The sequence below is a fragment of the Chiloscyllium punctatum genome, chromosome 2 (assembly GCF_047496795.1).
Source record: "Chiloscyllium punctatum isolate Juve2018m chromosome 2, sChiPun1.3, whole genome shotgun sequence".
Lineage (NCBI taxonomy): Eukaryota > Metazoa > Chordata > Chondrichthyes > Orectolobiformes > Hemiscylliidae > Chiloscyllium > Chiloscyllium punctatum.
The window spans coordinates 53728216-53800304 of NC_092740.1; the positions used below are offsets into that span (position 1 = coordinate 53728216).

The 72089-nt window shown below is 40.6% G+C and overlaps 1 protein-coding gene across 2 annotated transcripts; it reads right to left on the reverse strand.

The window, feature by feature from the left end:
• Positions 1–2958: 2958 nt before the first annotated feature.
• On the reverse strand, positions 2959–50572 carry ccnh (cyclin H). 2 transcript variants are annotated; one of them, XM_072582823.1, is made up of 10 exons: positions 50473–50572; positions 43295–43437; positions 36231–36347; positions 35813–35886; positions 33732–33942; positions 17372–17535; positions 13702–13772; positions 8393–8504; positions 5245–5305; positions 2959–3415 (listed from the first exon to the last, which is right to left on the reverse strand). In XM_072582823.1, exons 2-10 carry the CDS (start codon positions 43409–43411, stop codon positions 3377–3379), a joined length of 966 nt encoding a protein of 321 aa, XP_072438924.1. In that variant the 5' UTR covers positions 43412–43437; positions 50473–50572; the 3' UTR covers positions 2959–3376. The 2 variants fall into 2 exon arrangements, with proteins under 2 accessions (XP_072438924.1, XP_072438933.1); XM_072582832.1 differs by lacking the exon at positions 50473–50572 and adding an exon at positions 50281–50440.
• Positions 50573–72089: the final 21517 nt, after the last annotated feature.

A 72089-nucleotide genomic window follows, 5' to 3' on the forward strand; every position in this document is an offset into this window, starting at 1 on the left:
TGTTTCATAGTCCAGGATAGCCTCATTTAAAATATCTAAATTTGTGATCAAATCTTTCCATAAACTCACCCTGGCCTACCATCTAAAGCTCTACAACTTCAAAAGTTATTCACTGTCAATTATAGACACTCCTCCACCCCCATTTCCTTCATACTATCAGCTATATTTTCAAATGTGTAGGTCCTAATCTGTGCAATTTTCTCCACATAGTTCTTCACATTGCTATCCTCCTTAGCATTCTCCTCAGAATCAAACTTCACATGGCTCTAAGAGATTTGGCTGGAAAAATGTTGGGACATTATTATGTTAAGGTATCACACACAACTACAACCAATATTAAAAATGGTTTCTTCCTTCTGTTAAGATATTAGAACAGTGATTTCCAAACATCTTCCCAATATGACCCATTTTAATGCCTAAACTGTGTGTGAACTTAGAGGGACAAAAGGGATAGGTTCAGCTTGAGTTGGGAGCAGGTGGGTGGGTAGGTATTATTTAGTCTGCACGTACACCTTAAGAAAAAGATTCACTTTTCACAGGCATGTTTTGCAGCAGCAAGTAAGCCTTGAAAATCTGTCTGTGAAGACAAGCCACCAACAGATTGAAGAAAAATTACCTAAAGGGGCCTTGCAGCTATTAACATTCAGAGTCAGAGACGTACAGCATGGAAACAGACCCTTCGGTCCAACCCGTCCATGCCAACCAGATATCCCAACCCAATCTAGTCCCACCTGCAGCACCTGGCCCATATCCCTCCAAATCCTTCCTATTCATATATCCATCCAGATGCCATTTAAATTTTGCAATTGTACTTGCCTCCACCATTTCCTCTGGCAGCTCATTCCATACACGTACCACACTCTGCGTGAAAAGGTTGCCCCATTGGTCTCTTATATCTTTCCCCTCTCACACTAAGCCTATGCCCTCTAGTTCTGGACTCCCCCGCCCCAGGGAAAAGACTTTGTCTATTTATCCTATCCATGCCCCTCATGATTTTATAAATCTCTAGACGGTCACCCCTCAGCCTCCGATCCTCCAGGGAAAACAGCCCTAGCCTATTCAACCTCTACCCATAGCTCAAATCCTCCAACCCTGGAAACATCCTTGTAAATCTTTTCTGAACCCTTTCAAGTTTCACAACATCTTTCCAATAGGAAGGAGACCAGAATTGCATGCAATATTCCAACAGTTGTCTAACCAATGTCCTATACAGCTGCAGCTGACCTCCCAATGCCTGTACTCAGTACTCTGACCAATAAAGGAGAGCATACCAAACACCTCCTTCACTATCCTATCTACCTGCTATTCTACTTTCAAGGAGCTACGAACCTGCACTCCAAGGTCCCTTTGTTCAGCAACACTCTCAAGGACCTTACCATTAAGTGTATAAGTCCTGCTAAGATTTGCTTTCCCAAAATGCAGCACCTCACATTTATCTAAGTTAAACTCCATCTGCCACTTCTCAGCCCACTGGGCCATCTGATCAAGATTCTGTTGTAATCGGAGGTAACCGTCTTCGCTGTCCACTACACCTCCAATTTTGGTGTCACCTGCAAACTTACTAACTATACCTCTTATGCTCACATCCAAATCATTTATGTAAATGATGAAAAGTAGAGGACAGCAACGATCCTTATGGCACTCCACTGGTCACAGGCCTCCAGACTGAAAACCAACCCTCCACCACCACCCTCTGTCTTCTACCTTTGAGCCAGTTCTGTATCCAGCTGGCTCCTTGTATTCCACGAGATCTGACCTTGCTAATCAGTCTCCCATGGGGAACCTTGTCGAATGCCTTACTGAAGTCCATATAGATCACATCCACCGCTCTGCCCTCATCAATCCTTTTTGTTACTTCTTCAAAAAAACTCAATCAAGTTTGTGTGACATTATTTCCCATGCACAAAGCCATGTTGACTATCCCTAATCAGTCCTTGCCTTTTCAAGTACATGTATACCCTGTCCCTCAGGATTCCCTCCAACAACTTGCCCACCACCAACGTCAGGCTCACTGCTCTATAGTTCCCTGGCTTGTCCTTACCACCTTAAACTGTGGCACCACATTAGCCAACCTCCAGTCTTCCAGCCTGAGCTCTTCAACAACTGCTGTTACCTCAATTTCACAACTCTAAAATCTCATCCCATTTGGGAAGCTCAGTTACAATTGATGATGTAACTTACAGTGGAATAGCCCAAATAACCTGTCTGAAAGCAAAACTTGGAATTGAACCACAATAAAAGGAGACTGTTGAGTATGTGAAAGTCCAGTCTTAATTCTCTTTACAGTCACAGAAATGAATCTGTTGCAAAGAAAGATACATAAATCTAAACAAAATCAAAATAGTTAATAAAGCTACAGATTTAATTGTTTAACATGAGGTACGTAGTCTCCTCTTTCTATCTAACTGAAATTGTTTGCAATAGTTATCAGATATTCAGTATTGTGATAGAAGACATGGGATTAAACAATCAATTTCACATAAGCTTAATTGTAAAAAAAAAAGTTGTGTATTATTTCAAGGATACAATTTGCATCCAAACCAACAATTCTGTGGAATGTAAATCTGAGAAAAGAACAAAAGCAAAATCCTTTACGGGTGGCACGGTGACACAGTGGTTAGCACTGCTGCCTCACAGCGCCAGAGTCCCGGGTTCAATTCCCGCCTCAGGTGACTCTGTGTGGAGTTTGCACATTCTCTCAGTGTCTGCGTGGGTTTCCTCCGGCTGCTCCGGTTTCCTCCCACAATCCAAAAAACAAATGTGCTATGCTAAATTGTCCATAGTGTTAGGTGAAGGAGTAAATATGGGGGAATGGCTCGGTGGGTTGCTCTTCAGCGGGTTGGTGTGGACTTGTTGGGCTGAAGACCTGTTTCCACACTAAGTAATCTAATCTTATTCTCACTCAATTTCTTGAAACAGAAAACAAAGGGCTTATTGAAAAAATGTTCCAAGCTTACGTCATGAAGATAATAATTTTATTTCAAATATGGAGAATGAAAATAGGACACAAAACATACTTCCGAACAGATTACATGCTGATATTGACAAATGAAACACCTCAGCGATGCAATCATTTAAAATTTCCTTTAAAGTTTGTCACAGTACTTACAGTACCTAATTTATTTTTAAGTAAAAAATAAACAGACCATCAAATGTCAATTGCAGAAAAAAATCTGTTGTATCTTATGTACTGTCTGCTCATATGGTCTGCAGCTTCAGTTTACCTCATTGGGCTTCTGACTCTTCTTTCCAAAAGAACAACCCGGTTGTCTCCAGACTCACATCTGAATGTTATGTCTCAGAATAATTGTCAAATCAGAGTACCACAGCAATTATTTCTCCATGAATATTTCCAAAATGCAAGTCAAGAAGCAATTTACATTGCATCAGCTAGATCATCATCACTCCATTCTTCCTACAAATAAAACAGGAAAGAATGTTTACATGTCTGATGATAATAAAAGCAACAAATCATTAACATTTTACTAAAAATATTGATGGAGGAGAGGCAGTAGGAGTTAGGAAACAAGACAAGTACAAATTGTAATACAGTGGGTCTGGATTTCAAAAATCCAATGTAGACGAACACTCGGACTTATGCATGCAGGAGTATATGAATAGTAATTTTAAAAGGTCCGACATACAAATATTTCTTCATACGTACAAGCGACAATTTTATATTGTCCCAAATTGAGTTGTGGCTGGTTTATAAATTGACTTATGAGTGGATTTAGCAATGGAACCACTTGCAACTGGAGGCTGCCTGTAGCGTATTATCCAAAGCCAAGGATAGTTGTTGAAACATGTTGCAGCAGTTAGAGCAGGGTTTGCAAGTGAAGACATTTTTTTCAATTCATTGAGGGGCATTGGAGATAGTGGTATTGGGAAATGTAACAATACGCAATCAACTTAGTTTGAGAGTAGTTAGAATCAGTCCATTCCAACAAAGAAAACATTTTTAAAAATTAAACAAGTTTAACAAAACAAATGGATAAAGATTTCAATAATTATGGTATGAGCATTATTTGAGATCATAAATGTTTATAAAAAACAATTTCACACAAGTTGATGTGTTTTTTTTCCTAATCAGTTGCAGAGATGGATTCAGAAGCATATAAATTAGCCCAAATTATGATTTATTGAGTTAATAGAGCAGGTAATAGAGTAGAATCTTCACCTTTAGCAAATGTCAGTAGCTGACCAGATTCAGAACAGTATTTGTTTTACATTGTTTATTGCCAATATCAGTACATGCTTAGCTAAGTATAACCCTAGCAAAATGTACACAAAGGCTCAGCACGCAAATAGTCTAACATCCGAATAGTACTGACCTAACTTCTCCAATTACTGTTATTCTATACAGCCATACTTCGAGAGATAACTGCTGCTAATGATTGACTTGAGTAGTTCTGTATTAGTCCATCTCAGAAGCTTATCGGTTCTGTTCAATACAGAGGAACTTTGATTATCCAGCATTCGATTGTCCAAATTTCGGATTATCCAGCAAGATCGCAAGGTTATGATACTTAGCTAAACTGTGTTATCCGGCATTCGATTATCCAAACATTCAGTTATCTGACAAAATACTCCCCCACCTGTGTTACTCAGATAGTGGAAGTTCCTCTGTATAGAGGTAGAGGTATAATAAACGTACTCTATAGCACAGTCCTCCTATAACTAGAAACTAAATTGTTTCCACTGCTGTAGTCACTTTTCTTCCTTGTCAAACCTATGTCTAAAGCTGAAGCACATTGCTCATGATCTATCATCTTCTCATGATGAGTGTTTTCCATTCACTTTTTAATCCAGTCAACAAAGCAATGCAATATGATTAGCAGTTTTGATGATCCCAAGGACCAGCCTAATCTGACTACTCACAACTGATGCTGTTTGATCTAAAGCATACTACAATGGACAAAACATACAAACTAAGAAAACAAGCTGTCGATATTTCACATCATTTTGCACATTCTTTAGTGATACAATTTTTATGTTAATGTAAAAATACTGAGCAAATATTATAAAACAACCAAAACAGATTGCTGGAAGAGCACAGCAGGTCAGCAGCACCTTGGATAGAAATCAAAGTTAACTTTTCAGAGTTAACTCAGTTTTGAGGAAGAGTCACTCAACTCAAGATGTTAACTCTGATTTCTCTCCACAGATGCCAGACCTGCTGAGCTTTTTGCTTCTAATTTACAGCATCTGCACTTGACTTTTACTTTACAAATAAACTTTACTAACCTCTTCCATTTTTGGTTTTTTGGAAATTGTTCCATCTTCTTCATAACCTTTCCTCTTCTTTCTGTTTTCAACAGAGAAGCAGAGTTGGATAACAAATACTTACTGACTATGCACTGTAATGTGTAAATGGAAAACAAGTATAAAAATCTCCTCCAGCTGCAGTCAAAATGTAAAGTAAATATAACCGTCTGAACAACAGTGCAATTATTATTTTATATGCCTCAATTGTAATTTGAGAGTCAGATAACAAACAACACAGATTTGATGGACAAGTAAAAGCCCCGGTGGTTCATAGTGTCCCACACCTCATGCCAGTTGACGCATCATGACCAAGTATTTCTAACAGCAGTGTAATCTCACAGAAATAAGGAAACACAAAAACTCATGACTGGCAGAAAATAAACTGGTTTTGATTGCTTGGAATTGTTTAATCTAGACAACAATATATTAGTTATCTAGTCATCCACTAATTTTCTTCATGATGTAATCTTTGTTCTCGTTAAGCACTCTAAGAAATGCAGAGTCATCATTTTACATTATTCAGCATTAAATTGCTCCAATATGTACCCATTCCATTGCCTCTGTACTCTTGAAGTCTATCATTACCCACTTTATAGTTCACAATACTTTCAAATTTTGTACATCTGCAAATTTTGACAATCCCTCCTGCACCCACCTCTAGGCTGCTAATATACATTGAGAAAGGTAGGGATTCAAATTCTAGCGTTAAAAAAGGTGGTGCTAGAAAAACACAGCAGGCCAGGCAGCATCCGAGGAGCAGTTGAATAGATGTTTCGGGCATAAGCCCTTCTTCAGGCATCCTGATTCCTGAAGAAGGGCTTATGCCCGAAACGTCGATTCTCCTGCTCCTCAGATGCTACCTGGCCTGCTGTGTTTTCCAGCACCACATTTTTCAACTCTGGTCTCCAGCATCTGCAGTCCTCACTTTCTCCTATTCAAATACCAGTAAATGTGAAACTTTAAAATATAATAATTTAACACCAACTTCTATTTACTGTCACTCTACCAACATTGCACCATGCTGCTACTGTCCATTATATTGTATGGACTTCAACTTCACCAATAAGTCTGTTATTAGGCACTTCATCAAATGCATTCTGAAAATTTATGCTCAGAGCCAGTGCAGGCATGAGCTGAATGGTATCATTTTGTATCAAATTCTGTGAATTGTGAATCTGCGATCAACGCATACAACTTAAATCAACATCTTGTTACTTATTCAAAAAAAAAGCAATGAAATTGATCCCTTAATAAATCAGTTCTGTATTTTCTAACCCTTCATGAATCTAAAGTTGCTCTAGTAACTTTTAATTTTGTGATGCATTATACTTTGTAAAAACTTCCTCATTACCAAGATAAAACAGCCTGGTCTGTTTCCTGGGCTATTCTTAACATCCCTTGTTTGAACAAACATGTAATTTTTGCATATTTCCAGTCCTCTGACACCATTCTACATCTAAGGAGGACTAGAGGATTATGGCCAGTGCCTCCACAATTGAATGCATCTCATCTGGTCTGGGTAAATGATTAACTTTTAAGTACAGCAGATTTCCTTTATCATTTTTTTAATCCTTTCAGTACATAAATTCCAACCTCTTTCACTATGACTTTAGAAGCATCTTCTTCCTTCATAAAGGGAGATGCAAATTACACAATATGCTTCAGTTATATTGGGCATTAGTAAGACCACATGAGAATATTGTGCATCATATTGGTGGAGTTACTGAGGAAGAATGTAAATGTGTTGGTAGAACACAGGGGCAGCACTGTAGATCTGAGGAAGAATGTAAATGTGTTGGTAGAACACAGGGGCAGCACTGTAGATCTGAGGAAGAATGTAAATGTGTTGGTAGAACACAGGGGCAGCACTGTAGATCAGTGGTTAGCACTGCTGCCTCAGTGCCAGGGGACCTGGGTTCAAATCCAGCTTCGGGTGACTGTGTCTGCTGTTTGCGCATTCTCGCTGTGCCTACGTGGGTTTTCTCCAGGTGCTCCGGTTTTCTTCCACAACTCAAAGATGTGCAGGTTAGGTAAACTGGCTATGCTAAATTGCCCATAGTGTTCAGGGATGTATAGGTTAGGTGCATTAGTCAGGGGTAAATGTAGAGTAATAGATTAGGGGAATGGGTTACTCTTCGAAGGGTCGGGTGGACTTATTGGGTTGAAGGGCCTGTTACCACACTGTAGGCATTCTATGATTGAGTACCTCAGCAATGTCATCTGCTTCCATATGTAACTCATCTTTTTGGTGATAACAGTTGGCAATATTCTTATTACTTGTATGTCCTTAGAAGACATTTACATAGGTTTCTGTGTTAGCTGCCATCTCCTCTCATATTTTATACGTGATCATATGAATTAGGAGTAGGAGGAGGCCATTTAGTCCCTAGAGTCTGCTTTACCATTCAATAATATTGTGAACTGCCCTGATGACTCAATTTCCATCTATTTCTAATATCTTTCACCTTACTTATCAATAATCTATCCACCTCTACATGAAGAATATCAAAGATTCTGCAGCCACCTCCCTTTGAGGAAAACTTCCAAAGATGGTCAAACTTAAAACAACAAAAATCCTATGTCTCAAAACTGACAACCCTTATTTTTCATCAGCAACACCTAGTTTTAGATTCTCCTACAAGATGAAACAGCCTTTCCACATTCATCCTGCCAAGACCTGTCAAATGCTTACATTTTCCAATTAAGACATTTCTTCTTCTTCTAGATTTCTAACAATACAAGCCTAGCCTGACCAATCTTTCCTCATAAGACAACCACCCCATTCTAAGTCTTAGTCTATTAAACCCTCTCTGATATTCTTCTAACATATTTACATTCTTCCTCTATAACTGAAGCGTAATCTACCCACTTTTGTATTGATTTACCCTCAAAATAAATAATAACATTCTACTAACAGTTTTTTTTTCAAACTATTTTAATTTCCTTTCATACTTCCCCTCTGACGTTCTATGTTCAGCCTGGTTCTCACTTAACTTTCTCTCTCCTCCACTGCTCAATTAGAATTTTGTCTACCATCTTTTACTTAACCAACACAGCTAAAATCTAGCTGACTTTCATGAAATCACTGAAACCGGACTGATTTTACTTTTTTCTTGTTAATACTTACAAACTTGTAATGATGCCAAGATCCAAGCTATGTAAGTGTTCGAGTTTCTGCTTCAGCAGGTTTACTTCTTCAGGTCTGGGAGGATCATATTTCTTCACTAGAGTCTTTATACCTGCTCAGTATTAATCATCATACAATATAATGGCTTCAGAAGTCTTCCTCAAGTTTTAAAAAAAAATCATTAAAATGTAAATTATAGGACTTCATTTTAAAAAATGGAATTAAACTACCAGATGAAAAATGACATTTCTAAGAAAACATGTGCATGTGTTTTATATGGATTTGATATAGTATACCATATGAAAAAACTTATAACAAAGACAATGGAACGTGGAATATAGAGTGCAAGTTGATGTATACTAGCAAAAGGTAAAAGGCAAAAAAAAAAAGGTTCCTCAAAAGATGTTTCTCACAGGTACACATTCTGGGTTGCCCTTATTTACTATATGCATAAATTATTTGGACATGAATATTGCAGGGTGGGAGAGAGCAGAAAGCCAAGGTGTTCCAAAATGGTTTATGTAAAATTGCTGAATGTAGAAAGAATTGCAAGTTGAGCAGATATAATGCAATTTAGAAAACATGAATTCATAATCTTCATATTTGGTCTGAAATATATATAGAACAGATGACATTGGTTTACAGATAATACAACCTTCCAATGCATCGCATAGGAAAGGCAAATAGATTACTGGCACAGATTACAAATGCATGGACTTAATAAAAGCACTCATATTAGGTTGGCTGCAATTAGCATTACGATTGTTGGGAATCCACTGCCTGAAACAATGGACAAAGAATAAAACTGGAATTACAATAACACAATGCAAAAGGAAGCTTTTGGTCCTTCATGCCTCTCCCAGCTTTTCTTAGTTTCACTCCTTTACTTTCTTCCCATAGCACTATTTGTTAATTTACTTGAAAAGGAATGCAGTGTTTTTCCAAAAACTAGTGAATTCCAGATTGCATTAATATGTGGCATTTAAACGGTCATCTCCTCTCCAGTGCTTACTATGCAAAATTTGTATCCTTCAGTTAATTGTCATCCTTCTACTATGATAAAAAGGCTTCTCCTTATTTTTTTCTATTAAAATCCCTCACTATTTTGTCATGACCACAGATCATAACCCTGGATCACCTATGGACATACTGGACTTTTAATTACAAAATGTATTTTTTAAGAAGAGGAGCTACAATCAAAAGAGGACAACAAATATAAATCCAGCGGCCATCTGGATGAGGCATGTGGTTTCCCCTTTCAAGAGTACACATGGATAGTGATTCAATCCTGGTCTGCATGTGATAGGATGAAGTACTCATGTGTACTAGCATGCACTCAAACACAAGTGTACTGTGAAAGTCATCCACTGGTCACCCTGTGGCAGGTAAAGAGCTCTCTCACTCAGTCCTGAAAGCCAACTAGAAGGTTGTTAAAATGGAATTGGGACAAAACTTCAGCTAACAAGTGAAAACTTTTGAAAACAACTGTTCAACTATAAACATTCCACTATCTACTGTTCTTGAACAACCTAACAACTGACCTTCTAATTTAGCTTCTTTTGGACTCATTTTTCATGTGTCTACATGCATGCACGTTATTTCTTTTTTTCTCCATTTTATGCTCTCTTTCATTGATTCAAGCAAGCTTGATAAAATTGGTTCCTTTTAAACCAGAAATTAACTTGGCCTGGGAGAAATGCATCTACATGGGAGAGAATTCCTTACAACCAATCTTGTTGAGACCAACCCAAAGGGCCATGCAAATAAAAGAGTACCAGTTCATCTCTCACCATTAATAACCTGAGGATTTTAATAAATTGGGGAACTTCAACTGGTTTCTGGTCATTACAGTTTTGAACACAAGTATTAAAATTCTCCTTGATCATTTGTGCTCCAAGCACTATTCAACTTCTCTAGTCTCTCTACTCAAATAAATACCTACTTCCCTAATTCATCCTGATAAGCATTGTCTATATCTTATCAAAAGATTGTGATATCCTTTCTAAAGTGCAATGGTTTGAACTGGCCATATTAACACTATCTGAGGCCTACCTGAAAAATTGTAAAGGTTTAGAATGGCTTCCTTGGTTTTATATCCAATGTCCCCGCTTACAAAGCCACATTACTTCTACATTAAAAACTTCATCAGTCCTGTATTTGATCATTTCAACAGTGAATGCCCTCTTGAAGTCAGTTAAATCTCTTCTCACTGTGCAATATTTTTGAATTTCATATCATCCACAAAGCTTAAAATTGTGCCCTTTATATCTAAAGCCAGGACATAAATACATATTTAAAAACAGCATTAATCTCTCTCAATCTCTGAGGAATGTCACTATAAACCTCACTTCTATTTATAAACAAATAAGTATTATTGTCCTTATTCTATCCCTGCCCAAACTGTCAATGCCCCAGTAATCTCACGGGCTTCAAATTTTCTAATGTCTATCGATTCATTAAAATGAGGATAACTAGGGAGAACTAGATAAATAGGATCACTCAAGGCGAAAGGAAGGAACTTACACTTGGAGGCAGAGATTGTAGGCAAGATCCTAAATGAGTACTGAACGTTAACATTCACACAGGAGAAGGATATGGAGAATAACAAGTGTTTGTAGAGCATGATAGGGTATTTTGAGATCAAGAAATTAATGGTGCTAGGTCTCTTGCAAAGCATTAAATGGGTAAGTTCTCAGGGCCTGACAGATTATTGAGAGAGGCTACAGAAGAGATTGCTGGGCCTTGACCAAGATCCTTGATCCTCACTAGCCACTGGAGGAGTCCCAGAAACTGGCGAGTAGTTAATCTGTTCCTCTGTTCAAGGGAAATAGGAACACTCCAGGAAATGATAGACTAGTGAGTCTTGTATCAGTGGTGGGGAGCTACTGGAGACAATTCTTAGGGATTGAATTTATACACATTTGGAAAAGCAAAGCCTAATTAGGGACTGTCAGCATGGTTTTGTGCAGGACAGGTCATGTCTTAGTAACTTGATTGAATTTTGAGAGGAGGTGAATAAGGTGATCAATGAGGGTAAAGCAGAAGATGTTTACATGGATTTAGTAAGGTTTTCGACAAAGTCCATCATGGCAGGCTCATCCAGAAGATTTATGGGATCTATGGTGAATTGGCTGCGTAGATTTAGAATTGACTTCCCCATACAGGGCAGACGATAGTGATGGAAGGGTGCATTACAGGCTAGAGTTCGATGACTGTGGTGTTTCGTAGGGATCCGTACTGGGACCTTTGCTGTTTGTTATATAAATAAATGATTTAGATGAAAATGTAAATGTGAGAGTTAGTAAGTTCGCAGATGATATAAAAATCGGTGGAGTTATGGATAGCATAGAAGGTTGTCAAAACTTACAGTGGAATATAGATGAGTTGCAGATATGAGCGAAAAAACGGCAGGTGGAGTTTAATCTGGGTAAGTGTGAGGTGCTGCACTTTGGGAGATCAAATGTTAAGGAAAAGTATGCAGATGATGACAAGGCCCTGAGCAGCACTGAGGTACAGAGGGATCTTGGGGTTCAAGTCCATAGCTTCCTGCACATGGCCACGAAAGTAATAAAAGGAGGCATATGGGAAGCTTGCCATTATTGGTCAGGGAACTGAGTACAAGAATCAGGACATCGGGTTGTAGTGTGATAAGACTTTGATGAGGCCTCACTTAGAGTACTGTACTCAATTCTGGTCGCCACATTACAGGAAGTATGTGGAGGCTTTGGGGAGGGTGCAGAAGAGGTTTACCAGGATGCTGCCTGGATTAGAGGGTGTAAGCTATAAAGGAGAGGCTAGAAAAACTCAGATTGAGCTGGCGGTCAGTATCCTTTGCCCCAGAGTTGCAATGTGTAAAGCCAGGGAGCATGCCTTTAAGGAGAGAAGGGTAAGTTCAAAGGAGATGTGAAGGGAAAGTCTTTCTTTTTAGAGAAAGCAAGTGGTTGGATTCTGGAACATGCTGTGAGAAGTGGCTGTGAGATATGATAGGAGTGATTAAGGGACTTTTCAATAAGCATATGAATATGCAAGGAATACAGGGATATGGACCAAGGGCAGGCAGAAGGGATTAGTTCAATTTGGAGTTATGTTCGACATAACATACTCCAAATCAAACAGCATGGTGGCCCAGTGGGACGGCACAGTGGCTCAGTGGTTAGCACTGCTGCCTCACAGTGCCAGGGGCCTGGGTTCGATTCCAGCCTCAGGCGACTGTATGTGGAGTTCACATATTCTCCACATGTCTGCTTGGGGTTCCTCCCACAATCCAAAGTTGTCCAGGTTAGGTGAACTGGCTATGCACAGGGATGTGGAGGTTAGGTACATTAGTTGGGGTAAATGTAGAAGAATAGGGTATGGGAATAGGTTTGGGTTAGATAGTCTTCAGAGGGTCAGTGTGGACTTGTTGGGCTGAAGGGCCTGTTTCCACACTGTAGAGATTCTATGATTCTAGCATCGTGTGCCAAAGGGCCTATTCCTGTGCTATGGGATTCTTTGATAGAACATCTTTCAAAAATCCACATGTGCAATTTTTTTAATGCTTTCACCAACTAACAACCATCTTCATTGTGAAATATTTTTCTTTCCACACAATTGTTGGAGTATAAGGCAAGAGCAGAGAATAGGACTTATTGGATAGCTCTTTCAAAAGAGCTGCCACCTATACCATAAATTTCATGGCAACCTTCTGATTCCATTGCTTGTACTCTGAGATAGGAAAGATATAAAAGAATTTAATAGGTGCTGGGTAGATTGACAAACAAACCAGAGATAAAAAGTTATAGTTCTAAAGTTTGACTTGAAAAATGATGACTGATTTCACTGGACATGATAAAAGTTAAGAGTTTAAAATATTATGAAATTGGGATAGGGTAAATAGTGATAGTCAGTAAGACAATAATACTAGAAAACAAAGATATAGTAGTTGAAAAAAAGAACAAAAGGTTGAAACAAAATATTTACTCAAAGGGTGTTAAAGATTTGGAATTCTCTACTGTAAATTGTTGTAGTAGCATTGTGCAGACATTTTATGAAAACTGAAAATAATTTCTTAAAATCTAAGTAAAGCAAAGCAAAATAGAAATTAGGCTTAGCAGACTTTATGGCTCATTGTGCTTTAGAACTCTAATTCTATAACTGTTGGGAGGATCATATTCCAAATACTATAACTGAACTTTTAAAATTTCTCCACAAGACTAGTTTCCACTAGGCAAAAACTGTCAAATTACACAACTAATTAATCTCAATTCACTAATAACTATTTCAGGTAATATAAAATCAATTTACCATAGAAACTATGCAAGATTACTTACGCCGGATTACTTCAACCAGTTTTGACAGGCATTCATTGTTGTCTTTTAACATAAGGCATTCTGTCAAGTAGCTAAAGAATGAAATACAAAATTAAAACAAAATTTGATACAATAGTTAAATGATCTCTAGGATATGAAATTTAATTTACTCATGTCAATACAATACTGTCAAACACAGCAAGCCCAAATACCTCCAACAGTGACAAATAACACAACAACATTATAAGGAAAGATTTCAGCAGATTGATCAGAATCTATTGCTTCCAAAACAAGGTTACATCTTGCAGCTTTTATACCCCTTAGAAGTCATAATAACTCCTTATAAAAATCCATCCACGCAACTTGCATTACAATTGTCTGAGTAGTCTCAGAATAAAGAGTTGTCAGTCTAAGACTGAGATAAGGGGGGGAATTTCTACTCTGAGGGTTGTCAATCTTTGAACCTCATTGCCACAGAGAGCTGTGGAGGCAGAGTCATTGTGTATATTTAGGGCTGAGATAGATAGAATCTTGATCAATAGGAGAAATTGAGGGATACTGGGAAAACACAAGAAAATGAGTGTGGGGAATGTTGGATCAGCCACAATCCTACTGAATTGTACAGCAGGCTTCAGAAGCCAAATTGCCTACTCCTGTTTGTATTTTTTATGGTTTTAAATATTCTACAAATTCCTTTATTTAGCACACTGTTGTGACAGAGAATTATAAAAACAGTCCTGTATTTGTTAGGTACAGTCATCTGCATTGTGTTACAACTGAGGTTGGAGTAGTGTATAGTTTCTTCTAGACTCACTACTTCATGGCCATCAATATAAATGCTTTACCCAATTACTGAAATGGCTATTTTTGACTTTAGTTGCATTAGGTGTATGACAAAAAGATCCACCAACTAGGTTTCTTTGACAAACAAGTGCTGTTTTTTTGTGAAAACAAGACTTAATCAGCTTCACATCTTTGTTGAATAAGAGTTTGAAATATGAAAATAAAAATACTTGTCCCTCTAAATAACCCCATTGTGTCCACACACACACACACAGACCCCAATTAAAAAGAAAGACAAAGAAGAACTTTCTCAGCAGAGATTAATATTGACTTTAAAAAATCATTTGGGCCAATTATGGTCAGTGTCTGAAGGAAAAGATAAGATGGGCTTTTAGTCAGAGTTCGAGCACACATATGGTATTACAAAATAGAGACAGAGACAATCATCACTAGTTCATAGTTCATTCAAGAATTGTCAAGGTGTCAGTTTTTATTTTCCATGAGAACGGTTGCATTTTTTTTCAGTCTCACACTAGATGCTTCATCAGAAAAGCAAAGGATAAGCTAAGTAGCTTCACTCTCTGTCCCCTTTTCACAGCAGGCTGTAGCACATTTGAATTCTCAGCAATATAACAATCACCACAGCTCATGATAGCTATAAACACAGACATGTGATTTCCAATGAATCCAGTGGTTCCATAGACTTGGCTATTTAATTAGCCTAAACCATGAGATTTTAATAAATGGTTCTGAAAAAAAAAGGAAAGTGTACCAGCACCCTTTCCATGACCTGTTCAAAAAGCAGATACTGTTCAGCACTCCAAATGACCAAAATTCTTTAAACATTAATGATGAAGGAGCCTCATAACAATTAATAGTTCATAAATATAAGGGCATTACGATCAAGCCAGGAACCACAATCCAGTAAGTTGAGGAAGTATTAGAAACACACAAACAAGGAACAGAAGAGTAGGCCGCTCAGTTATTCAACCTTGCTCCACCATCCAATAAAATCACACCTGAGCTGATTTTTATTTCAGACATATTTTGAACTTTTACCAAAATTACAACTTATTACAAATTTTCAAACCATTTGGAATTATCTGGAACTCCAGAATTTCATTCAATAAATATTCTACAATGAATTGAGTACATCTTCCATTACCAATTCTCCCCTTGCATTTCCACCTTACTTAACACCTAACAACTTCCCAAATCATGGAAAAAACAGCACTTAGAGTCACAGAGATGTACAGCATGGAAACAGACCCTTGGGTCCAACCCGTCCATGCTGACCAGATATCCCAACCCAATCTAGTCCCACCTGTCAGCACCTGGCCCATATCCCTCCAAAACCCTTCCTATTCATATACCCATCCCAAATGCCTCTTAAATGTTGCAATTGTACCAGCCCCCACCACATCCTCTGGCAGCTCATTCCATATACGTACCACCCGCTGTGTGAAAAAGTTGCCTCTCAGGTCTCTTTTATATTTTTCCCCTCTCACTCTAAACCTATCCCCTCTAGTTCTGGACTCCCCGACCCCAGGGAAACGACTTTGTCTATTTATCCTATCTATGCCCCTCATAATTTTGTAAACCTCTATAAGGTCACCCCTCAGCTTCCGATCCTCCAGGGAAAACAGCCCCAGCCTGTTCAGCCTCTCCCTGTAGCTCAGATCCTCCAACCCTGGCAACATCCTTGTAAATCTTTTCTGAACCCTTTCAAGTTTCACAACATCTTTCCGATAGGAAGGAGACCAGAATTGCATGCAATATTCCAAAAGTGGCCTAACCAATGTCCTGTACAGCCGCAACATGACCTCCCAACTCCTGTACTCAATACTCTCACCAAGAAAGGAAAGCATTCTTCACTACCCTATCTACCTGCCACTCCACTTTCAAGGAGCTATGAACCTGCACTCCAAGGTCTCTTTGTTCAGCAACACTCCCTAGGACCTTACCGTGAAGTGTATAAGTCCTGCTAAGATTTGCTTTCCTAAAATGCAGCACCTCGCATTTATCTGAATTAAACTCCATCTGCCACTTCTCAGCCATTGGCCCATCTGGTCCAGATCCTGTTGTAATCTGAGGTAACCCTCTTTGCTGTCCAATACACCTCCAATTTTGGTGTCATCTGCAAACTTACTAACTGTACCTCTTATGCTCGCATCCAAATCATTTATGTAAATGACAAAAAGTAGAGGGTCCAGCACCGATCCTTGTGGCACTCCACTGGTCACAGACCTCCAGCTCCAGTCTGAAAAACAACCCTCCACCACTACCCTCTGTCTTCCACCTTTGAGCCAGTTCTGTATCCAAATGGCTAGTTCTCCCTGTATTCCGTGAGATCTAACCTTGCTAATCAGTCTCCCATGGAGAACCTTGTCGAACACCTTACTGAAGTCCATATAGATCACATCTACTGCTCTGCTATCAATCTTCTTTGTTACTTCTTCAAAAAACTCAATCAAGTTTGTAAGACATGATTTCCCATGCACAAAGCCATGATGACTATCCCAAATCAGTCCTTGCCTTTCCAAATACATGTACAGCCTGTCCCTCAGGATTCCCTCCAACAACGTGCCCACCACCGAGGTCAGGCTCACCGGTCTATTGTTCCCTGGCTTGTCTTTACCGCCCTTCTTAAACAGTGGCACCACGTTTGCCAACCTCCAGTCTTCCGGCACCTCACCTGTGAGTATCGATGAAATAAATATCTCAGCACTTCTTGCACTTAAGGTTTTTACATCCAGTGTATCTATAATTCAACTTGCTATTTTCCTCTGTTCCTAACACTCATTTCGAGCTATTCTCAAGCAACTTTCATAAAATTTACAATTCTCATTGAATTTGTAGTTGTCTGAATCCAATTATCTCAAGTTGAAATCTTCAAGGGTACCAGTACCTATCCAGATTAATGCCTGCCCTGGAGGCACTGAAATGAATAGCTGCTATTGCTATCTGTGACGGTGTAAAAAGAAGACCAACATCAATTGTAGTTGCTCGGCTCAGAAATTCATCAGCTGTTTTCCGCAGAGCTTCCGGATTTTCTACCGCTGAGTATCGAGCCTGAACAGAAAGAAAATAGCAATAAATTGAGAAAAGTGTATTTCCACAACTTTCACTTCTTACAACTTAGTAATTCACTTTTAAAAAAGAAATTTGTTTTCAAATTTGAAACTCAACAGAAATCATCCATTCTAATTTGAGGAAAAAAGTAATGTGTTTTTTTGCGGCTTGTCAAATGCAAATACAATTTGAAACCAATATACAGATAGATCCTCAAAACTTTTAGATAGGTTGATAATGCAAAACTTTAGACCTTATACAAAGAAATAGCCAAACACTTTGTTACAGCATTAAGATTAATAAACAGCAGTAGGAACTTTCATACCTTGTAGTAAATTACTAACTGCAGTGTTAAATTTGAAATAAAACAATGGCCAAGCTATCCACAGGCAAGTCCCCTTACCAGCTTTGCAGCTCTATTAATGTCAATATTAACAACAAAAATTACATTTGCATTAGAAGTTCCTTTCTGTGGAATATAATGCTCAACAATCTGTAGAAACTTATAGTCTCATTAAGAAAAAACAAAACCCATCTTAAGATTCTTTTGGATAGTACTCCAACAAAAGTGGGAGCCATGGGAGGCAAAATGCACATCTCCTTTCTAGGCATTTTTAATCAATCTGTCTGTTGGATGTGTTGTGACAAAATTCCAGGTCATGTGGGACTTGAACCCAAACCTTCTAGCCCACAGACAGGGCACTGTCACAGCAACACAAGATCCTTATTATCACCTCTCAATGTTATTTAATAAGAAACATAATATAATTAAGAGTAGGAGGTAGAATTAGAATCCCTACAGAATGGATACAGGCCCTTCAGCCCAACAAATCCAAACCAACCCTCCAAAGAGTAACTCGCCCAGACCCATGTTCCTACCCTATATTTACCCCTGACTATTGCACCTACCCTACACATCCCTGAACACTATGGGCAGTTTAGCACGGTCCATTCACCTAATCTGCACATCTTTGGATTGTGGGAAGAAACCAGAGCACCTGGAGGAAACCCACGCAGATACTTGGAGAATGTGCTAACTCCACACAGACAGTCGCCCAAGGCTGGAATTAAACCTGGGTCCCTGGCACTGTGACGCAGCAGTACTAACCACTGAGTCACCATGCCGCTCAGATAATTCAAACCTTCAAGCCTACTCTATCATTTTGATACAATCAAGGCTGATCCATCTCAGCCTCAACTTCACTTTGATGCCTGCTCTTCATAACGTTTCAATCTATTACTACTTCAAAATCTGTTTATCTTCCCTTTAAATTTACTGACCTACTCACCATCCATTGCACACTGGAGTATGGAATTCCACAGATTCATGACCCTTTGAGAGAAGTAATTTCTCCTCAAAAACTGAAAGAACTGCAGATGCTGTAAATCAGAAACAAAAACAGAAATGACTGGAAAAGCTCAGATCTTAGCAGCATCTGGAGGAGAGAAATCAGAGTTAACCTTTCAGGTCGAGTGACCTTTCCTCCGAACTCAGGGTTTGGAGGACATGTCACTCTTCCCAAAACGTTTACACTGATTTCACTCCACAGATGCTGCCAGACCTGCAGAGCTTTTCTGGCAATTTCTGTTTATGTTCTTAATTTCTCCTCATCTCTGGTTTAAATCTGTTTAAATTTAGTCAAAACTTCTTTTCAAACTGAACTGGAAGTTAAACGTGCACATTTTTTATAATTAAGGGGCGGCACGGTGGCACAGTGGTTAGCACTGCTACCTCACAGCGCCAGAGACCCGGGTTCAAATCCCGCCTCAGGTGACTGACTGTGTGGAGTTTGCACGTTCTCCCAGTGTCTGCGTGGGTTTCCTCCGGGTGCTCCGGTTTCCTCCCACAGTCCAAAGATGTGCAGGTCAGGTGAATTGACCATGCTAAATTGCCCGTAGTGTTAGGTAAGGGGTAGATGTCGATGTAGGGGTATGGGTGGGTTACACTTCGGCGGGGCGGTGTGGACTTGTTGGGCCGAAGGGCCTGTTTCCACATTGTAAATAATCTAATCTAATCTAATCTAAGACAAGATTACTTAATTCTGAATTAGGAATGACTGGTCTAAGCGGTTTATTCCAATCAACCATTGAAATCACACCCGATGAAACTGGAATGGGTTTCTCCACATAAAGCAAAAATAATATTTCAATGCTGTCTTACTGACTGAAACACTGTTTGGAGATCTGATCATGTTAATAAAGCTAACTGAGGGACATAACCATTTAAACGGAGACAATAAATATCAATCCATAACATTAAAATCTTGAGTAAATCCTAAAAAGGTACAGGGACTAAGACATACAATACGTTTTTTGTGCTAAAAAACAAGTTTTACAACTATCATACTTTCAGTAAGAATTCCAATGTGAAATACTCTGGTAAACTGACAAAAGCATTAACCAGATGAAGCAATATCAAGTAATCAGTCAGTCAGTCAGTCAGTCTCATGGTAATAGCTTGGAGCAATTTATTTTTATTGCAATCAGGTGGACAGGGATAATGTCTTCACTTCTGTTGGCCTGTCTGCAAAAATATACATCTCAAAAACTAAGAAGGAATTCAATGAAAATTGCTTCACTGTACAGGATATTTCCTGAGGAAGAATGGACTAGGTTTTGGCAAAGATGTAGATCAGGAACCTGCAATTTGTTGAAGTGTCCATTAACATGAGATATTAAAGGGCAAAAAAGACCTTTTAAAAAGTTAAGTGGTTTTACCGAGAACATGGTTGATTATTTTAGAAGCTTTTAGATTGTCTCAGCTATGATACTGGAGTTTATCACAGCCGAACAGAGCTTTTAGAACAGGTTATTGGATGAGGGTGAATTCAGTGAGATTTTAGAATTAGAATTAGAATCCCTACAGTGTGGAAACAGGCCCTTCGGCCCAACAAGTCCACACCGACCCTCCAAAGAGTAACCCACCCAGACCCATTCCCCTACCCTTTGGGCAATTTAGCATAACCAATTCGCCTGACCTGCACATCTTTGGATTGTGGGAGGAAAGCCATACAGACATGGGGAGAATGTGCAAACTCCACAAAGACAGTCACCCGAGGCTGGAATTGAACCAGAGTCCCTCGTGAGGCATTAGTGCTAACCACTGAGCCAACGTGCCGCTGTACTGAACCACTTTTTTTCAAGCTTTGTAGCTACAGATCCCCAATCAGGAAGAGAAAAACCTCAACAGCTCTGCAACTACAATACACATTTCGTTAACACAGCATAATGGAGAAGTGCACTCTACTGAGTGTCCTCATGTGTTAATAATTTGATGGCCAGCTGTGCATAAATAAACAAATAGAAAGTTAATTAAAAGTATTACATTGCAGCTCTTTAAAGATAAATGTAAAATATCACTTCCTATCATGACACTGAACTGAAAGCTGAATGATTTTCCTAGTTGCTCACATTAACTCCAGCTACCAAGTTGCTTTGCTCCTTTGCAGTTCACCTACCAGACCAACAGGTCCACAGTAGACACCATTGCCTGGCCCTACATTCATTCCTGGAACATCTGGATAACAAGGAATCCCAAATCTGACTCCTACCTTTTGGCTACAGCTCCATCTTCAACATCACAATTCCAAACAAAATCATCTCTAAATTCTGAGACCTAGGTCTCAGCTCCCCACTAACTGGATTCTCAATTTCCAGACCCCCATAAACTGCCATTGGCAAGAACAGGCGACAACAACTCCTCCATCATAATCCTCAACACTGATGTCCCACTAGGCTGCGTACTCAACTCCCTACTATACTCCTAATACAGTCAACATTTTGGCCAAATTCCACCCCAACTCTATTTACAATTTTGCTGATGACACCAGCATTTAGGTTGGATTTCAAACAACATCAAGGCAGAATACAGGAAAGAAATTGAGTGCTTAGCGGCATAGTGTAAAGACAATAATCACTCCATCAACGTCAGCAAAACAAAGGAGCTGGTCATTGATATCAGCAAGGGAAGTGGAAGGTATGCCCATCTTCAAATGGTGCTGAGGTGGACATGGTCAAGAATGTCAAGTTCCTGGGAGTGATGATCACCAACAATATGCCCTCGTCCACCCATGTTGGTTCCATCTATACTTCTCATTGCCTCGGGAAAGCAACGTACGTAATCAAAGACCCTTCCCACACTGGCTATACTGTCTTCCACCCTCTTGTGTCAGATAGGAGATATAGAAGTTTGAATACATGCAAAACTAGATTCAAGAACAGCTTCTTGCCCACTGTTATCAGACTTTTGCGTGGACCTCTCAAATGTTCATTCTGATCGCTCACTGCACCTTGTGTCTGAAATACTGTATTCTATACTCTGTTCTTCTATCATGATGCACTATGTACAGTCTGCCTGTATAGCATGCAAATCAACACTTTTCACTGTATCTAAATGACAATAAATCAACTTACATAGCAGAGTTTTCATTTTTATATTTTATCAAATACATCAAGTATAATTTAATTTCAAAGCTACTGAACAGGGACACATTAGATTTGGTGAGTGGCAAAAGACTATTTCAAGGATTTGAACATAGAACTATAGAAAAGTAGAATTTAGAGAAAACTTACAGCACAGAAAAGAGCATCGAGACCAATGTCTATGCTAGCTGAATAAATTAGAACCCAGTCTAATCCCACTTTTCAGAAATTGCTCCTCAAATGCACAGGTGAAAAGGGCTTCTGCCTCAACCACCAGACTGGGAGTTCAAGACACCCACCACTCTCTGTGTAAAAATACCTTTCTGATGTCCTCTAATTCTTCTACCAATTACCACACATCTGTGCACCATAGTAATTCACCTCTCTTGGAAGGAAAACTGCTGTTTCCTGTCAGCTCTATCCAAGTTTGTTGTTATTTTGTACAGTTCAATTAAGTCGCCCCTTAGCTTCTCTTTTCAAGGAAACAATACAAACTTGTCCAATTTTTCTCTCATGTAATTTCCTTAAGTGCATGATTTTATATGTTAATATATCATATATTAGCAAGGATGTCAACTTGGTAGATGGCAGTCTTGCCAGGAAGGGAGTTATCTCAAGTGGCCTGAGCTCTAACTTACAATGTCTCCCTCTTCCCAAACTTTTGACACTCAATCTCTTACCTTCACTAATCCACCCTGTTTACCAACCTCAATCTGCCTGATTCCTCTCTTTTCACTCCCCATTCTGGAAATTCCTTTTAAAAGATCAAGATTCAATCCAAAACTGGAAGTTTGAATGTAGCTTCCCTTTCCCAAACCCTCCACTGTCAGGAAGGAATCAAGAAGAGTTGCAAGAGGCAGGAAGAGAAGATTCAACAGTCATTTTAAAAAGGAAGATATTAATGTCAGCTCAGCCACCTGCACCATCAGGAACTGCACTTTGACAATCCTGGAGCAAATCAAAGGGTCAGACATGTACAGAGGCTTTGGAGCCACAGAGGTCAGGGATGGAGTATTTTGTAGTGATGAGGAGGTCAGAGTGTGAAGTTCAAGAAGTAGAATTGGTGGCAAACTATAAGTATTGTTAGCACAATTTACATATTTCTTGTAGTTTTTTTTTTACAAAGTGATTTCACTTACCAATGGGACTCGATCATTGAAATTTAGAGGAATGAGAGGTGATCTAATTGAAACATAAGATTGTTGTGGTTCTGTTCGCCGAGCTGGGAATTTGTGTTGCAGACGTTTCGTCCCCTGTCTAGGTGACATCCTCAGTGCTTGGGAGCCTCCTGTGAAGCGCTTCGGTGATGTTTCCTCCGGCATTTGTAGTGGTTTGAATCTGCCGCTTCTGGTTGTCAGTTCCAGCTGTCCGCTGCAGTGGTCGGTATATTGGGTCCAGGTCGATGTGCTTATTGATTGAATCTGTGGATGAGTGCCATGCCTCTAGGAATTCCCTGGCTGTTTTCTGTTTGGCTTGTCCTATAATAGTAGTGTTGTCCCAGTCAAATTCATGTTGCTGTTATCTGCCTGTGTGGCTACTGGTCGTGTCGTTTCGTAGCTAGTTGGTGTTCATGGATGCGGATCGTAAGCTGTCTTCCTGTTTGTCCTATGTAGTGTTTTGTGCAGTCCTTGCATGGGATTTTGTACACTACATTGGTTTTGCTCATGCTGGGTATCGGGTCCTTCGTTCTGGTGAGTTGTTGTCTGAGAGTGGCTGTTGGTTTGTGTGCTGTTATGAGTCCTAGTGGTCGCAGTAGTCTGGCTGCCAGTTCGGAAATGCTCTTGATGTATGGTAGTGTGGCTAGTCCTTTGGGTTGTGGCATGTCCTCATTCCGTTGTCTTTCCCTTAGGCATCTGTTGATGAAATTGCGCGGGTATCAGTTTTTGGTGAATACATTGTATAGGTGTTCTTCTTCCTCTTTTTGCAGTACTGGTGTACTGCAGTGTGTTGTGGCCCTTTTGAACAGTGTCTTGATGCAACTTCTTTTGTGTGTTGGGGTGGTTGCTTTCGTAGTTTAGGACTTGGTCTGTGTGTGTGGCTTTCCTGTATACCTTTGTGGCGAATTCTCCGTTCCTGAGTGTGCATTCTAGTGCTGCTAGGAAGTCTGCTGTCTTGGCATCCGTGTGGTTGTAGTTGAGTCCCTTGGCCAGTATACTCAAACTACTGGACCCGTGCCTCACAACACACTTCATATTCAACAACCAAATATGTGAACAAATCAACGGCACACTCATGGGCTCACCCATCTCTGGACTCATAGCAGAAGCGGTAATGCAAAGATTAGAACAAACAGTCTTACGCAAATTCAACCCAAACTCTGGGTCAGATATGTGGATGACACCTTTGTAATCATTAAAAACAGAGAAATAGAGAACACACACCGGATCACCAACGCCACACTCACAGGAATCCGATTCACTAGAGAGGAAGAAAAGGACAACCAACTCCCATTCCTAGACGTGATGGTACAGAGAACACCGAATGGAGAATTCACCACAAAGGTTTACAGGAAAGCCACACACACAGACCAAGTCCTAAACTACATAAGCAACCACCCCAACACACACAAAAGAAGTTGCATCAAGACACTATTCAAAAAGGGCCACAACACACTTCAGTACACCAGAACTGCAAAAAGAGGAAGAGGAACACCTCTACAATGTATTCACCAACAACAGATACCCCCGCAATTTCATCAACAGATGCCTAAGGGAAAGACAACGGAATGAGGACATGCCACAACCCAAAGGACTAGCCACAATACCATACATCAAGAGCATTTCCGAACTGACAGCCAGACTACTTCGATCACTCGGACTCATAACAGCGTACAAACCAACAGCCATTCTCAGACAACAACTCACCAGAACGAAGGACCCGATACCCAGCATGAGCAAAACCAATGTAGTGTACAAAATCCCATGCAAGGACTGCACAAAACACTACATAGGACAAACAGGAAGACAGCCAACGATCCGCATCCATGAATACCAACTAGCCACAAAACAACACGACCAGCTATCCTTAGTAGCCACACACGCAGATGACAAGCAACATGAATTCAACTGGGACAACACTACTATTATAGGATAAGCCAAACAGAGAACAGCCAGGGAATTCCTAGAGGCATGGCACTCATCCACAGATTCAAATCAATAAGCACATCGACCTGGACCCAAAATACCGACCACTGCAGCGGACAGCTGGAACTGACAACCGGAAGCGGCAGATTCAAACCACTACAAATGCCGGAGGAAACATCACAGAAGCGCTTCACAGGAGGCTCCCAAGCACTGAGGATGTCACCTAGACAGGGGACGAAACGTCTGCAACACAAATTCCCAGCTCGGCGAACACAACCACAACAACGAGCACCCCAGCTACAAATCTTCTCACAGACTTTGAACAGAAGATTCTTTAAGGGTTTGACATGCTAAATGCCGAGAAGATGTTTCCCCTCATGGGGAGTGTCTAGGACCAGAGGACCTAGTCTCAGAATAAAGGAACGTCAATTTAAGATTGAGTTGATGAAGAATTTCTTCTCTCAGAGGGTTGTGTGTCTTTGGAAGTCCTTGCCACAGAGAGCTGCATGGGTCAGAGTCCTTGTATATACTTACAGCTGAGATAGGTAGATTCTTGATCAGTAGGAGAATCAAGGGTTATGGAGAAAGGGCAGGAAAACGGACGTGAGGAATGTTGAATCAGCCATGATTCGAATGAATAACAGAGCAAACTCGAGGGGACAAATGCCTTACTCCTCTGCAGGTTTCTTATAGGTAACTTCCTACTTGACCACAAGGTTATATAGATCCCAGAAGAAACCCTGTTTCAACACAAGCTCCTCCAGGAATCAATGCACAACTAATAGTGACAATTTTCAAGACTGCAAACAAATTACTATTCACAACAGAGGTCAATGGAGTTTAACACACTCAGGAAATGAAGGCGCATGTGAATTTTAAGAGAAGATGCAATGGAGAAAGTAGATCAGCCATGAGTGTTGACTGGATGAGCAGGCTCAGCAAGCCAAAAAAGATCTATTCCAGCTCTGAATTCCTCTGTCTTCAGTGAGGTGCCTTGAATGTCACATTTCATAAATAGTTGCACTTTAAAATGTTTAACTTGAAGTCAGAATAGAATGGGAAATGGAATTTTAACAGAAATCAGCCAGGGGTCAATTCTTCATAGGCATAGAATCACACAGCACGGAAACAGACCCTTCATTGTCCGTGCTGAACATAATCCCAAAACTAAATTAGTCTCACCTGCCTGCTCCTGTCTCATATCCCTCTAAACCTCTCCTATTCATGTATCTACCCAAATGTCTTTTAATTGTAATTGTATCTGCATCCACCACTTCCTCATTAATAACATTCCACACGTGAACACTGTAAAAAAATTTGCCTCGTCTTTTTTAAATCTCTCTCCTCTCACCTTACAAATATGCCTGCTGGTTTTGAACTTCCCTGTCTTAGGGGAAACACAACCGCTATCAATACCTCTTTGTATTTTATAAACTGCTATCAGGTCACTGCTCAACCTTCTAGGCTCCAGTGAAAAAAGTCCCGGCCTTTCTTTATAACTCAGACCTTCCAGATCCAGCAACATCCCAGTAAACCTCTTCTAAAACCTCTCCAACTTGATAATATCCAAGAATTGGGTGACCAGAACCAGAAAGTATTCCACATCAGCCTTCATCAATGTCCTGTACAACCCCAACATAACATTCTAACTTCTATACTCAAAGGACTGAGCAATGAAAGTGGAGGATTTCTCTCCATGAATCCAACAAATTTTCACACATCTTCCAAAACTCACCCAACTACTTATACACCAGACCCCCATTTTCCCCGGCTTGTTGTATCTTCCCATTGACCACAGGCAAAGTACTGAAACACTGTGGGGACCTCCCTGGTGTCAGCACCCTCTTTAAAAATACAGTAATTCACCCGTAGCCCGTAATTGCCCTGTACAGTGTGTCAATTGCCCCAGAAATGTTGGACAACGGAATTAGTACCTTGCTTTGCTGATCTGGACCTGGAGATGGATAGCAGATGCAGCACAAGCAAGTGATGGGCTGGAGTTGCCAAGTTATCACCCTGACTTTCAAGTCAGGGATTGTCACAGTCTTATTGCTAACCTATGGTGAGGGAAGATTGGTAAAGTGCAAATCCATGAGGGGAGTTGTAACAATGAGAATGCTAATTCATGCAAATTGGCCTCTTGCATTAAGCAGCAAAAATCATATTTAATCATTCACAGAATAAAAAAAAGGAACTTTCTTCTTCCAATGTCAGGAATCTTATTATTGCTGATCGCACATGGTTCTCCCAATTTTCGCACCATTGTTCCACACGTTGCTCAATGACTGGTAACATTACATACCAGGTACCCAAAAGGTAGCTGATTAGCATTTCTACAAGGATACATGGCTACATGATTGATATTGAAAATGTATTGCTGGAAAAGCGCAGCAGGTCAGGCAGCATCCAAGGAGCAGGAGAATCGATGTTTCGGGCATGAGCCCTTCTTCAGTTTCCTGAAGAAGGGCTCATGCCCGAAACGTTGATTCTCCTGCTCCTTGGATGCTGCCTGACCTGCTGCGCTTTTCCAGCAACACATTTTCAGCTCTGATCTCCAGCATCTGCAGTCCTCACTTTCTCCTACGTGATTGATATTGTCAAGGAGATAAATTTCGAAAGGGTAGGAGCCATAATAAACCACTATTGTATCAGCTTACAGATTTCAAAGTAATCTTGAATGTCTTCCATACAAATCTGTGAGAATATGAGAGGGAGTGAGCACAGAGTTAGAAGCAGCAAGTTTCTATTGTTCATCATACAGGAGAGAGCTCAGCTGGGACTGAAGATGATTTAAACAGGACTGGAAGAGTCACCTAGCTTTGACTTAAGGGAGGAATTGCTGGCACAATCCTCACTGTAAAAGGCAATTTAGAGATAATAAGCTATCTGACTAAAAGAAAAATAAAGCAAGCAACCATCAGGAGCCAAGAATAGTTTTGATCTGGTTGCTGGAGAATAAGTATTCACTTAAAAACACAATCAAATATAATTGTAGGTCTGGTGTTTTAAGTCGATTAGAGTCTATGTTTGTCCAAGGAATAGGATTTAAATAATGTTGCGTTTACTTTACTACAATAAAATGTTTAAAACTTTAAACCTGGTTTGTTAATATCAAAATCAGTCGACTGGGTAGATATAAAGAGAAACGGGTCAAACTGGTGTAAAAGGAGCTGTAACATGATCAAGATTCAGGAGTAGATTTCCCTACAAGAAAAGTGATTTTGAAAACCTTAAGCTCTGTTCCAAACATACTCCAGAGGTTAATGGATATATTTCTAGGTGAAAAGTTTCACAGGGACATGTTCTTGAAATAACATTAAGGAGCAGGTGATAGAATGAAAACTACAGACATAAGCAAGTGTGTTTATGGGTTGAATACTACAGTGGATTATAATATTTCTCAACTGGTCCATTTTTCTGAAAGTAGGTGAACATTCAACTTGAGGACAGGCGTTAGTGTAGTGGTAGCTTCACCAGGCAAGCAAATGAAGCCCAAGCTAATATTCTACAGACATGCGTTTGCATCTCAATGGCAAGTGATGAAACTTGAATTAAATAAAAGCCTGGAATTAAAGCTGGTCCAATGGCAACCATTGTCATAAAAACACATCTGGTTCACTAACATCAACGTGTTAGTGAAGTGAGGAACAGGGAGAGAGCAGAGCTGAGCACGTGGCTCCTGGGATGGTGCAAGAGGAGGGTATTGGATTCTTGGATAATTGGAACTCTTTCTGGGGTAGGTCGGACCTCTACAAACAGGTTGGTCTTCACCTGAACCAGAGGGGTATCAATATCCTGGGGGGGATTTTTGCTAATGCTCTTCAGGAGGGTTGAAACTAATGCAGCAAAGGGGGTGGGAACCTGAATTGTGGTTCCATTGTAAAGGAGGTTGAGAATAGTGAGGTCAGGGATAGGTTTACAAGGTCGCAAGAGGGCACTGACAATCAGGATGTTGATTTGAAATGTGTACTTCAATACCAGGAGCATCTGGAATAAGGTGGGTGAACTTGCAGCCTGGGTCAGTACCTGGGATTGCGATGTTGTGGCCATTTCAGAGACATGGATAGAGCAAGGACAGGAATGGTTGTTGCAGATTCTGGGATTTAAATGTTTCAGTAAGAACAGAGAAGGTGGTTAAAAAAAGGAGGTGGAAGTGGCATTGTTTACCAAGGGTAGTATTACAGCAGACAGACAATGTTTGAGGATTCATCCACTGAGGTAGTTTAGACTGAAGTTAGAAACAGGAAAGGAGAGGTCACCCTTTTGGGAGTTTACTATCAGCCTCTGAATTGTTTCAGGTATGTAGAGGAAAGGATAGCAAAGATGAATCTTGATAGGCGAGAATAACAGGGTAGTTGTTATGGGGGACTTTAACTTCCCCAATATTGACTGAGAATACTAAAGTTCAAGTTGTTTAGATGAATCAGTTTTTGTTAATACGTGCAGGAGGATTTTCTGACACAGTATGTAGACAGCCCAACAACAGACAATGCCATATTGGATTTGGTACTAGGGATTAAACCCGGCCAAGTGTTAGATTTGGAGGTAGGTGAGCACTTTGGCAATAGGTAGCCACAATTCAGTTATGTTAACAATAGCAATGGGCAGGTTAGGTATACACCACAGGGAAAGAGGTATAACTGGGGGAAAGGCAATTACGATGCAATTAGGCAAGATTTAGGATGCACAGGATGGGGAAGGAAATTGCAGGGGATGGGCACACTTACGATGTGGAGCTTATTCAACGAACAGCTACTGCAGGTCCTTGATAAGTATATACCGATCAGGCAGGGAGGTAGTTATCGAGAGAGGGAGCCATGGTTTACTAAAGAAATTGAAGCTCTTGGCAAGAGGAAGAGGATGAGGCGTGAAGGCTCAGTTAGGGGGCTTGAGAGTCATAAGTTAGCCAGAAAAGATCCAAAGAACTAAGAAGAGTCAGGAAGGGACATGAGAAGTTGTTGGCGGATAGGATCAAGGAAAACCATAAGGTCTTCTATAGGTATATCAGGAATTTAAAAATGACTAGAGTAAGTTTAGGGCCAATCAAAGATAGTAATGGGAAGTTGTGTGTGGAATTTGAGGACACAGGGAAAGCGCTTAATGAATACTTTTCATCAGTCTTCAGATTGGAAAAGGGCAATGTTAGTGAGAATACAGAGATACAGGCTACTAGATTAGATGGGACTGCAGTTGACAAAAGAGGAGTTTTTAGGTAAAAACAATGACTGCAGATGCTGGAAACCAGATTCTGGATTAGTGGTGCTGGAAGAGCACAGCAGTTCAGGCAGCATCCGAGGAGCAGTAAAATCAACGTTTCGGGCAAAAGCCTTTCCTGATAAAGGGCTTTTGCCCGAAACGTCGATTTTACTGCTCCTTGGATGCTGCCTGAACTGCTGTGCTCATCCAGCACCACTAATCCAGAAAGAGGAGTTTTTAGCAATTTTAAGAGATCTGAAAATAGACAAAACCCCTGGGCAGGATGGGATTTATCGCAGATTCTCTGGGAAGCCAGGGAGGAGATTGCAGAGCCTTTGGCTTTGATCTTTATGTCATCATTGTCGGCAAGAATTGTGCCAGAAGACTGGAGGATAGCAAATCTAGTTCCCTTGTTTAAGAAGGGGAGTCGGGACAACCCTGGTAATTGTAGGCCAGTAAGCCTTATTCAGTTGTGAGTAAGCTGTTGGGAAAGGTTATAAGAGATAGGATTTATTATCACCTGGAAAGGAATAATTTGATTACGGATAGTCAACACGGTTTTGTGAAGGGTAGATTGTGCCTCACTAACCTTCTTGAGTTCTTTCAGAAGGTGACAAAACAGGTGGATGAAGGTGAACTGATTGATGTGGTGCATATAGACTTCAGTAAGGTGTTTGATAAGTTTCCCCAAGGTAGGCTATTGCACAAAATACGGAGTTTTGGGATTGAAGGTGATTTAGCGGTTTGGATCATAAATTGGCTAATTAAGAAAAGACAGAGGATGGTGGTTGATGGGAATGTTCATCCTGGAGCTCAGTTACCAGTGATGAGCCGCAATGATCTGTTTTGGGGGCCACTGCTGTTTGTCACTTTAATAAGTGATCTGGAGGTGAGCGTAGAAGGATGGGTTAGTAAATTCGTGGATGACACTAAGGTAGTCATGATTTGGAGACACCAGTGTTGGACTGGGGTGTACAAAGTTAAAAGTCACACAACACCAGGTTATAGTCCAACACGTTTATTTGGAAGCACAAGCTTTCGGAGCGCTGCTTCTTCATCAGGTGATTGTGGAGAATAAGATTGTAAGACTCAGAATAAATTCTGTGTGGATAGTGCCAAAGGATGTTGTGGGTTACAGAGGGTCATAGCTAAGATGCAGAGCTGGGCTGAGGAGTGGTAAATGGTGTTTAATGCAGAAAAGTGTTTAATGCGGAAGAAGTAACAGGAATGCAGAGTACTGGGCTAATGGTAAAATTCTTGGCAGTGTAGATGAACAGAGAGATCTGTGTCCGGGTGCATAAATCCTCGGAAGTTTCCACCCAGGTTAATAGCGTTAAGGAGGCATATGGTGTGTTAGTGTTTATTGGTAGCGGGATTGAGTTTCAGAGCCACTAAGTCATGCTTCAGTTGTACAAGAAACTGGTACGGCTGCACCTGGAGTATTGCGTACAGTTCTGGTTACTGCATTATAGGAAGGATTTGAAAGTTTTGGAAAGGGTTCAAAGGAGATTTAATAGAATGTTGCCTGGTATGGAAGGAAGGGCTTTTGCCCGAAACGTCGATTTTCCTGCTCCTTGGATGCTGCCTGACCTGCTGTGCTTTTCCAGCAACACTCTGATCAAAACTCTGGTATGGAAGGAAGGTCTTACAGAGGAAATGCTGAGGGAACTGAAGCTGTTTTCATTGGAAAGAAGGTTGAGAGGTTACTCAAATTGAGATGTATAAGATAATCAGAGAATTAGACAGGATGGACATTGAGAGCCTTTTTCCTCGGATGGTGAAGGCTAACATGAGGGGACATAGCTTTAAATTGAGGGGTGATAGATTTAGGATAGATATCAGGGTTAGTTTCTTTACTTAGACAGTAGTAGGGACTTGGAACAGCCTGCCTGCACCAGTAGTAGATTCTCTGATGTTAGCAGCATTTAAATGTGCATTGAACATACATACGGATAATAATGGGGTGGATGGGTCGGGGGGGGGCGGGGTGGGGCAGACAGGTTTGGAGAGGACCGGACCGTGGTTGGGGGCTCACGCACAGTGTTCTGCTGCCTGGTCTCCTAAAAGGGGAGCAGACTTAGCAAGTGCTCACTGTGTTAATCCCATTGAACAAATTAGGGGGGGTAGGGGAGGGTAGGGTTTCAGCAATGCTGCAGGTCCCTTACACCCAAGTGTGTATCATTGCTCAGAAACAAACCCTGAGACAGAGAAGGGGAGTATGGCAGGCAGAGCGAGGAAAAGGGAAACTTCAGAAAACTCCGAGCCCCAGAGGAGAGGCATTGAATCAATTAACCAAATAATCAATTCTCCAAACAAAATAGTGCCTGCCCTTCTTGTCCGGATAATTGAGCTTCCTCTGTATATCCGGCTCAGGAAGAACAATGAATGCTATCTGTTGGTCAGAAAAGCTGAGAAAATAAAAAGGATTGTTAAAAGTATCTTAGCTGCTGAAACACTGGCATGATCCGAAACCATGGATCCAATATTCTAATGGAAATATTTAATAAGGGGCAATTTGAGAAAATATTGACAGAGAATGTTAAGCGGATAAATGTTCTCTTTGGGGCAGTGTACATTCAACGAACGTTGTCACTGACAAATAGTTAATGATTGGCCTTGCTAGCATAAATGAAATGTTACAAAGAAAGTTCCAAAATAAAGTGTGTTGATGCAAGCCACAATTGAGAGGTGTTCACAAATTTAAAAAAAAACATTGGAAATCCTTGCATAATAATGAGGAGTTATATTTTTTTAAAAAGCAAAAGAAAATCAATTTTTATTCCTGCCATTTTATGATTAGGCATATTATAACATGCTTTGTTCAAAGCAAAGGAAATATGGAAGGTTAACTATCTTATGGATTGATAAGAAAATTATTTTTCTTAATAATCACTTTCAATGTATAGAATATGAAAACCATTTTAGTGTTGTTCAAAAGAAAGGAAGGGAATCAGGTAGCTCGGTAAGTTATGTAGGTGATTGGGTTAATTGACAAATGAATTGAGTGGGAAATATACATAGCGAACAGGTGAGACTGGCTTTAAGACTGAGTAGATGCAAATAGGTCATTTAATGGTGGGTTTTCAAAAACAAAATGGAGTCGTTAATAAATTCTATTCACAAAGCAATGTGCCTTTGCTTCTACCTCAACAACTGGTTTGGATTTAGTAGTCATTGTTGTGTTATCCTTTCATTCAGTCATTAGGAATTAGCTTTTCTCAAACAAAAATAATCAATATTGACAAGGATCGTAATGATATTATTCACTCGCTAGCTTTTAATCATTGCAGTAATATGACCCTTCATATGAATGTTGACAGTGAGAATTAATTCTGGTTAAATTTTGCAAACTGAAATGAAATGGATGCTTACACACGCATACCAGTTACTGCACTACTTTAGACATTTCTACATATAACAACAAGTTGTGTGTTTCAAACTTGCAACATACTCGAGACCTCAGAATTATAAATTCAATCACTGTTGGCACGATACCTTTAGATCAATAAGAAAGCCCTCAAAAGGTCGAAATGGATTGTGGACAATGAGATGAAAATTCAGCTGCTGAATAAGCAACAATTCATACTCAAGGATCTGTTCCAAAGCCTTCTCTTGACCTGCAGGGCTCTCCCATAGATTAGCAACAAACTGGGAACTGGAGACGTTAAATTCATCCACTTTACATGCTAAGTATACACTTGTCAACCTGAACCAGAAAGAGAATAAAAAGATTTAATGAAACAAAATTCCAAAATACAAAATACAGCTCAAAAGTCCATTCAATTTAGCAATTCTTTCTGAAAGCCTGCACAAGATATTTAACTTAATCTAATTTCTTTCACAATTTTTTACACTAATATTCCGCTTCAAGCAATTATATAATCTGGTTTTAAAATACTGTATAAATTTACTTCAACATTTGTTTAAGGTCAAGAATGCCACATTTTAACCAGCTTCTGCACACAGACCTTGTGATTATCTTCAAATTGTGCCTTTTCATTTTGTCTTGCAAACCAGTGAAAAAAAGTTGTCTATTTACCTCACTATAATCCTTCATTAATCTCAAGGCTTACATCCTTTAATCTTCTCTACTCAGTAAAAAAGAACTAATGTCACACAGTTATGGCAATGATAAAAAATGGACTATCATTTTTTTGATTTCCATTTAATTCTCAAGACCTTTCATGACCTAAAGTAGATTCTTATTTAAAAAATGCAAAAAAAATGCAAAATGCAAAAAGTGAATTAAGATGGCCACAATGGTCACTTGACCAGGTGGCACAAACATGATATGACTAATAAATAAGGTTCTATCTTAACCATCATTATAGCTAAAGGCTGTGAGATCCCAATCTACTTCTGGTTGTACCACATCTTTCTGGAAATTTCACACACTGCATGAAAGTCTCCAGCAGGTTATCCAGATTGAACAAAAATTAAATCCAGACATGGTAATACATAACAGAAATACAGAAAAGAAAAATGGATTTGTAAGAGTAGAACTGGAAAGTTCTTTTCTCCACCTCCCCCCCACCCCCTCCACCCTACAGTTTCTCTTGCACTTTCTTGAAAAAATAGTGTTCAATAATAAAGCAAATTGGAAAAATGTCCATTCACTGAGAACTCAAGATGCAAGACATGAATTACACAACCCCAATCTCAGGTTACAATCTAACTCTTGAAAGGACTCTAAGCACTTCTCACGTAATCATTTTTTTGTACCAGACACTTTCCCCTTTTTTCCACATTTCATATGCTATGTTTGATGCCACATTTTAATCATGTTTTTCAGGGTTAGTAAATAATAAAATTCCTGTTATTACATAGAATCTCAATAATGCAGAAAGAGAGCATACAGCCCATAGAGTCTGAACCAACACTCCGAAGATAATCCCACCCAGACCCAACCTGTAACCCTACATTTACCCTGGCTAACCCAACAAGCCTGCACGTCTTTGGACTCTGGCAGCACCCGGATGATACCCACGTAGACATAGGGAGAATGTCTGTCTGTGGTGAGTTTGCATAGTCACCCATGGCTGAAACTGAACCCAACTCTCTGGCACAGTGAGGCAACTGTGCTAACCACTGAGCACCATACTACCCTCAAGAAAATCTTCTAAATAGCTCCTTCATTTCATTTCATTAACTACTTTAATGAATGTGTGATTATAGCTACTTGCTAAAAGCAAAACATTTCTTTATTATTTCGGCCAACAGAGGGTCTTTTTTTTAAAAAGGAACCGATTCACCCACCTCAATGGTCATATCAACATAAAATTAAAACAGTGAGTTCTGAACAGCAGCAATTACAGAGTAGGAATTAAGAAAATATTATTTTTGAAATACAAATTACAATTTATTTCTGTAATATTGAATCAAAAATGTATATTTACACTAGTGCTCACAATGATCATTACATTCAATCTCAAGAATTTATGGAATTTAAGTTTTGATAACATTATCTTATTACAGATAAAATAGGAATAAAACAAAACTTTGAAAATTCTCAGTAACCTGGTGAAATTAACAACTTTGGAAACAGTAAACCAGTCAGGAAACAGACAAAAACTCACATAATAGTCCTTGGATGATATTCCATTACAGAATTATTCAAAAAGAATCTCTTGAAATACATACTTGCAGTTCCCTAAACAAAAGACACAAACAATGCTCTAAAGATCAATTACACATATGCACAATAGTTAAGGATTTGTAAGTGAAGATAATAGGTAGACTTTGAAAAAACACATTTTACCTTTTATACAACCAATACATAGTGTTATTTAAAGCATCTGTGGTAAATTGCACCCAATCACTTTCTTTAAAACATTGTTCTCATATTTAATTTTCACATGAAAAACAGACTTTAAACAAGTATTGTTTCACAATGAGGCAAATGAAACAGGCTGAAGAGACAGTTGACGTGTCATCAATTAATAAATCACAAAAGGACTCTCACTTTCTGTGTAAACATGAGATATGTGTTCTTACCACCACAGATTTAGGCATGATGGGTTTAAATGCAGAGCAGAATTCCAACAATCTTTTTTCATAGTATTTACGTAGTACCTCCTCTTCCTGAGGTTCCAGCAATGCCCCTGGAGAAAGCTGTTCAGGAAAACCAAAGCAAAGCAAAGCAAAGCAATCATTATCAAGGCAAACAACTGGTAAATAGCAACTCAATTATATTTCTCTCTTTAACAAAAATAGGAAAAGGCTTTAAATAGGTTTAGCTTCATCTTTCCGAGGGAAAGGGGGTGAAGAAAATGGAGAGAGAGAGATGGTGAACTCTAACAAAAATCGAAAGCTGCCTTTCATAATTCTTTTAAAATTGATTGCACTAATTTTTCAAAGAGGAATTTTCTTTTGATTCTGACCAAGAGAAATAAGTCAGCCAAAAATAACATATCCTATTCAACACCATTTGAGGAAATGGAACAACAATAAGAACTGTCTTCATTCAAAGGGAAGATCCTCTAAATAATGGGCAATCTGCAGCCATATCAATCTCAACCATAGTCCAAAGCAAACATAAATAGAAAAACAATTCAATGGTGATAGCTTCAACTCCAAGTAATTCTGACTGCCTGCTTAGGAAGGACCATTGCAATTGGTCCTTCCTAACAATTGCAAGTTCTTTAGTTGCACAATTTTCTAAAATTCAATATATGCATACATTTTAAATTTGAGAAGAATCAATCAATCTTCATTTATCAAGCCTATAATGTAAGTTGTTATCTGAGGATATTAGATGTTAACTTTTCATTATAGTTGATACATCATATTTTTTAAATAATTCATTCCTAAAAATATTTTGAATTTCATGGGCTGCATTTGTGTACCTTTGTCTTGATTTAAAACATGCTTGAAGAAAGCAAGTCAAAATCAGAACCATTAAAATTTCCAAACCCCTCATTATTATATAGAATTTAGGAATCTGAAGGTGTAATTTCTAAATAGGATCCAAGGCTGACAAAAGTCAACAGATGGAGCACATGGTTCTAACAAACTATGGTCCGAGTTTTGCAGTCATCAGCTTCAAAGATGGCACATGTCACAGACCTCAAACAAAATTGCCCACAAGGATTTAATGCTTTTTGTGGCATGGATTTCACCTTTTTCCCCCCAAAATTAACTTCTTATGCCATTTCTCCTCATCTCAGTCCCAAATGGCCAATCCCATTTCCTTGAGATTAGATTATTGTGGTTCTGTTCACCGAGCTGGGAATTTGTGTTGCAGACGTTTAGTCCCCTGTCGAGGTGACATCCTCAGTGCTTGGGAGCCTCCTGTGAAGCGCTTCTGTAATCTTTCCTCCGGCATTTATAGTGATTTGTATCTGCCGCTTCCGGTTGTTAGTCCCAGCTGTCTGCTGTAGTGGCCGGTATATTGGGTCCAGATTGATGTGCTTATTGATTGAATCTGTGGATGAGTGCCATGCTTCTAGGAATTCCCTGGCTGTTCTCTGTTTGGCTTGTCCTATAATAGTAGTGTTGTCCCAGTCGAACTCATGTTGCTTGTCATCTGAGTGTGTGGCTACTAAGGATAGCTGGTCATGCCGTTTCATGGCTAGTTGGTGTTCATGGATGTGGATCGTTAGCGGTCTTCCTGTTTATCCTATGTAGTGTTTTGTGCAGTCCTTGCATGGGATTTTGTACACTACATTGGTTTTGCTCATGCTGGGTATCGGGTCCTTCGTTCTGGTGAGTTGTTGTCTGAGAGTGGCTGTTGGTTTGTGTGCTGTTATGAGTCCTAGTGGTCATAGTAGTCTGGCTGTCAGTTCAGAAATGCTCTTGATGTATGGTATTGTGGCTAGTCCTTTGGGTTGTGGCATGTCCTCATTCCGTTGTCTTTCCCTTAGGCATCTGTTGATGTAATTGCGGGGGTATCTGTTTTTGGTAAATACATCGTATAGGTGTTCTTCCTCTTCTTTTTGCAGTTCTGGTGTACTGCAGTGTGTTGTGGCCCTTTTGAACAGTGTCTTGATGCAACTTCTTTTGTGTGTGATGGGGTGGTTGCTTTTATGGATCTCACCTATACAGGGGACAAAACGTCTGCAACACAAATTCCCAGCTCGGCAAACAGAACCACAACAACGAGCACCCGAGATACAAATCTTCTCCCAAATTTAGATTAGATTACTTACAGTGTGGAAACAGGCCCTTTGGCCCAACAAGTCCACACTGACCCTCCGAACAGCAACCCACCCAGACCCATTCCACTACATTTACTCCTTCACCTAACACTACGGGCAACTTAGCATGGCCAATTCACCTAACCTGCACATCTTTGGACTGTGGGAGAAACCAGAGCACCCGGAGAAAACCCACGCAGACACGGGGAGAATGTGCAAACTGCACACAGACAGTTTCCTGAGGTGAGAATTGAACCCGGGTCCCTCGCGCTGTGAGGCAGCAGTGCTACCCACTGTGCCACCGTGCCACCCAGACTATGGCACCTTAAACGATGACATCTGATTCTGGACTCACTGGTCATTGGGAACATCTTTCCTGCATTTACCCTGCCTAGCCCTGTTAAAAATGCAGACGTTACTATTAGATCTGCCTCATATACCTAAATTCCAGTGAATATCGTCCTAACCAATCCAGTTTCTCTTTATACGTAAATCCTGCCATTCCAGGAATCAACCTGGTAAAACTTTGCTGTACTCCTCCATAGCCAGAATATTCCTCCTGAGAGAAGACGACCAAAATTGCATATAATACTCCTGGTGTGGTTTCATTGAGGCCCTGTACAACTGCAGCAAAATATCCCTGGACAGTTTAGTTAGGGAGAGAGGAGCTGAAGCAGGGAAATGGTGTCAGTAAATTGATGGGATTATAAACCCTCAAGTGTGCATAATAGCACTTCTGGGTAGAGAGAGAGAGAAAAAAATAAATAGAAGCCGATAAATCCCCTAGACCGCAATAATCTGCATCCCAGAGTAGTTAAGGAAGTAGCCTTAGAAACCAACCTTGCATTGGTGGTCAAGATTCTTTAGGCACTGGAATAGTCCTATCGATTGGAGTATATCTAATGTAACCCCACTATTTTAAAATAAAAAAAAGGTAGAGAGAAGACAGAACTATAGACCGACTTCAACAGGAGAGAAAATGCTGGTTTATCATAAAAGATTTAATAGTAGAGCACTTGGAAAACAGTGACAGGATCAGACAGAGTCAATATGGACTCACAAAAGAGAAATTGCGCTTGACAAACCCACTGGAATTTCTTTTGAAAATGTAACTAGTGGTTTGATAAGGTGGAGGACCTGGGTTACTTGGACTGTCGGAAGTCTTTCAATAGAATTCCCACATAAGAGATTAACATGTGAAATTAAAACACGTAGGATTAGGGATAGTGCATGTTCACAGAACCATATAAGTCCTCCATTGTGGAAGCAGGCCATTTGACCCATCGAGTCCACACAAACCCCCTGACAAACAACTCACCTAACCTCACAGCCCCCCCACCCTATCCCTGTAACCTGCATTCCTCATGGCTAACCCACCTAGCCTCCACATCTCTCAACACTACGGATAATTTTTGGACTCTGGGGGAAACCAGAGCACCCAGAGGAAACCCATGCAGACACAGGGAGAAGGCACAAACTCCACACAGACAACTGTTTGGTAGACAGGTCAAAAACAATAGGATTAAATGTGCATTTTTCCAAGTGCCAGGCAGTGACTGATGGGATATCGCAGGTCAGCTATCACAACATAGATTAATGATTTAGATTAGGAAACTATACGTATTATCTCCAAATCTGCAGACAACAGATTATGATTCATTTGTATATAATGCCAGTTAGGCCACAGTATGTGCAGGTTTGGTCACCAGTCTTCAAAGGATGTGACTGCAACAGAGAAGGTGCAGAAGAGATTAGCCTGAAGTGATTCAGCTATGAAGACAGACTAGAGACGATGAGGCTGTTTCCTTTAGAATAGAGGAAGCCGAGAGAGGACCTGTTGAGATGCACAAAATTTGACAGACATGAATAGGATTGATAGGGAGAAACTCTTTCCCCTTAGTGAAGGGGTCAATAATCGAGGGCACAGTTTGAAAATAAAAAGCAGGAGAATTAGATGAGATTTGAGAAAAAAAAATTCACCAGCAGATAGTAGGCATCAGGACTCACTCCCTAAAAAGGGATAACAGGTGCAGAAACTGTCAAGAATTTATTTAGTTGAGCACTTGAAATGCCATAGTATACAAGGCTACTGGCCAGGTGATGGAAAAATGGGATTAGAACCGATGTTTGATAACCAGCAGATGTAACGACTGAAGGACCCCTTTCCATGATGCAAAAACTCTGACTCCTGGTTTCTGAACAATTTCATCTAAAAATGGATAATGAGTTCAAGAAGTTTAGTATCATCTCATAAACGCCACCAGTTTGTCATCTGAATTTTCTTTAGTGAAAATAGCAGTGCTGTGGAAAACATTGTGCCAATCCTGTGTACGCACAGATTTCCATCCTGTTTGCATTATGGAATAATTTTGTTATACTATCAAAGGAAATGTTTTTTATATTTGGGTTCTATTATGAGCCTAAAAAACCCAATGAAATCTTCTACTAGTTGCACTTTAACTGGTTGGTCAAGACTGTTTTTTTGCTTGGACTTGCTATTCTAACTGTTTTATCAGCTCTTTACCCACTTAACTTATTTATTATCCCTTTTTAGGCTCCTTATGCCTCCTCACAACTTACTTTCCTGTCTACCTTAGTGTCATCAGCAAGTATACTAATCATACCTTTGGTCCCTTCATCCAAGTTAGCTACTCAAAATTGTAAAACGTTGATGCTCCATTCATCTCTGTGCCACAGCATTTGTTACACCTTGGCGAAAGTGTGTACTGCAGATGCTGGAGATTAGAATCAAGAGTGTGGTGCTAGAAAAGCACAGCAGGTCAGGCAGCATCCAAATTGACATGTCAGGCAAATGCCCTGCATTTGTTACATCTTGGCAACTGAATAATAACTCAATTGTGCCTACAGGTCATTTTCTGCTATAATGCGCATTCTGTCAACGTGAATTCGCTGTAACACAACTGACGAAGAGGGGACATTGTTTCGAAAGAGCAAACTTTTAAACATGTGTTGGCTATAGTGTATTCATATCACCAATATTTTAAGTGTTATTTCTACAGTGCAATTTTTGTATAGCATGGGGTCGCACAAGAACTCAACCATCACGTTCTGGAAAAACTGCGTATGCTCTATTCACTAGACAATCTTCTAGCCCTGAAAATGTATTGCTGGAAAAGCGCAGCAGGTCAGGCAGCATCCAAGGAACAGGAGAATCGACGTTTCGGGCATTAGCCCTTCTTCAGGAATGAAGAAGGGCTGATGCCCGAAACGTCGATTCTCCTGTTCCTTGGATGCTGCCTGATCTGCTGCGCTTTTCCAGCAACACATTTTCAGCTCTGATCTCCAGCATCTGCAGTCCTCACTTTCTCCTCGAATCTTCTAGCCCTCCCTATATCATACCATAAACTTTTATGTTCTGCAATAACCTCTCACGTATCAAATGCCTCTGAAAACTTAAGTCAATTTTGCCCTTTATCTCAGCACAAGTATTTTCCTCAAATATCTTCAGTAAATCGATTAGACTTAATTTCCTTTCCACAAAATCATGTTGAATTTGCCCAATTACCTTGAATTTTAAAAAAGTGTCCAGCTATAACATTTTTAATAATAACCTCTAGTATTTCTGGTGATTGTAGAACATAGGTCTGTCTTCTTTGAGATTAAAGGATATTTTGACTTTTCCCTGCCTAAATCTCTAATAACATCACGAGGTTGATTGAAGCTTAAAGCAGTTTCTAACATTAATTCTGTCAGAACAATTACATTTACAACAATTTTGCACAAAATGAAATAAAATATACATGGGATTTTATACGGTATTACCTACATAACTTCAGTCTTACACATTTCAGCAACACACCCAAGTGAAACAGCATTAAATGAATTACATGCTCCCATTGTGATTAATGTAAATACTGCAATTAGCTTCTGTAGAAATTCTCTCATCAAAAAAAAACCCTTTAAACATTATATCCTGCAAGGTGCAGTAATTACTTTGCTGAATTACCATATTCATAAATTAACATTTTTTAAAAATTAAGTTAAAGTTAAAGGAGATATGCTAACTCCTTCTATTCACCATAAGCTGAACATTTCTCAAGCTTCCCCTCTGAAGCACTGCTGATACTGTGCAAAAAGGCATTAAAACAAAACTCTTGATATCATAGGCCTGTATTCACCTTTTAATTGACTGACATTAAATCAACTTAAAACACAAGAACTAGTTGTTCAGGTCAGACAGCATAGTCAATGGTAATTACAACTTAGTACACCTCACTCCAAAATGTGCAATGTTTTCAAGGATTTTTCCTGCTAACCAAAAGCATTATAAAATGGAAACTCATCATGATGTCCAAGATTTGTATCTGTTAGGACTTCAACATTGCACGTGAAGGAGTGGAGAAGTACCAACAGCGAATTTTTGATGCCAGAGTTCAATTGCATATTGGCAAACACCACAGTTTTTGTCAATTTCACAACTGTAATAACGATCAACACTGACAGTTTTACCATTTTTGCAATAGAGTTTCATGGCTACCAAGTTTTTTTTATTTATCATTGTTGGAACGTGGCATTGCTCACTGGGTCAGCATTTATTGTCCATTCCTTTGAGAAGGTGGTGGTGAAAATAGCCTTCTTGAACTGCTGCAGTCCATGTGGCTGTAGGTAGATCCACAATGCTGGGAGGGAGGGAATTCCAGGAATATGACCCTGTGATAGTGAAGGAATGGCAACATATTTCCAAGTCAGGATAGCAAGTGGTTTGCAGGAGGACTTGCAGGCAGTGGTGTCTACATGTATCTGCTGCCCTTATCCTTCCAGGTGAAAGTGGTCATTCTTTGAAAGATGGGGTCTCCGGTTTTTTGGCAAATTCCTGCATTGCCTCCAACCATTTCCTGATATCATGGTAACTCAATTCTACTAACAATTATTTCTGGAAATATCTCAAAAAATATATTTTACCTTTGCACATGGCAGAATCTTCATCTGAAATTTCTTATTGGCTTCAGTTCTCATATTTTCTAATATTTCTTCACTCTGAAAAATCCAACATCTCTTCTGTGTACTGTTGTTAAACATCTTTGAACATCATTTGGTATTCACTCCTGTTGTCAAATACAAAACAGAACAATATCATAAGTTGTTCAAAAACAATGGTTTTCACACAGTTTAGAACATGTCACTTCCATCTCTGACAGACAATTTAACAATGCAAAAACAATGAGAACATATTAGAATGAGTACAGATGAGACTGACAAGGATATTGCTATCCTGCCACATCTAATCGTGGTTATTGGTGGTGGACAAAACGAAGGAGGTACCAACTCTACAAATATCTCCATCTTGAATAAGGGAGCAGCTAAAGACAAGGCTCAAGCATATGAAACAATCAGCCAGAGATACCAGGTAGATTACCCATCTTAGCTCCTCTGGAAGACCTACCAACACAGATGTCAGTCTTCAGTAAACTCAATTGACTCTTCAAGATCAAGAAATGGCTGGAGGTACTAGATACTGCAAAGGTCATGGGCCCTGACAACATGCCAGTAAGAGTACTGAAGATTATGTTTCAAAACCTGGCAATCTCCTAGCCAAGCAGTTCCAATATATATAGAACACCTGGCATTTCCTTGGCAATTTGGAAAACTGTCCATCAACTAGGATAAATTCAACCCAGTTAGTCAATTACCACCCCATCAGTCTAATCTCAAACATGAGCAAAAATGATAGCAGAAGTCATCAACAGTGCTATCAAGCAGTACCTGCTGAACAATAACCTGTTCAATGACACCCAATTTAGGTTCTCCCAAGGCCACTAAGTTCATGCCTCATTACAGGCTTGACTCAAACATTAGAAAAGAGTTGAATGCAAGAGAGGAATTGAGACTGATATGAAGACCACATTTGACAGAGTGCGGCATTAAATAGCCTGAGCAAAGAAAAAATAAATCAATGAATCATGAGGAAATACTTGATTGGTTGAAGTAATACCACGCACAAATGAAGACAGTTGGACATTGCTGGAGGTCAGTCATCTCCGCTTGAGGATATCCACTGTAGGATTTCCTCAAGCTAATGTCCTATGTCCTACTATCTCCAGCTGCTTTACCAGTGACATTCCCTCCATCACAAAGTCAGAAGTGGGGATGTTCACTGATGATCATGCCACATTCAGCAACTTTTGCAACTCCTCAGACACTGAAGCAGTCCATGTCGAGACCCAGCAAGACCTGGACCAAATCTAGGCTTCAGCTGAAAAATGGGAAGTAACATTTGTGCCACACAAATGCCAAGCAATGACCATCTACACCAAGAGAGTCTAATAAAAGCCTCTTAACATCCAATGGCATTACCTCACTGAATCTCCACTATCATGGAAGTTATCATTGACCATAAACTAGACTTGTCTAGCCGTATACAAACAGCAGGTCAGAGGCTACAAATCGAGCAACAAGTGACTCAACTCTTGACTTCCATCCACAAATTTCTCCATCTAAAAGCACGAAACGGCGTGTGATGGAATACTCCCCACTTGCCTGAATGACAGTAGCTCCAACAATACTCAAGAAGTTTGAAACAATCCATGAAAAGTAGATAAGGTGGCTGGAAGAACAAGCAAGCAAGGCAGCACCAGGAAGTGAAGAAGTCAACATTTTGGGTATAACTCTTCTTCAGGAACAGAGGTGGAGATAGAGGAAGCTGATGATAAAAGGTGGTGGGGGGGGGGAGGGGGGGGGGGAGGAGGAGCTGTGAAAGAGGGTTTTGGGTAGGGAGAAGGGTGGAATGGTAAGGTCCTGATAGGTGAACACAGGTGGTGGATAATACCTGGTGGTTGATGGGAGGAATGAATCCGGTTGCCAGAAGAAAGGGTAAGGCAATATCTACTTTACTTTTTCACTACCCGAAAAGGGTTAGAGTTAGGTTTGCATTTTAACACTATTCTAGTTTGACTGCCAATTCTATACTTCGATCTTTTTATAGCTGGGAAACATACTTCGTAGAAACCTTTTTTCAAATTTACAGTGATTTCAAAAATAATAAATGTTTATGGCACTGGACTAGCATTCCAGAAAATGAGAGCTCAGAATATACTGTGACAGTAGATATTACATTAATCTTAAAGTAATTTGTGGTCCATGCCACTCATAGAAATGTTATAAAGTTTTAGTAATACCTTTCATCCAATTTGGCCTTTTATGTGGTTCTTGACACACACTTGAGATCATAGAAAAGAGTGTGGGGCTAGAAAAGCACAACAGGTCAGGCAGCATCCAAGGAGCAGGAGAATTGACATTTCGGGCAAAAGCCCTTCATCAGGAATGGGCTTTTGCCTGTAACATCGACTCTCCTGCTCCTCAGATGCTGCCTGACCTGCTGTGCTTTCCAGCATCACACTATCTACTCTAATCTCCAGCATTTGCAGTCCTCACTTTCACCTAAGTTCATAGTCAGCCATTCACCCCATTAGGTTTGCATCACCCAGATCATGGCTGAACTGATAATCCTCCACTCCACTTTCCTGCTTTGTTCCCATAACGCTGCATTCCCTTACTGATTAAGGATCTGCTTCAGCCTTGAATATACTCAATGACCCAGCTTTGATAGCCCTCTCAATAAAAAAAAACATAGATTTACTTCCTTCCTATGGATTCTTAGTGCCACCAGAACAGCAAGTTGGAGTTATTCACATCTATCAGGAAGAAGGAAACAACATTACTTTTTAAGACGATGGAAAACTATTAAATTAGAAGTTTGGTGGGATTTGACTGTCCTTACACTTGAAACAATGTTAACAAGCAAAAGCAGTGAGCAATTAGACAGACATTTTGCATTCTCTCATATTTCATGAGGACGGATTAGGTAAATTGGACCTGCACTTTCTGGAGTTTAAAAAGAGATTTATTATGATTGAAATGCAAAATCCTGAGAGGATGTTTCCACCCTACTGGTGAATCTAGAATTAATTAGCATAATTGTAGGCGTTGACCAAGACAAATTTCTTCATTCAAAAGAAATTATGTAAACTTTTGGAATTCTCTACCTCAGAGGCTTTTGATTTCAAATCACTGAATATATTCATGGTCGCAATTGATTGAGTTTTCAGCTGAGTCACATAAGGCTACGATAAAAAGTGAAGTTGTAGACCAGACACCATCTTGTTAAATAGTGAAGTAAACATGTGAGGGTACATGACAACATACTTTTCTATTTCTTATAATTTTTAAAAAAGACTGCTAGCTTTGGTCAAGTATTTTTGCTGCATGCTCAACTAAGCAGATTAAAATCAGTAATCATCAAATCTTGACAACACCAGGGTAGATAAGATGCTGGATTAGTGGTGCTGGAAGAGCACAGCAGTTCAGGCAGCATCCAAGTAGCTTCGAAATTGACATTTCGGGCAAAAGCACTTCATAAGATGCCCAATTGGTTCTACATATCCATGTGTCATATTTTCAGTCAAATAGGTGAAAAAGCAGGTTGCAGGAGGGATACAAACACTTTAAAAAGAGATATTGATAGGTTAAATCAGTTGATAGGTTAAAAAGTTGGCAACTGAGGGAAGTAATGTGGGAAAATGTGGAAGTTCATTTCAGAAGGGAGAACAAAAGAATACAGTAATTTAAATGGGGGAAGAAATATAACACAAAAGGGACTCAAGGGTCTTACTGCATCTGTACAAGGCACTGATGATATCATATCAGTATTGGTTCCCTTATTTAAGGAAAGTTATCATTTCATTGGACACAGTTCAGACAATGTTCATCAGGATGATCCCTGGTATGGACGGATTGTGCCATGAGTCTGGTATGGACGGATTTTGACATGAGCCAAGGGAGTCTACTCACTGGAACTTAGAAGAATGCAAGGTAATCTCATGGAAACATACAGGATTGTTAAAGGGGCGTTACAGTAAATGCTGAGAGGATGTTTCTCTCATGGGAAAAGTCTAGGACCAGAAGTCATAGCCTCAGAGTTAAGAAGTTCCAATTTAAAACTAAGAAGAAGAGGATTTTTTTTCTCTAAGGAGCTTGATTCTGTTTAGAATTCCTTGCTACAGAGAGCAGTAAGGCCAGAATACTTGTGTATATTGAAGGTTGAAATATATAGATTCTTGATTAGTAGAAGAATCAAAGTTTATGGAGAAAGAACAGGAAAGTGGACTTGAAGAGTGTAGAATCATAACCCTATTGAATGGCAGAGCAGGCTTGAAGAATGGAGCAGCTTACTCTTGTTTTTATTTCTTATGGTTTTATGGTGTCAAGATCATTCCAATCTCAGCTGTTTCAATACAGTATTGAGACAGTACTGCACAACTGAGGTACAATCTTGGATGAGATAACTAATCTCATTTGCTCTCAGATGAACATAAAGAATGGATCCCATGGCACTAATCCCAAATAGAAGGGTAAAGATTTATTCCCTAAAATTACTTTTTTTAAAAAACTTGACCAACAATTTTCCACATTATAAGAATAGCCACTTCCGAGCACTATGTTGACTCCCATTTTATAGAACATTTTGAAAGTTCAAGGTTTTGTGCGTGGGAAATCATTTCTCACAAACTTGATTGAGTTTTTTGAAGAAGTAACAAAGAGGATTGATGAGGGCAGAGCAGTAGATGTGATCTATATGGACTTCATTAAGGCGTTCGACAAGGTTCCCCATGGGAGACTGGTCAGCAATGTTAGATCTCACAGAATACAGGGAGAACTAGTCATGTGGATACAAAACTGGCTCAAAGGGTGGTGGTGGAGGGTTGTTTTTCAGACTGGAGGCCTGTGACCAGTGGAGAGCCACAAGGAACGGTGCTGGGTCTCTACTTTTTGTCATTTACGTAAATGATTTGGATGCGAGCATAAGAGGTGCAGTTAGTAAGTTTGCAGACAACACCAAAATTGGAGGTGAAGTGGACAGCGAAGAAGGTTGCCTCAGATTACAATAGAATCTTGATCAGAAGGGCCAATGGGCCGAGAAGTGGCAGATGGAGTTTAATTCAGATAAATGCGAAGTGCTGCATTTTGGGAAAGCAAATCTGAGCAATACTTATACACTTAACGGTAAGGTCCTAGGGAGTGTTGCTGAACAAAGAGATCTTGGAGTGCATTTTCATAGCTCCTTGAAAGTGGAGTTGCAGGTAGATAGGATAGTGAAGGCGGCGTTTGGTATGCTTTCTTTTATTGTTCAGAGTATTGAGTACAGGAGTTGGGAGGTCATGTTGCGGCTGTACAGGACATTGGTTTGGCCACTGTTGGAATATTGAGTGCAATTCTGGTCTCCTTCCTATCGGAAAGATGTTGTGAAAACTTGAAAGGGTTCAGAAAAGATTTACAAGGATTTTGCCAGGGCTGGAGGATTTGAGCTATAGGGAGAGGGTGAGTAGGCTGGGGCTGTTTTCCCTGGAGCGTCAGAGGCTGAGGGGTGACCTTATAGAGGTTTACAAAATTATGAGGGGCATGGATAGGATAAATAGACAAAGTCTTTTCCCTGGGGTCAGGGAGTCCAGAACTAGAGGGGATAGGTTTAGAGTGAGAGGGGAAAGATATAAAAGAGACCTAAGGGGCAACTTTTTCACGCAGAGGGTGGTACGTGTAGGGAATCAGCTGCCAGAGGATGTGGTGGAGGCTTGTACAATTGCAACATTTAAGAGGCATTTGGATGGTATATGAATAGGAAGAGTTTGGAGGGATATGGGCCGGGTGCTGACAGGTGGGACTAGATTGGGTTGGGATATCTGGTCAGCATGGACGGGTTGGACCGAAGGGTCTGTTTCCATGCTGTACATCTCTATGACTCATTAATTAAAAAGAACTTCCAGGTGACCTACTTGTGCCCAGTTTCAGACCAATTTAAAAAGTGTGCAGCATTACCTGAGTAACAACCATTATTTGCAAATATCAATAACAAATTGCATTTATATAGCACCTTTTTATGTAAAAAAAAACCCAAAGCAATTCACAGGAGCATTACAAAATTTGGCACCAAGCTAGATAATCCAGTGTCCTGGCATATGACCACAGACTTGACCAAACACATTAATTATACAGGCATCTTTTTAAAGATGCCATAAGAAGTGACCAATCATTCAATCGCAAACTTTATATGGAGTTGCAATCTGACAGGCATTTAAAACAAAAGAGTTACAACATATCATTTCTGTCTTCTTTATCAGGCCCATCACTAAATAGCCTCAAGAACACAATGTGAGAACTTGCGTTTGTCATTATGCAACTTTAACTTACAGCCAAATAAGAACTTTTGAAAAGTAAACTGTGGATGCTGGACATCTTAATCAAAAACAGAAATTCCTAGCAAAACTCAGCAGGTCTGTCAGCATCTTTGGAAAGAAAACAAAGATAATATTGCAAGTCCTGTGACTCTTCACTAGAAGCCAGTTTTTGACATAGCGTCACCAGATTCAAAACATTAACCTTTCTTTCTTTTCACAGCTGCTGTCAGATGTGCTAAGTTTTACCAGTAATTTCTGATTTGTTTAAGCACCTCTGAAGTGTTGTGTAATATTGGGGAAAACACCAACGAATTTTCACACAGCAAGCTCCCACAAATAGCAATGTGAAAGACGACCAACTAATTTTAGTGACATTGGGATCCAAGGATAACTACACCGTAAATATTAATCAATGCACCAATATCCAGTCTCTTGTCCTAATATAAGAATGCGAGACAGAATCTTTTGCATCCATCTGAAAAAGCAGATTTAGGCTCAACTGAATATCATCCAAAAGACAACTTTTCCAACTACCCCTCAGTATTAAAATGCAATAGCAGCCTACATTCACGCGCATAATACATGTCGTAAGACTTGAATTCTCAATCTTTAAATTCAGGACAAGGAAACATTAACAATGCACACTTGCAGGGACAGCACACCAAACATGAAAAAAGCACAAAGAGTTTAAATCGATCTGCAGAACAGTCCAGATGCCACCTGTAGCTCAAGCCGAATCCCACGTCCTCTTTTACGACAACAGAAGTCGAGGGCTTCATTGGGACTTACGGAGCTGCTCACACATTCAAACTTCATGGTACAGGGATCAGCATTTAGCTGCTCCATTTCCAAACCACTACTTTGCCCCCACTGCACACTGAACCACAATCACTCGCAATGAGAGGCACTCACTTGCACCAATACTAGCAGCCACTAACGTTCACACGCTCCTGGCTCGAGATTCCTTTCCTGTTTCCGCTGTTCAATAGACTCCGCCTCCTAGTGACGTTCGGCGGAGCGTTCCTCCAATGGGAAACGATGTTGGTCGAAGGCCATGATCTCGCGTGAGGAGAGTCAGCCTGCGATTCCTAACGGTTTGGAACGTTGGAGGCTAACTGTCAGGTGCTCGAGATCGGGAAGGAACGGCGGAGGTAAACTCAGAGGGACGTGCAATGTCTTACTCTCCAGTTACCGAGCTATCTGACTATGAGAAACAGAAGGCAAAGGTTAGAAGGGAAAGAATAATAAGGAACCTGAGGGGCAACATTTTTACACTGAGTGTGGTACGCATATGGAATGAGCTGTCAAGGGTTGAGACGTATATTAACAACATTTAAAAGGCATTTGGACAAATACATGGATAGGAAAGGTTTGGAAGGATATGGGTCAAGTGCAGGGAAATGGGGTTAGTGTTGATGACATTTTGGTCACCATCGGCCAGTTTGGGCCAAACGGCCTGTCTGTGTAGTAGGACTGTACGACTCTATAAACTAACCTCTCTTCACCAGTTAGCAGCCTTTGATGAGGTTGACCACACCATTCTCGTTCTATGGTCTGCCCGAAACTTGATGGTCTTCCAGATTCCTGATGGCGATGGTGAAAGTCGCTAAGTTGCAAGACACCTTCAGCATCCACACAGGATGACTAGAAAGCTGGCAGGGGAATGTGGAAGCTGAACATGAAATTGTTGACCTTAGAAAACATTGAGGAACCCCACTTTGGGTCTCCAGCAGACTGGTGGGAAACAGTCAAAGGGAACATCAAGAGGTTTGTCATCCTCAAAAGTATTTAGATGTGGGCAAAACTATCCAAACTCCAGAAAAGAATGCAGAACCTATTCCTGCTGCAGAAAATGGGGATCAATGTCATGGAGGATCTCTAGGAGGTGAAGACATTGGTTAGGCTACTTTTGAAATATTGTGTGTAATTCTGGTCTCCCTCCTATAGGAAGGAAGTTGTGAAATTTGGAAGCGTTCAGAAAAGAATTACAAGGATGTTGCCAGGGTTAGAGAGTTTGAGCTATAGGGAGAGACTGAAAAGGCTGGGGCTCTTTTCTCTGGAGCATCAGAGGCTGAGGGGTGACTTTATAGAAGTTTATAAAATCATGAGGGGCATGGATAGGGCAAGTAGACAAGGTCTTTTCCTTAGGTTGGGGGAGTCCAGACCTAGAGGACATAAGTTTAGGATGAGATGGGAAAGACTGAAAAGGGACCTAACGGGCAACTTTTTCACGCAGAGGTGGTGCATGTATGGAATGAGCTGCCAAAAGAAATGGTGAATGCTGGCACAATTACAACATTTAAAAGGCATCAGGATACTTATATGAATAGGAAGGATTTAGAGGGATCCTGGCCAAGTGCTGGCAAATTGGACTAGATTAATTTAAGATATCTGATCAACATGGATGAGTTTGACCGAACGGTCTGTTTCCATGTTGTACATCTCAATGACTCTATGACTGAAGCCTCGGAGACCTCCAAGATAATCTTCCAATCCAGGGTCTATCCACAGAACAAGATGAGATGTGCTCGCATTTCTTCTTCCAGAATATGCGCAGGGAGAGCTCTGTGTTCAACAGTCTGAAGGAAAAAGATGGATAGATACCATCGTCTCAGGCTAACATACTGAGGATCAGCAAATCATTCCATCCCAGTCTGTATAATATGAAGCCCATAGACAGTACAGGCTCCCAGTCATTCCTGTCATCTATCACGGAGGTCTTAGGCATTATCTCTGATGAGCTGACGAAAGCCCTCAAGTCATTAAAAAGGAATAAAACTCCCAGAAGTGATGGCTTTCCAACTGAGTTGTATACAGCTCTGTGGGGCTTGATTGGCCAGGATCTGCATGAGATGTTCGACAGTATGCTTCTGTCAAGTTCCATGGGGAAAGGTATCAACAACCTCATCTACAAGTGGAAAGGGCAGAGGGAGGAAATTAGAAACTGGCAAACAATCTCATTGCTGAATGCAGACTACAAAATCCTGTCTAAGGGTATTGCCAGCCGGGTCAGGTCTGTTCTCCCAACCAAACCTGTGCTCAATCAGGCAGGACGATTTCTGAGAGCCTCATGCTCATTCACTCAGACCAAGAGAAGGCTAATGCACACGGAAATGTGGGACATGCTCTCCAGAATGGACTTTGGGGAGGGAATCCAATTGGATCCAACTGATCTACACAACCATCATTAGTGCAGTCTCAATCAATGGATGGGAATCAGAAAACTTCCTGATCAGATCCAGAGTCACACAGGGCGATACTGCCTTGTTTGTGTGTTACAGAGAGCACTTTGCTGAGTCCATCAGGAAAGCCTGAGAGGGGTGACTATTCCAGGCAGCAGCAGATTGTAGGGCAAAGCCTACCTGTACAGTGATAACCCCACCGTTTTCTGTTCGGATCGGCTGTCAGTGCGTAGATTCACGAGCATCTGTGACCAGTTTGAACTGGCCTCAGAAGCCAATGTAAATTGAGGCAAGTGTGAGGCAATGTTCTTTGGAAACTGGGCCTACCAATCTCTATCCTCTTCATCCTCAGGACAGATTAACTGAAGATGCTAGGAATATGTTTCAGAGGGGCCAGGGTGTGAGCAAAATCTTGCCGGGAGTGCATTGCCAATGTGGAGCAGAACTGGTCTTTTCAGAGTCTCGCCCTCTACATTATCAGGAAAACTTCGTCATCAAATGTGAGGCAATCTTTTGTATATGACACAGGTCTGGCCATTCCCCAAAATTGCACTGTTTTAGTCACCCAAGCATCTTCCACTTCATCTGGAGGTCTAAGATGGATTCTGCCTACAGAGACTCTATATACAAAACTCTGCATAAGGGGAAGACCATCATCCTGATGGCCAACTTTGTGTGCAGCTGTATAAAACTGGGCATGTACCCTCATTAGGCAAACACCAAATGTCAATATATACTGAAGTTCTACTTGTCCCCAGTGTTGCAAAGTTTGGGACTGGCCTTGTTGCCATGGAACACCCCACGTAGTTTGACTGTTCCATTTCACCTGTCCTTCATGGATAAATTTGCAAAGGAAAGCACATTTGACCACAGGTCCATCCGAAACTGGTCAGCAGGGAACATCCTTGAGATCCTGAGGGAAAAGGAGAGGATGAATCCTGTTGGGCTGTTCTCTGTGCACACTGAAAGTCATTTAGCAGAATGCCTCATCACCAGAACTTTCCAACAAGCATCAAGACATCGCTTGGCTGGTGGTGAGAAGGGCACTACCTGTGAGATCCTTCATGTATGCTCGCTCAGTCTGCGCCACCGCATGCTGCCCTCAAAGCAACTGCGGCGGTAGGGGAGTTGAGACTTTCACACATCTCCTTCTGGAATATGCCATTGCTAAGGAAATCTGGATAAAGATGCAATGGTTCTGGCCTAGGTTCTTCCCAGGCAGTTCCATGAAATGGAACTCTGTGGTTTATGGCCTATTCCCCGGGATGCACACCAAGACACATCAAATGCGCCTGGAGGACCATTAATTCTGTGAAAGATGCTCTTTGGTCTGCCCTAAACTTGTTGGTCTCCCAGAAAAAGTTGTTGATCTCGACTGTGTGTGCAGACTGGCACATCCAAGGTCCAGGGATACGTACTGAGGGATGCACTAAAGCTTACGGCAGCTCCTGCCAAGGCTCAATGGGTAAAGAACACTGTCTGAGGTCTTCCTGCTGAAGTTAAGTGGGGTTCCATTCAGGTATTGGACCCTCCTAGTGCCTCAGATTTATGTAAGTACAGTATTGTATATGTAAGAGATGTCTGGTTTTTTGGATAAAGTTTCCTTGATAATCTACTGTATAGAACACAATTGAGTTTGTGACTATGTATATATCCAATGATAATTTTTATGAATAAAGTATATTTTTGAAATTAAAAAAGGTCTTCCAAAGCGAGGAGTTAGCCTTGACCAAATGTTGCAGACTGACACATTCCAAGGCCCAAAACTACATGCTGAGGGATCCACTAAAACCTGAAGCAGCTGCTGCTTAGGCGCAATGGGGAAAGACTACCATCTAAGGTCTTTCTGTCAAAGTGCAATGGGAGTCCATTCAGTTATTGAACCACCCTGTTTGCTTCAAATGCATGTAAATATAATCTTGTATAAGTAAGAAATGTTTTGGGTTTGTTTGTTTGTTTGTACTACATTTTGAATAAGACCATAAGAATACAGATTGAACTGCTCTAGTGACTATGTATGTACATATAGACTTATATAAATAAGTATATTTTTGAAATAAATAAGAACTCCATCTAGAATGTGCCCTTGCAAAGATGGTCTGGAGAGGGATACACTGGTTTCTGTCCAGGGTCACCCTGAGCAGCTCAGTGAGGTAGAACTCTGTGCTTTACAGTCTATTCGCCAGGACACACACACAGACCAGCAAGATCATCAACTTGGTAAAACTCTTTCGTCTGTCCAAAATGTCTTGACCTTCCAGTGTAAAGAGTTAGCAGGAGGTGATAATCAGGTTTTAACAACGAGTGTTCCCGTGGCCCATCATGTCAGTGCCAATCTTCAAGCTTCTATCTATTCTAATCCCATTTTTCCAGCACCTCGCCCAAAGCCTTGTATACTATTGCTGTTCGAATGTTCACCTAAATACAGAAGACCCTCGATTATCAATTATTCGAATATCGAATTATCTGAAGGGGATGTCAAAGTCCCAATAGAAACATTACGTCAAAGAGCCTGATAGCGTCTTTTGTTTACAGGTACAATGATTAACAATGAACTCGGCTGACTGAAATGGGAGCGGGGTGGGGTCAGGCGGAGGACGGATGTGGTTTGTGGGGTAGGGTGGGTGCAGACGGGATTGGGGGCAGTTGGGTTTGGGGGCGGGCAGGGGGTGGGGTCGGGGGCTCACGCACAGTGTGCTGCTGCCTAGTCTTCTGCACGGGGAGCAGACTTCACAGAAGACTCCGAGCCCCAGAGGAAATCAATTAACCAAATGATCAATTATCCAAATGAAATAATGCCCGCCGATCTCATTCGGATAGTCGAGGTCCTATTCCCCCCGAGGCCAGGAACTCCCCACATATGTTCGAGACACCACCCATGCCCTCCACCTCCTCCAAGACTTCTGTTTTCACAGCCCCCAACGCCTCATCTTCATCGTGGCCATCCAGTCCCTCTACATCTCTACCCACCGTGACCAGGGCCTCCAAGCCCTCCGTTTCTTCCTCTCCCAATGTCCCCAACAGTACCCCTCCACTGACACTCTCATTCATTTGGCTGAACTGATCCTCACCCTTAACAATTTCTCCTTTGAATCCTCCCACTTCCTCCAGACCAAAGGGGTAGCCATGGGCACCCGTATGGGCCCCAGCTATGCTTGTCTCTTTATCAGCTACTTCCATAGTTACACCGGCACTACACCCACATCTTCCTCCGCTACATTGATGACTGCATCGGCGCCACCTCGTGCTCCCGCGAGGAAGTTGAGCAGTTCATCAACTTCACCAACACATTCCACCCCAACCTTAAATTTACCCGGGCCATCTCTGACACCTCCTTTCCCTTCCTAGACCTCTCCATCTCCATTAATGACGACCGACTTGACACTGACTTTTTTACAAACCCACCGACTCCCACAGCTACCTGGATTACACCTCTTCCCACCCTATCTCCTGCAAAAATGCCATCCCGTATTCCCAATTCCTCCACCTCCACCGTATCTGCTCCCAGGAGGACCAGTTCCACCACAGAACACACCAGATGGCCTCCTTCTTTAGAGATCGCAATTTCCCTTCCCACGTGGTTAAAGATGCCCTCCAACGCATCTTATCCACATCCCACGCCTCCACCCTCGAACCTCACCCCACCCGCCGTAACAAGGAGAAAACCCCCTGGTCTTCACTATCCGCCCTACCAACCTTCGCATTAACTGCATCATCGGCTGACATTTCTGCCACCTCCAAATGAACCCCACCACCAGAGATATATTTCCCTCCCCACCCCTTTCCACTTTCCACAAAGACCGTTCCCTTCGTGACTTCCTGGTCAGGTCCACACCCTCCCCAACAACCCACCCTCCCGTCCTGGCACCCTCCCTTGCCACCGCAGGAATTGCAAAACCTGCGCCCACACCACCTCCCTCAGCACCATCCAAGGCCCCAAAGGAGCCTTCCACATCCATCAGAGAGTTTCACCTGCACATCCACCAACATCATTTATTGTAACCAATGCTCCCGATGCGGTCTCCTCTACAATGTGGAGACTGGACTCCTCCTCGCAGAGCGCTTCAGGGAACATCTCTGGGACACCCGCACCAATCAACCCCACCACCATGGCCCAGCATTTCAACTCCCCCTCCCACTCTGCCGAGGACATGCAGGTCCTGGGCCTCCTCCACCGCTGCTTCCTCGCCTGGAGGAAGAATGCCTCATCTTCTGCCTTGGAACACATCAACCCCAGGGTATCAATGTGGACTTCACCAGTTTCCTCATTTCCCCTCCCCCACCTTACCCCAATTCCAACCTTCCAGCTCAGCACCATCCTCATAACCTGTCCTACCTGCTGTCCTACCTGCCAACCTCCCTTCCCACCTATCCGCTCCACCCTCCCCTCTGACCTATCACCTCCATGCTCACCCCCATTCACCTATTGTACTCTTTGCTACCTTCTCCCCACCCCCACTCCCCCCATTTATGTCTCCACCCTGGAGGCTTCCTGCCTCTATTCCTGATGAAGGGCTTTTGCCCGAAAAGTTGATTTTCCTGCTCCTCGGATGCAGTCTGACCTGCTGTGTTTTTCCAGCACCACTCTGATCTAAATTCTGGTTTCCAGCATCTGCAGTCCTCACTTTTGCCGAGGTTCCTCTGTCGTCTAAATTTTGGTATTGCTGGTTCTGGAGCACAAGTCCTCAATACTATTGGTAGAATGTTGTCAAGATTCATATCCTTTGCAGTTCCAGTTTTTTTCAGCCATTTCTTGATATCATGTTGAATGTATCAAGTTGTTGAAGACTTGCATCTGTGATAGCAGGGACCTCAAAGAGCAGACCAAGATGGATCATCTACTCAGCCCTTCAGGCTGAATATGATTGTAAATTTTATCAATAAACATCTTTGGGATGTTTATTGTGACTCCCACTATAAGGACCAATCCAAAATATTGATTTAAATTATCTGCCATCTCTTTGTTCCCCATTATTGATTGTTGCATCCTCCAAAGGCTGGAGTTACATCCATCAATGTAAGTGGAATTTATTCCTTCAAACTTGTGACTTGGAGACAGTTTTAGGTGTGTGTGTGTGTGTGTGTGTGTGTGTGTGTGTGTGAAGGCCGAACTTCGTACTGTTTGGTTTTATGACAGTAGTCCGGTGTTGTAGCTTCAACAGGTTCATTTACCATTTGGGTGTGTCTACTGCTACTTTTGGTATGCCTTGTTGCATTCTTCTTTGAATCACAATTGATCCGCCAGCTTGCGGGTAATGATAATAGCCATGATGTTGCAGATTGTGGCTGATAACAAACTTGCTGATGACTTTCTGCCTCGCTCTAAATAAAACTCTCCATTTGTCGAGCCTTCTCCTCTACTATCCTGGAGGGAATACTTCTGGCACTGAACCTTTTGCGACCTCCGCTCGCTCATGATTAGCAACTTTCCTTGACATCATTTTTGCTTCCTGGTGTCCTTCTTCACCAACATCTATAATTCAGTACCAGAAATGAGGACGCTTATGAATTCCTCTGTACTCATAGTTAACCATAATCTTAAAATACAATATCTTGTAACCAAATCCTTTTGAATTGTGAAGAATACATTTTTAAATGTCAAGCAATATCACCCAATAGGTAAACCCAGAGAAACCAAATCTATCATCTCTCAAAAATCAACAGATTTGGTTATGAAAATCATAAGACCTAAAGAAATGTAGGAACAGGATAAGGCTGCTCAGCCCTTCAAGTCTGCTTTGCCATTCAATAGAATCATGGTTGATAAGTTGCTTTTTCTTGAACAAACCAGGGGACATTGACAGTTCATCATCTTTTTATGGAGTCTAGGTCACAAGGGGAGGGTGTTAGAAAGCAAGGGCAAAAAGGGTGGTATCAGAGACCACCAAATTGTACCCATCCATTCCTCTGATTGGCCCCCAAGATTGGAGCAATTTGAGGACATCCCAAAACTTGGTGTGCAGTTCACCATGATTTCCCAGTCACAAAACTAGCCATCTTGTTCACGTGTTTGGGACGTTGTAAGTTAAGGCCCTTAAATAGCCATTAATTGACTACTTAAGGGCCTTAAATGCTGGTGAAATGAAGAAGTATCCCATGTACCTTCTCACTCAGCACTTAATTGCAGAGATGTTAGAATTCTACCTCTAATCTCCACACATATTAAAGGACCCAATTTCCCACCAGATTAGAAAAGTAAAGTACAGAAAGAACTCGTACCAGATGTTTAACAATCTATCCAATTAGTAACACTTACCCACTTTGTCCCTATAGCCCTGTAGATTGCTTTTTCACTTTCAAGTGTTTATCCAATTCTCTTTTGAAAGTTACTTTTGAATCTATTTCTGCCACCTTTAGACAATATATTCCAGATCTTCTTAATAATTTGTGAAGCAGAAATAAATAGAGGGATATGTTGAAAGGTTTAGATGAAATAAGATGGGAGGAACCTCTTCAGGTGTAAGGAGGATTTCACCTGAGTCATAGAATCCAATTTATGCTCTCCAATTATTATTTCTTAGCATCACTTGAGTTCTTTTCCAGATAAATATACTTTTTACATTTAACTTTTGAACAGATGTTGGTAGACCAACCTAGCAAATTGTAAAATGAGTAACCAAATTGCATGTTTCTGCACTAAAATATCTTAAATCTTCAAATAAAAATCATTCTGGCAGTTAGAAAAATCTTTTGTCTCACTTATTATCTTTTGTTCACAAACACAAAATTCAATTACATAAATAACAGTAAAAAGAAACAAAACATTTTAACATTATACTGCAGAAAATAAGTTGCAACTCAAAACTAGACTCAACCAGATGGGCCAATGTAATATTTTGCAGTCCTGTATCTTAGTACATTTCTAAATGTCAGTAAGGCCACACAAGTTGTGCACCATTATGAAGGAATAGTGCACAGAAAATGCTCAAACCTAGTTGCCATAACTAGAAGATTAATTTCTTTACATGATTCATGAAATGTGGTTCAATAACCTGTCTACTACTGGAAAATGCACTTGCCTCGATTTATGAAGGCTTGTGCCAGACAACCCTATTTCAGAAATGAAGCATATCCAAGATTATTTTTGGTATGCTGTGAAATGTGTAGGTACAGTTGCTACTATTCTGCAATGTTTATTGTGCAGCAACAAAACTTTAGGCTTAATTTTAAGTTTTGTATTCCTGTTCTAAAAGAACATCCTACATGCACCATTACATTTCTCACTTAGTATAGTCACTGGTTTTTCTTTTGATTTTTACAACAATGTTCTAACCACAGGAGAAGCAGGACTTACAAAAGTGCCTTTTCGAGGGCCTATCTCAAGACTTTAGAATCCTCTCACAAGGTGGCAAGTGGGGCTTAAATTTACCTTAAAATGTAAGCCTTTTGCAAGAATGAACATGCTCATAAACTGCCAATAAACAACATTAGTAGCAGTGGCAATGTAATTTTGAGATGGCCTAATAACATACTCATCTGTTTATTTCCCTGGGCTTTACTGATTTTTGTAAGGTGTAGTATCTGTTTACCCATGGCACAGATATTCCATGCCCTGATAGTTTTTGGAGCAGTGCAAACTGGAGTAGAGCATAGGACCCTACAGATTTCCAGATGTAGCTGACTCTGTGGGAATTGCCTGGGAAATTGAAGATTCTAAAAGGGAATTTCCTTGTATTTGGGACTCTCTGAAAATTCTTTAACATCAGAGAATTCAGAGAGTTTTGCTTTCATTAAGCTACTAATTACCCAAGAAAAGGTAGACACCTGGTCTATCTCCTGGATATCTATTAATCTGACATCCCAATTTATGACCCTGTCTCCCCAACGACATCAGTGAATCCTTGCACCTTCAGGACTCTAAGCAACCAGTACCAACCCCCTCCCCACCCCACCAAGACCAGCAGATTCTACTACCCAGAACCCTGAGAAATTCCTCCATCTAGAGCTGATACACCCCTCATCTGCCAGCCCTAACATTTTCCCTCTGTTGCTGGACCTGGCATCCTACTCCACCTTTCAACTCCAAAGTCCCATTTGCCTCCCAGCCCTAACACCTAAACCCCTTCTCTTGCAATCAGGCTGAGAGTTAACATTAATCAGAAACTTGAGCCATATAAATACTGTATCCACAAAAGCAAGTCAAAGTTTATTGATGAAATAATTCATTATCTGGGTAATCCAAGATGGAGGACAGGAAAAAAATGTGGCTCTAAGAGCTGCTTCTTTTTTGAGGTATTTTAGGTGTTGGAGGTGATTTTCTTGAATTCCAGAACTAAAAATTATTGTTTTATATGCTGTTTCATTGTGTTGGAACTTTGGGGAAAAAAGATCAAAACAACGGCACTTTTAAAAGAAGGAAGACAGACAAAAGGCAGCAACCTTTTGAGTGACCTGCTAACTGACACAGCAGTGAACCTGCACAGTTGCTGCCTTTGCTGTTTGAGTTCATGTATCTGTGGACATCACAGTGTGTCTCGTAAAACAAATAGCAAAATTCAGAGCTGACCTTGGAGGAACCTGTGTAGGAGAGCTCAACAGAGGAACAGATAAGTGTATAGTTTTCAATGTAAAACCTTGCTGTAAGTCTACATTAGTGAGTAGAGTGGGTTCTTTCTTGATTATATGTTTTATTAAGATCTGTCTCTTGATTACATTTTAGAAATATAAACCATAAGTATGAAGTTAGCTTGGAGCACTTTTTTAGAGCAAAAAGATAGTGCTGTTTTCTGGGTCTGTAGATTGTGAAGGAGCAATGATGGTCTTTAGGAGAGTGATATGCTCTTCCTGTCAAATGTGGGAGTTTAGGGAGAGTTTCCAAGCTACTAATGATTATGTCTGCAGAAACTGTCTTCGGTTGTGAATTCCATCAAATCGCATGGATAGGCTGGAGCGGCAATTAGAGGCACTGAGGAATTTACAACAGCCAGGGGGTGTGATGGATGGCAGTTATAGGAAGAGAGAAAAGCCACTGATACAGTCAGGTAAATGGATTAAATGCAGGAAAGGTAGGAGGGGTAGGCAGATAGTACAGACGTCTTTGGTGGCTATCCCCATTTCAAACAAATATACTGTATTGGAAAATGTAGAGGGTGATTGGCTCTTAGGGAAATGTAGCATGAACAGCCAAGTTTCTGGTATCAAGACTGGCTCTAATGTAATGAGGGGTGTGTCAGGTTCCAAGCAATCGATTGTGATAGGGAACTCTTTAGTCAGAGGCACAGACAGATGTTTCTGCGGTCAGTAGCAAAAAATCAGAATGGTGTGTTGCCTCCCTGATGCAAAGATTAAAAATATCTCAGAGAGGGTGCACCAGGAGGTCATTGTACAAATTGGAACTGATGACATAGGAAGGGGAAAAGATGAATTCTGAAGGGAGAATGTAGAAAGTTAGGCAGGACATTAAAAAGGAGTTTCTCGAGGACCATAATATCTGGATTACTCCCGGTAATATGAGCTAGTGAAGGTAGGAATAGGAGGATAGAGCAGATGAATGCGTGGCTGAGGAGCTGGTGCAGGGGAGAAAGGTTCACATTTTTGGATCATTGGAATCTCTTCTTGGATAGAAGTGACCTGTACAAGTAGGACGGATTGCATCTGAATTGGAAGGGGACTAGTATACTGTCAGGGAGATTTGCTGGAGCAGATTCCCAATCTGCAACCTCTCTCAATTAGAAGGATAAGGGCAGCAGATTTATGTGAACATTACCACGTGCAAATTCCCTGGCGAGGCACATATTATCCTGACTATTCCTTCATAGTAACCAGATCAAAATACTTCATAGTAACTGGGTCAAAAACCTGGAATCTCAAGGCAGGCAATCACCATCACCCAGAGGAACAAGTCAGATGAGGATCTTGTGACAGCAAGTTAGGTAAAGCAAGATGGAGAAAGTGTGGACTGCAGATGCTGAAAATCAGAGTCAAAAAGAGTGGTGCTGGAAAAGCGCAGCTGGTCAGGCAGCATCAGAAGAGCAAGAGAGTCAATGCTTCGAGCATAAGTTCTTCAACATTCCTGATGAAGAGCTTATGCTCAAAACGTCTTATCTCCTGCTCCTCAGATACAGAAAATCTGCTGTGGTGAAGAGACTGTTGTACATCTCCTTTGGAATGTGTCTTTGAAAGAAAGGCTGAAAAAAGATAGTATTTTTCTTTGAGGCTTTTCCTAAGCAGCGTCTGATACAGGATTGTGCTCTGCAGGCTGTTCCCTGGGATGCATACTGAAATAAACATCAACTGCACTTGGTGGACTATCAACTCGGTGAAAGATACTCTTATCTGCCTGAAACTTATTGGTCTTCCAATGCAAAGAGTTGACCTCAAGCAAGTATAGACTAGTACAGTCCAAGGTCTAGGACTACATGCCAAGAACTTGCTATATCTTGGTGCAACTGCTGCCAAAATGCAGTAGGGAAGGCCATCATGTTCTGCCTGAATATAAGAAGAGTCTGTTAGGTTAAGAGATCCTCATGTAGCTTTAGTTGTAATATAAATATGTCCTTGTCTTGTTTATAAAATGCCTTTTTTGTTGCAACTGGATTGAAGCTGTAATGGGGAATGTCAAAATTTGACTACTTCCTGCAATTAGTACTAATCTGTTTTGTGCCTTTTATATTTACTTATAGATAATTTATGAATAAGACATGTTTTTGAAATAAAGAAAAGAAAAAAAGTAAACAGCAAGAGAGTAATTGAAGACTTATTCATGGCAAGGCAGCTCGGCGCGATGGAATGCTCCTGCTGTGCAATGTGGGAAGTCATGGATGCTTGCAGTGTCCAGGGTGGCCACTTGTGTAGAAAACATACAGTTGCAGCTGGTAGAAATCAATATTTCAGATCTGGAACACCATCTGACGTCACTGTGGATTATCCACAAGGCGACGACCTTTATGGATAACATTTTTAGTGAGATGGTCATACCACAGGTAAAGCATGCCCAGGCAGAAAGGGAATGGCTGACCATGAGACAGAGTAAAGACAGCAGGCAGGTACTGTAGGAGTCCCCTGGGGCTATCTCTCTAACAAATTTTCTGTTTTGGACAATGGGGAAAATGTCAGGGAATGCAGTGAGAGCTACATTTGTGACATGAGTTGCATGGAAGTGGGGAGAAAAAGAGCGCAAGTTCATTATTAATTGGGAATTCTATCATAAAGAGAATGTATGGATGTTTCTATGGTTACACACAGATTATCAGGATGGAATGTTACCTCTCTAATGCCAGCATCAAGAGTACCACTGAATCGCTGCAGGGCATCCTTGAAGTGAATGGAGAACAGCCAGAGATCATGCTCCATTTGTTACTAACGGTACAGGTAAAATGAGGGATGAAATCCTGTAGCCATCATAAGGGGAGCTAGGAAATAAATTAAAAAGCGGCACTCAGAAGTAGCAGTCTGAAGATTTCTCCTAATGCCATCTATTAGTGAGATAAGGAACAATCTACAAAGATAGCTAATACTTAAATTATACATGATTTGGAGATGCCGGTGTTGGACTGGAGTGTACAAAGTTAAAAATCACACAACACCAGGTTATAGTCCAACAGGCTTAATTGGAAGCATTAGCTTTCGGAGCGCCGCTCCTTCATCAGGTGGTTCATCAAGCTTTACAGCACTTAACAAATTCACTTTTATAAAATGTATGTCCATACTGCTTCCATACTTCTTAACTTTTTTTCTCAAATCAAGTTTGAATCTTTAAGATTTGCAAACAACATCCTGTGTTAGTAAAGACTTGATTTATGGTGAGCCTTTTGCAGAGTCAGAGCAGGATATGGTTTTAAGGAAGTCATGTTGCTTTAATTGCTGAAGATCTCCACTAGCTGCAGTGTGAACTACTGGTCTGCCACAACCATTGTATCAGAGGGAAGATACCATCTCTACCTGTGAGGTTTGTAGGAATCATAACACAGAAAGCACTGAATATGGAATATTAAAAACACAATTTTAAAGGGGACCCAGTTTATAACACTGATGACCATTGGCAACCAACTGGTCACAATTCTACAAACCAATTTTGCCAGCCAAATTACACCCTGCACACACAATCTGATGCCTGGTTGTCTACAGTTTCTTCTATTACTTGAACAAAACTACAGTGCAAACATCACGCCCATTGAATTTCAGCAACTTGCTTTTAAAAGTCCATGCAGCAAGTCCATGTCCTTGGTTTTAAAATAGTTATTTTTCCATTTTGGTTCACCAGCAAAACCTTACAAAATAAAATCATACAGTTTTTAACATACTAAAATCTACATTAGTTATAAGTTAGTCAGATGTCACTGTAGCTCAAACTTCTGTAATCTCCATTTTAAAAATTTGGTCCATTTTGATTCTTTCTGTTAAAATGAGAAAGTTCACGTTACACTACATTATACCCTATCTGCCAATTTTTTCGCCCACTTAAACTGTCTATCACTTTGAAATCTATCCATGTCCTCTTTCCAACTTGCTTTCCAAGCTATCTTTGTGTGATCTGCAAACTTTGTAACCCATATTTAGTTCTCTTCATTGAAATAGTGTATAAATAGTTGACATGCCAGCATAGACACCACCCACGCCCTCCACCTCCTCGAAGACTTCTGTTTCCCCGGCCCCCAATGCCTCATCTTCACCATGGATATCCAATCCCTCTACACCTCCATCTGCCATGACCAAGGCCTCCAAGCCCTCCATTTCTTCCTCTCCCGACGTCCCCAACAGTACCCTACCACTGACGCTCTCATTCGTTTAGCTGAACTGGTCCTCACCCTTAACAATTTCTCCTTCAAATCCTCCCACTTCCTCCAGACCAAAGGGGTAGCCATGGGCACCCGTATGGGCCCCAGCTATGCCTGTCTCTTTGTCATCTACGTAGAACAGTCCATCTTCTGTAGTTACACTGGCACTACACCCACCTCTTCCTCTGCTACATTGATGACTGCATCGGTGCCACCTCGTGCTTCCACGAGGAGGTTGAGCAGTTCATCAACTTCACCATTCCACCCCGACCTTAAATTCACCCGGGCCATCTCTGACACCTCCCTCCCCTTCCTGGACTCTCCATCTCCATTAATGACGACCGACTTGACACTGACATTTTTTACAAATCCGACTCCCACAGCTACCTGGATTATACCTCTTTCCACCCTACCTCCTGCAAAAATGCCATCCCGTATTCCCAATTCCTTCACCTCTGCCGTATCTGCTCCCAGGAGGACCAGTTCCACCACAGAACACACCAGATGGCCTCCTTCTTTAGAGACCGCAATTTCCCTTCCCACGTGGTTAAAGATGCCCTCCAACACATCTCGTCCACATCCCGCATCTCCGCCCTCAAACCCCACCCCTTCAACCATAACAAGGACAGAATCCCCCTGGTGCTCACCTTCCACCCTACCAACCTTTGCATAAACCGCATCATCCGACGACATTTCCACCACCTCTAAATGGACCCACCATCAGGGATATATTTCCCTCCCCACCCAGTTCTGCTTTCCACAAAGACCGTTCCCTCCGTGACTACCTGGTCAGGTCCACGCCCCCCAACAACCCACCCTCCCTTCCTGGCACCCTCCCCTGCCACCACAGGAATTGCAAAGCCTGTGCCCACACCTCCTCCCTCACCTCCATCCAAGGCCCCAAAGGAGCCTTCCACATCCATCAAAGTTTTACCTGCACATCCACCAATATCATTTATTGTATCCGCTGCTCCCGATGTGGTCTCCTCTACATTGGGGAGACTGGACGCCTCCTAGCAGAACGCTTTAGGGAACATCTCCGGGACACCCGCTCCAATCAACCCCACCGCCCTGTGGCCCAACATTTCAACTCCCCGCCGAGGCCATGCAGGTCCTGGGCCTCCACCACCGCTGCTCCCTCACCACCCGTGGCCTGGAGGAAGAACGCCTCATCTTCTGCCTCGGAACACTTCAACCCAAATCAATGTGGACCTCACCAGTTTCCTCATTTCCCCTTCTCCCAGCTTACCCCAGTTTCAACCTTCCAGCTCAGCACCATTTCCCATGACCTGTCCTACCTGCCTATCTTCCTTTCCACCTATCCACTCCATCCTCCTCTTTGACCTATCACCTTCATCCCCACCTCCATTCACCCATTGTACTCTTCGGCTACCTTATCCCACCCTCCTCTCTGACCTATCACCTCCATCCCCACCCCCTGCTATGTTCTCCCCACCCCCACCCCCTCTAATTTATCTCTCCACTCTGCAGGCACCCTGCCTCTATTCCTGAGGAAGGGCTTTTGCCCGAAACATCGATTTTCCTGCTCCTTGGATTCTGCCTGACCTGCTGTGCTTTTCTAGCACCACTCTAATCTAGACTCTGGTATCCAGCATCTGCAGTCCTTGTTTTTACCTATGCTAGCATAGATCCCTGTGACACTCTATTCATTATATCTTGACAATCTAAAAGATTACCCATTTATACCTGTACTTTTCTGCTTTTTCTTACCGTACATCTTTCCTTAAAATTCTAGAATGGATAATGACCACATGGCTAATGCAGTACCATATTGCAAAATGTGAAGTTATATACATGATGTGAAAAATGGAAAGGACATGTAGTATTTAAATGGTGTTATATTGGGAACTGTGAATTTACAAAGGGACCTGGGGTGTCCCTGTATACCTGTTAATGAAAGTAGACAGGCAGGCTCATCAAGCACATTAGGATGACAAATGTTAATTCAACCTTCATTGCAGCAGGATTTGAGTTCAGTGTAGGGATGTCTTACTACAGTTAGACGGCCTTGGTCAGATCATACCTGGAGTATTGCATGCAGTTCCGGTGTCCCTAACTAAGAAAGGATATATTGCCATAGAGGGAGTGCAGCAGAGATTCACTGGGCTAACAAGATTGCACAGGCTAGATGCAGGGAGAATGATTCTCCTGGTTCAAAAGTCCAGAACAAAGGGACACAATCTCAGGATATATGGTAGAGCATCTATGACTGAGATGAGGAAAATATTTTTCATTCAAAGGGTGGTGAATATGTGGAATTCTCTACCATTGAATAATGTAGAGACCAAGTCACTGAATATATTCAAGAAAGAGACAGATACATTTTTAGATTTCATGGACATCAAGAGGTATATGGAGAAAGTGGGGATATGACATTAATACAGAAGATCAACCATGAACAAATTGAATGGTGGTACAGATTTGAAGGGCCAAATGCCTTCTTCCTGCTCCTGGGTTGTTATGTTTCATAATATATCTCATCAGACAGGTAAAGCAGAACTGAGCTAAAGGTCAGATTATATAGAGATACTGTAATAATAAGTAAACAATGGGACAACAGAATCTAATCCTATTCTGCCATACAATTTCTGATTCCACTGTAGAATTTCCTATTCTTTGAATTTCTATCTCCTTTCTTTACTAAGTGTCTTTTTCATCTCTAAAACCCATACACCACCATTTCTCAATCACATGCAGATAGTTGTGAAGCATTGGGGTCAAAACAGATTTTTTATGTCATGGCTTTTTATCCTTCCCAGAGTAAACCCCTACTTAGTAGAGATGTAAACAAATCTGTCAGGTAAGTCAAAAGATCGCTGGAGTATTTTGAATGAATGAAGTTCAATGGTAGATGGTTACTGTACTTGTAAGGACTCATTCTTCTAATTTTTTTTCACAATAATGGTGAGAGCCATGCTCTTTTTGAGATATGTTAAAGTATTGTGCACTTACATAATTTTCTACATTCCCTCATGCTGGTTGGAATGATGTGATGGACATAATGATTTATTATTCCTATCATAGTACATATATTCAAATATTAAACACACTATGCATACAAGGATATGAAACAGTGCAACATAAAAAATTGCCCCAGTGTTACACATGATGGCATTTAAATATTTACCCTCTGTCGTGAACCACTGAATTAAGTTGTATCTCTAAAGAAAAATGCCAGAATTTTCTCTGAGGGCATTTTCTATTATTTTTAACTGAAAAACTATGCACAAATATTCTGAAAAACTATGCACAAATATGCTACATCTTGCCATTTAGAATTAGACATTCGTAATACATCCAATTATGAATGAATTCTACAGTCTATCTATGCATGATTAAATTATAAATTTGTACTTCTGATTTTTTACTGTGATAACTATTTTAATTCTTTTATAACTGAGCACTGATTTCTAAACATGCATTTTATAATGACATGCAGCACATGAATTTAACTATTGCATTTAAATGTTAGCTGTGAAATGTTCAACTAAAATTTCTTTCAATGTTTGTAAATACAATGAATATAATGTACAGTATTCTTATGGTTTAGCTATCATATATATTGAAAGCTATCACATATATTGAATATCATATGAAATTGCTTGAATGATTGATGCTAAGATATTTGTGCTTAATTTGACTCTGACAATAGATGTAGATCTTCATTTATTTTTTTTCTCAGTTTAGATCTTTTTCTGACAATTGATTGTAGAAAATCCAAATGTATTCTCATGAGAATCAATTACAGTTTTTTAAAATTGGTTTCTCATGAATATATGCTTTCCCTAGATATAACTTATTATGTCAACCAAATGGCAAATAGAAGGCTCACGAGAACTAATTTCAGGAGACTGATTCTTTGACACTATCTTTATGATAATTTTTTAAAAAGTGGTATTCCAGGACAGCAGTCAAAGTGAATCTTGTTGCACAGTGGGAAAAGAATTTAGGGATAGCTCATTGAAGTGAAAATAATTTTACCTGAATAAATCTACAGTTAAAAAAAATATAGCATTATCAAAAGCATGTGTTAATAAAAAACCTTTTTAACATGCTGTGCTGTGCATAAAATACTTGAGATGTAAAATCTAGGAGAATTGTCTCTGCTAGTTAAAGCATTGCACACTGTTGCCATGGATATGTTTTCCCTGTTGGTTATGAGATTGGCAGAGTTGTATGCTGGCAGCCAGAACTCAGCTCAGTTATTTCCACTAGAGAGTTACAGCTAAATTCACTATTTGTTTATCACAACCTATTTAAAAATAATATGATTTATCAAAAATAAAGATTCATTTTTCAATTTCTTTATATTATTTGAAAATGAAGAAATATTTTGTTGATTTACAAAGGTTAAGTAGTGTGCTTACCATATATTTATTTGTTACATTGCCAACCATACCTTTCAATAACAAAATTTCTGTAATTCCAAAAAGTCATGCACCATAGTACAAAGGAAACCAAACTGTTCCATTTTAATAGTATTTACATTGTTCTAAATTCCAGAGTTGTGCTACAGTGCTCTTTGACTTACATATGTGGAGGAAATGGCCAAGTGGTATTATCAATAGATTATTAATCCAGAGATCCCAATAATGATCTGGGGACCTGGGTTCAAATCCAGATAACTTGAAGCCAATGTTGATCGTGAGGACAAAACCCATCAGGTTTGCTAATGTCTTTGAGAGGAGGAACTGCCTTTCTTACCTGGTCTGGCCTAATGTGATTCCAGCCCCACAGCAATGTGGTTGACACGTAAGTGTTCTCGGGACAATGAGGAATAGGGATGGGCAATAAATTGTGGCCTAGCGAGTAATGCTTATATGCTGTGATTGAATACAAAAAATTGCATTATAGCATGATTCCTAAAGTGTTAGTTTCATTTATTTAATAAACAAAGTTACAGCACAAGGTGATTCAGTACAAGAGAGGTAATGCAATAATTGAAAATCAACCTAGACTGATGATTTAAATAATGAAAGTTCTTGGATTTGCACAGTGCCTTGGGACACTACTACCACAACCAACACCACCAGCAATGCCAAAGCATTGATACAGCCAAAAAAACTTTTGAAAGATAAACATTTGTAGTATTGCAAATGCAGTAGTACATTTTCATAGAATAAAGCCGGACATAAGCTGTTGTTTTTCAGATGTTTATACAGAGATAAATGTTAGCCCAGGACCAAGAGACTTTTCCTACTCTTTGTTGAGTGGCAATGTGAGATATTCGAGCCACCTAAGAGGACAGACAAGATTTTGGTTTAACATCTCACATGGAAGATGGCACATCATATGGTCTTCAGTACTGCCAACCTAGACTCTGTGCTTAAGTCTGGCTCAAGGGTAGAAGACAAAGGGTGGTGGTGCAGAGTTGCCTTTCAGACTGGAGGTCCACTGCTTTTTGTCATTTATATACTCGAGTTGGGTGTGAACATAGGAGGTATGGTTAGTAAGTTTGCAGATTACACTAAAGTTGGAGATGTAGTGGACAGTGAAGAAGGTTACCTCAAAGTATAATGGGACCTTGATCAGATGGGCCAATGGCCTGAGGAGTGACAGATGGAGTTTAATTTAGATAAATGTGAGGTGTTGCATTTTGTAAAAGTAAATCAGGTCAGGACTTATATAGTTAATGGAGTGTTGCTGAATAAAGAGACTTTGAAGTGCAGGTTCATAGTTCCTTAAAAGCGGAGTCCTAGGTAAACTGGATAATGAAGAAGGCATTTGGTTTGCTTGCCTTTACTGGTCAATGCATTGAGTACAGAAGTTGGGAGGTGTTGTTTCAGGTGTATAGGACATTGGTTAGGCCACTTTGGAATACTGTGTCCAATTTTGGTCTCCCTGCTTTAGGAAGGATGTTGTGAAACTTGCAAGGGTTCAGAAAATATTAACAAGGACGTTGCCAAGGTTGGAGAGTCTGAGCTATAGGGAGAGGCTGAATAGACTGGGGATATTTTCCCTGGAGCATCAGAGGCTGAGGGGTGACCTTATAGAGTTTTATAAAATCATGAGGGGCATGGATAAGGTGAACAGCCAAGGTCTTTTACCTGGGCTAGGTGAGTCCATAACTAGGGCACAGGTTTAAGCTGAGAGGGGAAAGATTTAAAGGAGCAACATTTTCACACAGAATGTATGAAATGAGCTGCCAAATGAAGTGGTGGAGGCTGGTACAATTACAGCATTTAAAAGGTATCTGGATGGGTATTTGACAAGGAAGGGTTTGCAGGGATATGCGCCAAATGCTGGCAAATGGAACTAGATTAATTAGGATATCAGGTTGGCATGGATGAGTTGGACTGAAAGGTCTGTTTCCATGCTGTACTGCTCTATGACTCTAAGTTCTTGGAGAACAATCTGAATGCGTAGCTTTCAAGCTCAGAAGCAAGAGTGATAACAATGACCTAAGACTGAAAATGTAGTAACAAACCAAGTTGACAGAGTCTTTAAATTAGTTTACTAAGTTTATCTTTTGGTTATAAAATTGACAGACTTTGTAAGGGAGGGTTGTGGGTAATTGAGCAAAAACATGTTGTCTAGAGTTTCTGGCTGATGGTCGTGGCCAATAACATGGGTAGTCACTGTCACTATCAAATAGGTAACATTCTTGGCT

Excerpts from the sequence above, each read along its gene's own strand:
- ccnh (XM_072582823.1), bottom strand. The coding sequence starts at position 43,411 with ATGTTTAACAACAGTACACAGAAGAGATGTTGGATTTTTCAGAGTGAA. Across the intron at positions 36,348-43,294 it reads AGATTCTGCCATGTGCAAAG|CTTTCTCCAGGGGCATTGCT; the intron begins GTAAAATATATT and ends TTTCCTGAACAG. Across the intron at positions 8,505-13,701 it reads ACTGGTTGAAGTAATCCGGC|GTATAAAGACTCTAGTGAAG; the intron begins GTAAGTAATCTT and ends AATACTGAGCAG.